A 72,089-nucleotide genomic window follows, 5' to 3' on the forward strand; every position below is an offset into this window, starting at 1 on the left:
AGGTGCTTTCATTTGCTTAATATTCCATAGATTTCTCTGATTTATCCCTTTTGTACAGATCTCCTTTCAGTATATTCAGCTGTAGCTATATGATGTTAGCTGCTGTTCTTAAAATGTTGCCTTCCTTAAGAAGTCTTTCTGAGAAATTCATGATCCACTCAAGTGTTGATACACTGTCCTCTTACTTTAGTGAAAATCTAACATCTCGAGATCCCTGTTCACCTTCTTTCTGAGGATTCTCTTCACCTCTTATGTATCTTAGATCCTCTGTTTTCTGCATCCCATATTTTCCTGTTTCTTGGTTTCTTCATTTTTTTAAATGAACTTTATTTTTTAGGACAGTTTTAGATTTATAGAAAAAAAATGAGCATAATACAAAGAATTCCCATATACTGCCAACTATTTCCCCAATTATTAACATTAACATCTTACAATGTGTTTGTTACAATTAGCAAGCCAGTGTTGTTATGTTATCATTAGCTAAAGTCCATACTATACACAGATTTCCTTACTATTTACTTAATGTCCTTTTTCAGTTCCAGGATCTCATCAAAGTTACGTTACATTTAGTTGGTGTGCCTTTTTAGACTCCTCTTGACTATGTCGATGTTTTTCCTCATTTTTGATAACACAAATGCTCCATTAATTTCCTTAGAAAGGGTGCATGGAATGCAAACTTTAGAGACATTGCATTTCTGAAATTTCTTTAGTTTTGGCTTCCTATTTTTTTCATAGTTTAGTAAGGTATGAAATTCTAGTTTAAATGTAACTTTTTCTCAGCATTTTGAAGCCATTGAACCCCTGTGTTTAATTGGAATGCATTGAATGTCAGATCGGTTTTGGGGGAAATGGAAATGTTAACAACATCAGATCTTCCAATCCACAAACATGGTGTATCTCTCTTTATTTGTAAACTTTTTATTTCTCAGATCAAGGTTCTGAAGTTTTCAGTTTAGAGGTTTGTACATCTGTCATTAAATTTATTCCTAAGTAATTTTAGTTTTATGCTATTGTAAATGGTATTTTTATTAATTTCATTTTCCAAATATTTGTTGCTAGCATTTAGAAATGCAGTCAATTTATGTTTAATGACCTTATATCTTGAGATCTTGGTACATCTGCTTATTCTAATATTTTTATTTTGTGGATTTTCTACATTAATAATCATATTTTCTAAGAATAATGCTAATTTATCTTCTTTTTAAGCTTGATATCATTTTATTTTATTTTAATGTCTAATTTCACTAACTAAGCTCCACCAAATAGAGAGAAAAGAGGACATTCTTCGCTTGTTTCCAATCTTACAGGGAAAGCTTTCAACTTTTACCATTAATTATGTTAGATTTTTTAATAAATTCCCTTTGCTAAATTGAGAGAATTCTTTTCTGTTCCTGTTTTTCTGAGATTTTTATGATAAATGGATATTTTTTACTGTATGCTTTTTCAGTATCTACTTATCTGATGATACTGTTTTCTCCTTTATTCTGTTAATATTGTGAATTATATTGAATGGTTTTCAGAGGTATAACCAACCTTGATTTCTTTTGCTCAACCCCACTTAATTATAAAGCATTATCATTTTTATAGAACACAATATTAGATTAGTAATATTGTATAAGTGATTTTTGCACTTATGTTTATAAGGAATATTGGTATATATTTTCCTTGTAATTCTATGTCTTATTTGGATATCCAGGTTATGCTGCCTCATAAAATATATTTGAAAAATGTTTTCTCTTTATCTCTTTTCTGAAAGAATTTGCATACACTTGGTATTATTTCTTCTTTTCATGTATGATAAAATTAACCTGTGAAGCCATTAGGCTTGTGAGCACAAGATGTGAGCACATGTGTGTGAAGGATTACTTACTAATTCAATTTGTTTAATAGATAAACGATTTTTCACATAATCTATTTTGACCTAGTAATTTTTTACGTTCTTTCAGCTTTTCAATTTTATAAGGAAAAAGTCTGTATTTTGTATGACAGTATAGTTATTTCCAACAAGATGGTTGGCTTGAATAAACTAGTCATGATATTTCCAGTAACAGATCTAGTAATCTTCTGAATATTTACTTTTTCTGAAGTAACACAAATCTAAATCATGAATGGTGTTTTTAACAAACTAAAATAAAAAAAGTATTTTTGAGTTCACTGAGAGGTAAACTACCTCTGCCACGCCATGTCGTACTAAGTCACTTCAGTTGTATCCAACTTTGTGCAACCCTATGAACTGTAGCCCACCAGACTCCTCTATCCATGGGATTCTCCAGGCAGGAATACTGGAGTGGATTGCCATTCCCTTCTCCAAGACATGTATCCATTCTCCCCCAAACTCTCCTATAATCCAGGCTGCCACATCTCTAAATCAATACAATATACTTTTTTAAAATATGCAAATATCTTAAAATATTATTTTTAAGAAGACTTTCAGGAAACCAAAAAAAAAAAAGCAAATGCCTAGACCTGCACCTCCCAATGATTCTGGTAAAAGCAATACAGAACAATAAGAACAAGTAAAACTCCATAAAAAACAATATTCATAGCATAATCCAAAGACAAAGAAAATGCTCACACTTCAAAATAACTGTAAATTAAGAAAGGAAAAGCAAATCCTAGGTAACGGTTTCTCTCACTTCTACAATGGAAGCTTCAAGCTTTTCCAATGATCAAGAGCAGGTGGAAAAAGCTGTTGGGAAGATGAAAGCGTTTTGGTTGTGATAGATTTAATTTGATCCAAAGCCACAGTCAGAAAGAAAAAGTTCACACTTTTTCTTTTTTTTTCTAAATGTGAAAAGAAAAATGCGTCATGAGAGATCACAGCAAGATATACAGGAAGGGAATAGAAAGGATATGCAATCTGAAGTGTCACCTCTTGGTACCTCAAGAGAAGAAAAAATTAAAATTGTGAAAATAATGTGTGTGGAGTAAAGAAATAAAACACACATAACATAGCATAGACCTCTATGTTATAATGGTCCTAAAAATAAAAATCTTAAAGATTGAAACAAGGAAAAGAAGAAAAAGAAGCAAAATCAAGCAAGGAGTGAGATTCTTCACTGGGTTGGTCTCTCTCCAATCACTTTGTGAGAACGATACTCTCTTGAAACCTCACCCAGAATTACGCAATTGAGGATGAGATCATTATCTTGGTGTTGGTCATGTTTGAAAGATGCATCTCTTTTAACAGAATACTAAAATTAAAACTATGGATAGTGAGCAGCAGATAATGAGTCTTTTCCTTTCTCTTTATTTCTTCTCCTCATTTTGGACTTTAAAAGCTCAAAATACCTGTTGGGTAATCTTGGGTAAAGGGCAATAATGTTCATGCCTGCCACATGTTGACACGGGAAGTTGTCAAAGCAGGTACCTATATAAGAGCTACATAGTTTCATGTGATCTGAGTATATGGTGGAAAATATAGACAGAACACTGTCTGACATAAATTGTTGCAGTTTCTTCTTCAATCCCTCTCCCAGAGCCATGGAAATAAAAACAAAATAAACAAATGGGACCTACTTAAACTCAAAAACCTTTGCACAGTAGAGGAAAAAATTTTTAAAAATGAAAAGACAACAGAGAGATAGGGAGAAAATATTTGCAAATGATGCGACTGATGAGGGATTAGTCTCCAAAATTTACAGTTTATGACGCATAAAAGCACCAAAACAAATAACCCAGTCAACAAAGGACAGAAGACCTAAGTGGACATTTCTCCAAAGAAGACATACAGAAGGCCAAGAGTCACATGAAAGGATGTTCAACATCAACTCATTATTTCTGTTGTTGTTCAGTTGCTCAGCCGTGTCCGACTCTTTGCCACCCGATGGACTGCAGCGCGCCAGGCTTCCCTATCCATCACCAACTCCTGGAGTTTGCTCAAACTCATGCCAATTGAGTCAGTGCTGCCATCCAACCATTTTGTCCTCTGTAGGCCCCTTCTCTTGCTTTCAATCTTGCCCAGCATCAGGGTCTTTTGTAATGAGTCAGTTCTTCACATCAGGTGGCCAAAGTATTGGATCTTCAGCTTCAGCATCAGCCATTCCAATGAATATTCAGGAGTGATTTCTTTTAGGATTGACTGGTTTGATATTCATGCAGTCCAAGGAACTCTGATGAGTCTTCTCCAACACCACAGTTCAAAAGCATCAATTCTTCATTGCTCACCCTTCTTTATGGTCCAACTCTCACATCCATACATGCTTACTAGAAAAACCATAGTTTTGACTATACAGATCTTTGTTGGCAAAGTAATGTCTCTGCTTTTTAATATGCTGTCTAGGTTGGTCATAGCTTTTCTTCCAAGGAGCAAGAATCTTTTAATTTCATGGCTTCAGTCACCATCTGCAGTGATTTCAGAGCCCCCAAAAATAGTCTGTCACTGTTTACACTGTTTCCCCATCTATTTGCAAAGAAGTGATAGGACCAGATGCCATGATCTTTTTTTGAATGTTGAGTTTTAAGCCAACTTTTTTACTCTTCTCTTTCACCTTCATCAAGAGGCTCGTTAGTTCCTCTTTGCTTTCTGCCATAAGTGTGGTATCAGCTACATATCTGAGGTTATTGATATTTTTCCCAGCTACCTTGATTCCAGCTTGTGCTTCATGCAGCCCAGCATTTAGCATGATGTACTCTGCATAGAAGTTAAATAAGCAGGGTGATAATATTCACCCTTGATGTACTCCTTTCCCAGTTTGTAACCAGTCTGTTGTTCCATGTCTGGTTCTAACTGTTGCTTCTTGACCTGCATGCAGTTTTCTCAGGAGGCAGGTGAGGTGGTCTGGTATTCCCATCTCTTTAAGAATTTTCCATAGTTTGTTATGATCCACACAGTCAGAGGCTTTAGCATAGTCAATTAAGCAGAAGTAGGTGTTTTTCTGATATTCTCTTGCTTTTTCTGTGATCCAACAGACTTTGGCAATTGATCTCTGGTTCCTCTGCCTTTTCTAAATCCAGCTTGAACTTCTGGGAGTTTTGGTTCACATACTTTTGAAGCCTAGCTTGGAGAATTTTGACCATCACTTTGCTAGCATGTGAAATTAGTGCAGTTGTGTGGTAGTTTGAACATTCTTTCAGCTCTGCCTTTCTTTGGGATTGGAATGAAAACTGACCTTTTCCTGTCCTGTGGCCACTGCTGAGTTTTAAAAATTTGCTTTCATATTGAGTGCAGCACTTTAACATCATCATCTTTTAGGATTTGAAATAGCTCAGCTGGAGTTTCTGGAGAAGGCAATGGCACCCCACTCCAGTACTCTTGCCTGGAAAATCCCATGGATGGAGGAGCCTGGTAGGCTGTAGTCCATGGGGTCGCCAAGAGTCGGACACGACTGAGCGACTTCACTTTCAGTTTTCACTTTCATGCATTGGAGAAGGAAATGGCAGCCCACTCTGGTGTTCTTGCCTGGAGAATCCCAGGGACGGGGGAGCCTGGTAGGCTACCGTCTATGGGGTCACACAGAGTTGGACACGACTGAAGTGACTTGGCAGCAGCTGGAATTTCATCACCTCCACTAGCTTTGTTTGTAGTGATGCTTCCTAAGACCCACTTGACTTCAAATCAAAACTACAGTGAGATCACCTCACACCAGTCAGAATGGCCATCATCAAAAAGGCTACAAACAATAAATGCTAGAGAGGGTGTGGAGAGAAGAGAACTCTCCTACACTGTTGGAGGGAATGTAAATTGGTGTAACCACTATGGAGAACAATATGGAAGTTCCATAAGAAACTAAACATAGATATACCATATGATTCAACAATCCCACTCCTGGGCATATATCCAGAGAAAAACATAGTTTTTGAAATGATACATATGCCGCAGTGTTCATTGCAGCACAGCTTACAGTAGCCAAGACAAGGAAGCAACTTAAATGCCCATTGACAGAGGAATTAATCAAGAAGATGTGATACATATATGCAATAAAATATTGCTCAGCCATAAAGAAGAATGAAATAATGCCATTTGCAGCAACATCAATGGACCTGAAGATCATCATATTAAGTAAAGCCAGACAGAGAAAGACAGATATCATATAATACTGCTTATAGGCAGAATATAAAAACAAATGATACATACAAACTTACTCACAAAATGGAAAGAACCTCATAGACTTAGAGAATGAACTTATGGTTACCAGGAAGGAAGGGCTGGAGGGAGCGACAGATTGGAAGCTTGGGGCTGACATTTACACACTGCTACATTTAAAATAGATAACAAACAAGGACCTACTGTATAGCACAGGGAACTCTGCTCACTACTCTGTAATAACCTGAATGGGAAAAGAATTCTAAAAAGAATAGATGCATGTATATGTATAACTGAATCACTCTGCAATACACCTGAAACTAACATTGTTAGTCAACTATACTTTATCTTTGGAGGAAAAGATGGAGAGGACCAGGCACTTTTTACTTGATATATGTCTCAATCATCTGTGGTTTCAAAAATAAGCACATATTACTTTATAATTAAGGCATGAGTAAAAGTAGTAAAAATTAATTTCAAGATGTTCCTGTGATACTGTTTCTCAAATGTATCTAAATAAATTTAAATATGTCTCAATTAAAATTTTTAAAAAGGATTCAGTGTTCCATTTACTGCCATATTGAAGACAAGAGGGCTACATGATGATAAATACAGGCAGCCTATGCAAACTGAGAGAGACCTGCAGCTGACAGTCAACAAGAAAATGAAGCTCTCAGTTCTGAAACCACAGAAATTTAGTTCTTCCAACAACCTGAAGGAGTTTGGAAAAAAATTCTCTGTAGAGTCCCCAGAAGAAAATGCAAAGCCCTGCCCACACCCTGATTTTAGCCTGAGCAGAGAATCCAGCCATGCCATACCAGACCTTTAATTTATGGAATAACTGGGTATTTATTTAAGTCACTACAGTTTATGGAAATTTATTATACATCAATAAATTCTTAATGTGAAGTGATACTTGGAGAGGAACATTAAATCCCAAAGGTACCAATATCAACTTATTGATGAAGTATGTAAACACAGGCTCAATAATTTTTTCCCTAAGGAGCCTGATCAAACTTTAATCTTAAATGAGGCTCATTTTCCAAGCTTCCAAACAGGTTGCTGAGATCCACAGAGAATGAGATGCATTCACATTATCAGCCAGATGATGGTTTGGAGACAGAAAGCAGTTGCATTTGCCTGGTCCTGAAGACATTATATGTAAATCCACAAATAGATGGGTGTTGCTTCCTCCACGGTCAGAACCTTTGTATCCTTCAGGCCAGGGAAAGGATAAGAACACTTATGGCCTAAGAGACCTCCAGGTAGAAGGAAATTGCACAGCAAGTCTTCTCTGTTCTGATGTTTTCATTCCCACCACTACTGCAGTGGAGAGGTGTGGGAAACCACCTGCCCTTCTTAAACAATTCATTGTGATTTTGAGGTAAGATTGGATAAAGGGAATAGGTAGGAGAAATGCAGAATCATATGGGGACAGTCTCAGCATGTTAACTAAGTCTGGTGCTGACTTTCTAAAGGGTAAGAGGGAGAGACCCTGATGCTGGGAAAGACTGAAGACAAAAGGAGAAGGGGGTGACAGAGGATGAGATGGTTAGATAATATCACCAACTCATTGGAGATGAATTTGAGCAAACTCCGGGATATAGTGTTGAATAGAGGAGCCTAGTGTGCTGCGGTCCGTGAAGTCGCGAAGAGTCGGAGACGACTTGGCAGCTGAACAACAAACAAACAAATAACAAGAAGGAGAGAGTGAGTTGAGCAGTGAGCACAGTGGGTATCACACTGACTTCTTTGTCCAGGCTTCAGGAATTTCCATAGGAAGTCGTCCCAAGTACGAGTCTGGACTCCTTTCCTTTCTTGCTGTATGGGTTTGGCCATCCTAGTCATATCTTCAAAATATTGTTTCTTTATCTCTCCAATGTGAACATTACTTTAGGCCCCTGCTAGTCAGTCAAGAGGAGATGAGGAGTTGCAGCTGAGATTTGAAAACATGAAAAGACAGTTGTGAGAAGAAAGTTGAAAGATAGGGAGTCATCGCTTGCTGTCCCAACAGTCACACTTGAGCCCCGGTGGAACAAGTCTTCAGCCTAGAAACAAAGGATCTGAATCCCTCCCTGATGTAACGTTCTTTTCTTATTTCCTCACAGATCACACCACTGTCAATAATGGTTGTGGGAAATGATTCTTCAGTAACTGAGTTCATCCTGGTGGGATTTACAGACCTCACTCAACTGCAGTTACCCCTCTTCTTACTCTTCTTCGTGAACTATATGCTCACTGTGGTAGGGAATGTGAGCTTAATTAATCTGATATACCTGAACGCTCATCTTCATACTCCCATGTATTTCTTCATCTTCAATCTGTCCTTCATAGATCTCTGCCACTCCTTGGTCATTACCCCTAAACTGCTGATGAGCTTTGTGTCAGAGAACACCATCTCCTTTGAAGGATGTATGGCTCAACTGTTTTTTTTCTGTTTCTTTGTCCACTCTGAATGCTATGTGTTGACAGCCATGGCCTATGATCGCTATGTGGCCATCTGTAAGCCCCTTTGGTACACAGTCACTATGTCCCCTCAGGTCTGTTCTCTGCTCATGTTTGGTTCATATGCAATGGGGTTTGCTGGTGCCATGGTCCACACAGGAGACATGGTTAGATTGTCCTTTTGTGATTCCAGCATCATCAATCATTACATGTGTGACATCTTCCCCCTCCTCCAGCTGTCCTGCACCCGCACTGATGCCAGTGAGCTAGTGGATTCCATTGTTGTGAGCACAGTTGTAATAATATCTAGCTTCATCATTTTTGTGTCTTATGCTTTGATCCTCTCCAATATCCTCCACATCTCATCAGCTCAGGGTTGGTCCAAAGCCTTCAGTACTTGTGGCTCCCACATAATAACTATTGCCCTCTTCTATGGTTCTGGGTTGTGCACACATCTCAAGACCTCTTCAGATGGTTCCATTGGCCAGCGGAAGTTCTTATCAGTATTTTATACCAATATAGTTCCCATGTTGAACCCCCTCATCTATAGTCTAAGAAATAAGGATGTCAGACTTGCAGTGAACAAAACCCTGAGGAGAGTTGCAAACTAAGCAGAACCAGATGTGTGTGTGCCCATGTTTTGTGTATGTGTGAATGTGTTTTTCCATAATTTTCTTCAGAACAAGGTTTTTGCCTGAGATCCTTTTTGCTCTCTAATCATGCCATTTAAACACACAAATATTATTGAGTCTCATGATTGTTCTCAGATCTGTGCTTACTCACTGAATGAGCTTTATCCTTATCAGTGGGCTCAGTTTGATTCCTCCTCTTTTTTAGACCACATTGCACTTTGCCTTTCCATGTCCTTTTCATATATCATCATGAATGTGGAATGTTGACTGATGAGCCCACCCCTCTTTGCTTTCCCTGAAAACAATGTTAATATGGACCTTTCTATGTTTAACCATTTTAGGAATTTCTACCGTATAAGTTATAAATTTTCTAGAATTTCAGAGCTCTTTTAGTCATGTTTTCTATTATACTGCATTTCAGACTCAGCAAAGCTTCAGTGGTATCTGTGAAATATTTATGATTAGTCAACAGAGATCACAAGTATTCACTTATAAGGTTAAGTATGAAATGTGTTAGTACCAAGTAGGAGCTGAGAGAAATGAATGTAGTTACTTTAAAGCTAACTTAGTCTGACTTATTATAACAGTAATAGCATCGAGGATATGATATATGTGTATATATGCATGTATTGTGCATGTTCAGTCACTGTTACACCTCTACCTCATCAAATAGAATTTGGCCATCTACTGTTTATTCCTTTCTCCTACACGTGGTTAGACTAGAATCTGACAAAAATAAATATTGATGAAATTAATAGCTTGAACTTGTTTGATACAGGTTTTCTCTAAAGCAAACTAGGAACTTCCCTGGCAGTCCAGTGCTCAAGATTCTGTGTTTCTACTCCAGAGGCTGCAGGTTTGACCCCTGGTTGGGGAACAAAGATCCCTCATGCTGTGCAAAACAAACTAAAAGTTTATGTTTGTAAAAACTTTCCTTTTTTTCCAGAAATGAGTTTTCTTAAAATCTGTGGCTATAAATCTTCAAAATTGAAAAAGGGTCTATTTTGATACAATAGAAAAAAATGCCATTCTGTTGTCAGTTTGAAGTACAGCCTGTTGCATTTCTGATAAAGCAGGTCTAGTGATGATGGAATCCCTCAGCTTTTGCTTATTCCTGAGTCTATTGTAACATAGGTATCTTTCAAATTGACAACTAATGCTTCAAGTAACCAGTACTCCTATTTAGAAAGTAACATGTTCCTCCTGAAGAATTTAGATTCCTTTTGGAAAAAAGAACTGCTTGGTTTGGTTACAACATAAATTAGGTAAAGTATGCAATTTTACCTTCAGAAACTTAAGATAAAATAGGGATGTGTTTACTTCTTATCATATATATGAAATTTAAAACCTATCTCCAAAATGTAACCTATGTCTACATTAGCTGTTGTTGTTTAGTCACCACATCATAGCCCACCAGGCTCCTCTGTCCATGGGATTTCCCAGGCAAGAATGCTGGAATGGTTTGCCATTTCCTTCTCTAGGGGATCTTCCCTACACAGGGATAGAACCGTGTCTCCTGCATTGGCAGGCGGATTCTTTACCACTGAGCCACCAGGAAAGCCCCATGCCTAAGTTAGTAGAAGATAATAAAACCAAGTAAATAAATTAGCTGTGCCTTCAAAGCGACTGTGACATTTTTGGAACACAGAATATATTGGTAAGTGGAGAAAACCCTCCTATACCACTGTTCCAGTCTGAAATGTTTGCTTTTAGGCAGGCTAACTGCACATTGTCATCATGTGAATTAATTTACTCTTTCCTAAATCCTAAGGCTTACTTATCTTCTAGTTGTGACTCAGGAAATGGTACATCTAAGATAAAAGGCAGATTAAATCAGAGGGCACATAGAATGCTTGGGGCTGGTGCACTGGGACGACCCAGAGGGAGGGTAGGGGAGGGAGGAGGGAGGTGGGTTCAGGATGGGGAACGCGGGTATACCTGTGGCGGATTCATTTTGATATTTGGCAAAACTAATACAATATTGTAAAGTTTAAAAATAAAATAAAATTTAAAAAAATAATAATATTAAAAAAAAAAGAATGCTACCATCTCTGTAAAATCAATAAGATAATATATAGCAAATATATAGTATTAATTTTTAATACACCTATGTAAAAATTTTTGTACAAATGCCCGAAAGTGTATTTGATCAGTCTCTTTCTGATAGATAACTAGGTTAATCCAAGTCTTTTGTTATTACCTGAAAATTTGAAATTAATAAACCAATACATAAATTGTTAGTCATGTGTAAAAAAATTTTAGAGTGCATTTATTAAGCCTAAGAATACATACACACACACACATATATATATATGACTATTTAATGATTATTGTCCAGTTGCCCTAATGGAATATATTTCTTTTAGTGTGTTAAATTGCTTCTTGGTACAAATACCTCCTTCTATACTTTTTTTCATGATGCTGGGGCTAAGCTTCTGGATATTATTTTTCTACTTTGCCAGCTGGCTTACTGTTTGGTTCCCCCAGTATCCAATGCTCCTGCCAGAGATAAAAAGCATCTTGAAAATATGAAGACAGATTGAAACAAGTTAAAGGAAAATGACCTGAATTTTCTTGGCATCAGTTTAATCACATGCAAAGAAAAAACAGCAAGTGTTCCACTCCCAAATGTCATATTGAATATTATGTAAATAAACCACTAACTGGAGTTGAAAATATAAGTTCACTGTTTCAATAAATATGAGAAAACAAATGCGTAGGCATGTATCTTGGAGGATAAGCTTCCATTCACTGTCATGTTGAAAAGATTCACTGCCCAGCTTCCTACTATCAAATCCATGTAGGAGAGAAACACCTCCCCTCTGTCTCTAGGCTCACAGAAAAGAGACACACTGACCTAGTTGCATGCTTCCACCTGAGAAATTAACCTGAATGGGAATGATGTGAATGCAGTGAGACAGTTGAGAACTATTTTGGTGGCTGCAGCAGTAGCCAGGGCCCATGTCAATTGTAAAGAGCAGGGGTGTGGCATTGTGTCAAGACTGTTTCTGCTGAAATATGCCCTGCCCCTGGCCTCTGGGTTGCCTTGGTTCTGCCTTTTCTCCAAGTGTAGTTTTACAGTCTCACACCGACTGCCTACAACCTCAGTGTTCTTTTTATAAATTCCTAGGGTCACTTGCTTATCAACATAAACCCTGAGAATGGTATTTTCTCCTGCATTCATACATGCCAAATCATGGAAAAACTGGCAAAAAGTATGTACAGTATATGAAAAATTAAACATTGTGAAAACTGGCTTTAAGGTGTTCTGATTCATAAGTAATAATCAAAAGTGATAGTTTTTATAACCTCCTCTGTACCTCACTTATCAAAAGAGAAACTTCCAGCTTCCTTCTCTGGCAAGTAATAATATCATCTTTCCCAATAATGAGTCTTTTTCATGTAACATAAACCTCATCTGCTACAATTTGGGGGTTTTGCCGCTAGAAACTGTTAGAGATGAGTTACATGCAAATGTTGCTTATATTAAAAACTATGAGTATCAAAAAGACAATTCACCTGGATTGTCTAATTTAACCTACTTTCAAATCCCATTCTCAGGATGTTTGGTGATAGCACTGTGGCAGTTTGGTGCTCAGTGAAATTCAGCATAATGTGGACTTAACTCACCATGGACTGTGGAGCCCACAATGTTTATTTAGGATTAAATTTAGAATAGAAAAGAATCAACAAAACAGCAAGAACTCATTGCTCATTGGCTCTCAGCTCCACACTCTTCTCTCCTGTATATTTCCCAGGTTAGAAACTTGTTGCATACATAACAAAAACACCCCTGACATCTTGATACAATGACAAATAATTTAAACATGTCCCTTGCCCTAAAGGATCTGATAGTCTGTGCTGGAACCTAACAAACACTTATAGCCACAGGATAATAGGTACATTGGTACCCAAGCATAAGATTGGCTTAAGAGGCTGGGAGACTTAATGAAGAAAGTAACATTCAAACAGAGACTAGAAGAAGGAAATGAGTTAACTGAACAAAAGTAGAAGTGTGTATTATTGGATGAAAAGTGTGGGAGCAGGACAAGGAGAGCACATTCAAGAAAGAAAAGCATGAAGATGACAAAGTATGAAGCACTCCAGAGAGAGCATAAGCATGAAGTGGAATTTATATGGCAATTAAAAATTAGGATTGAAAGGAAATATAATAAAACGTTAACAGCAATTCATTTTGGATGATGTCTAAGGTGTGGCCTAGAATTTAGGGTAAGGATCTACTCAGTTGCAGCAGAAGCTGTAATATAGTCAGGTGTCCAAAACTTAGGCTGGGCATCAATAGAAGAAGCTAGGGGAGATTGCAGCAGGCCAAAGAGGATGAAGACTCAGAGATTTAACATAAACCCCCCGAATATTGAGTTTAGGAATAGAGCAAATATCTCTGATTGATGGGTGTAAATACCCATGTTGCCCATTTTGGTTTACTTTCAGCTCAGAAGCTGAAACCAACCTGGATGAGATGAGGTCAGGGTATGTGTCATACCCAAGCTCACAGCCCCTATTGAGGAAGAGGAATTTCCTCACAGAGCTGGACAGTTAGCAGTGACCACTCAAGGCTTGTAGTGAGGAAGGAGAGTTTATTGAAAATAGATAAACAAACTTCTGACATAGACATCAGAAGGGGGTAAAAAAATACCGCCCTCCCCCACCGCCACAGTCATGGTTAACTTGAGCAGAGCTTTATATACCTTCTAGTCAGCTACTAACAATAGATTAAAAGAATGCTTCAAGGTTGTAAAAGTTTTACCAGACCCCTTTCCCACGGCATACATCTTGAGATAACATCAGCACAAGATTGACCAAAAGGAACAAATTCCTGTTAAGGAGAAAAGAACATGCCTTTGAGCAAGGTATATTATAACTTGGACAAGGCCTGCTACAGAATGTATACCTCCCTAAGGGCCTTGGACTACTTATCAACCTGCCTAAAGAATGCTATCAAAATGAATATAGATGAACCAGCAGAACACGAACCTCAGAACTTGAGACTGTGTGTTACAGGAAAGCATGGAGAGATGCCTCCCTCTCCAGGGTCGCTGCTGCTAAGTCACTTCAGTCGTGTCTGACTCTGTGCGACCCCATAGATGGCAGCCCATCAGGCTCCCCCGTCCCTGGAATTCTCCAGGCAAGAACAGTGGAGTGGGTTGCCATTTCCTTCTCCAATGCATGAAAGTGAAAAGTGAAAGTGAAGTCGCTCAGTCTTGTCCGACTCCTAGCGACCCCATGGACTACAGCCTACCAGGCTCCCCTGTCCATGGGATTTTCCAGGCAAGAGTACTGGAGTGGGGTGCCATTGCCTTCTCCATCTCCAGGGTTACTAGCCTGAAAAAACTCATGCTGTTTTCACTATACCTCTATTATTTAGAAACAGAACACTAAATGAATTCACTGCTCTGATCTTTCTTGCAGTGATGACTCTCCTAAATAATTAGTGCTAATACTCATTGATTGATTAATTCAATCATTCTACAAAAAACTTTTGAACACCTATCATAGTAGATGCTACATGTGAGATATAATACAGAACAAAACAGTTCCCTACATTCATGAACTCACACTATGATGAGGAATTGTAGTTATGAAATATCCTGTTTCTCTAATTATATCAAACAGAAAATACATCAAAATATGATTAAGAAAAGTCAGTCCATGAAGGAAGCAATTTGGTTTCACTCAGATAAAAGTGACCCTTTTTCATTTGTGATTAATATTGCTTCTTTTTTAAAGGAGAGAAGATTTTGTGTTTTTCTGGGTTGTTTTTTTGCTTTTTTGGTTTTTGTTGTTGTTGTTGTTTTTGGTATCACCTAATCTTTCCCAAATATCATCAGAATTACAAATGAAAAGCACCAAATAATTTATTTCATTATGAAAGTTAATGATAACGGGTGTTTGCCCTATGGAGTTCATGGTGGGATTTTCTCTGACTCATAGTCTCCTAATAACCATAGAAGAGGAAAAGTAAACTATTAGCTAAGATCACCAAGAAAATCTGCTTGGAAGATTTTGATCTTACAGCACCTGTTTTTGAAACTTTCTCTTCTAACTAAGATAGAGAGTTGGAGGTTAAGACAAAAGCCCAATGATATTAAACTCATTTAACTGGCTTAAAGAACACAGATGAGGGGGAAACCTTTAAGATTTAGGGCTAAGCATAGATTTTTAAGACTTGGCATCAAAAGCACAGTCTATAAAAGGAAAAACTTGCAAATTTGAACTCACCAAAATTAAATGATTTGGCTCAGTCAAATACCCTGTTCAAAAGATAAAAAGAAGAGGAGATAAAGATAAAATATTTGCAAGCATAAAATCTCACAAAAATATCAAGATTATATATTTTTTAAAAATACTCAAAATGTAAAGAAGTAGAAAATGAGAAAAAGATATGAATAGACATTTCACTGAAGGTGAGGAAGGTCTTAAAGATGTTGAGCATCATCAGTTCAGTTCAGTTCAGCCACTCAGTCATGCCCGACTCTTTGCGACCCCATGAACCACAGCATGCCAGGCCTCCCTGTCCATCACCAACTCCCAGAGTCCACCCAAACCCATATCCATAGAGTCAGTGATGCCATCCAACCATCTGATCCTCTGTCGTCCCCTTCTCCTCCTGCCCTCAATCTTTCCCAGCATCAGGGTCTTTTCAAATGAATCAGCTCTTCACATCAGGTGCCCAAAGTATTGGAGTTTCAGCTTCAACATCAGTCCTTCCAATGATACAATTAAAACCACAATGAAATAGCATTGCATATTTATCAGAATTTCTAAAATGAAAAACAGTGACAGAACCAAATGTTGACAGTGATACAGAAAAACTAGAACAATCATAAATTCAGGGTAGGAATATAAAATGTTAAAATCACTCTGGAAAACAATTTGTTAGTTCCTTCTAAAACTGAACATGTGACTACCTAGCAGTTACAACCTTGGGGATGCACCCCAAAGCAAGGAAAACATCTTCACACAGAATTATGGATGAACTATTGACACAGGTAATAGTCGAGATGAATTTCAAGGGAATTACACTAAGTGAAAAGAGTCAGTCTCAAAATGTTAAATATTGTATTGTTCCATTTAAATGATATTAATTAAATGAAAAGTAATATAGACAGCAGACTAGTGGCTTAAGGACTAGAGTTAAAAGCTGGGAATGAAGTTTAAGGAGGAAGATAAATATAACAAATTAAGAACATCACAAGAGATCTTTGTGGTGATAAATCTGTATATTGAAATACTGAGGTATTGAACATACAAACCTATATATGTGACAAAACTTGTATAGAACTATATATATACACATATATGAATGAATCAAAGTAAGACTGAGAAGTCTGAATAAGGTCAATGCATTGTATCAGTATCAATATTCTGGTTGTGCTGCTATATTATAGTCTTAAGGTGTTACCATTGGGTGAAGTTGAATAGAAGGTACACAGCATCCCTGTATTACTTTAATAACTGCATATGAATCTACTATTTTAAAAGGTTTAATTTTTTAAAAGATACAGGGTTTTATCTCAGAAATAGAAATTAAATCATTTAAGGGAATTTTTTTAATTATATTCTCCTTGAAACTAAAATCTTAAGATATCACCCATTTAATTTTTTTATTATCTTGAATGTAACTCAAGATGAACAATATCAATGTAATCAATATTGTAGGGCTCCCCTCGTAGCTCAGCTGATAAAGAATCTGCCTGCAATTCAGGAGATCCTGGTTTGATTCCTGAGTCAGGAAAATCCCCTGGAGAAGGTATAGGCCAGTGTTCTTGGGGCTTCCCTGGTGACTCAGATGGTAAAGAATCTACCTGCAATGTGGAAGACCTGAGTTTGATCCCTGGGTTTGGAAGATGCCCTGGAGAAGGGAACAGCTACCCACTCCAGTATACTTGCCTGGAGAATTCCATGAACAGAGGAGCCTAGTAGACTACAGTGAGGTCACAAAGAGTCAGACATGACTGAGCAACATTGACTTCACTCAGGCAACACTGTACATACTTGAATAGCTTTCTTAAGTTTTATTCTGTTCTTCACACATAATGTTAAGCATCCTATGTGCATGTTGCTCCTATCTGAATACATTTCCCCACTAATAATGCTACCCAAATACACCAGGGGATTCTGAAGATTCTAGATGGGCCCACTGGGAAGATGGCTGAGCACCAAAATCACAACTATTCAACAACCATTGACAGGAAGACACTTGAACCCACCAACAAAGGAGAAGCTGCAACAAGACAGGAGGAGGGATGCAATCATGATAAAATCAAATCCTGTACCTTCTGGGTCCAGTAGCCCACAAACTGGAGAACAGAATACCACTGGAGTTTCTCACTATTGTGAAGATCCTGAAACCCACATCAGATTTTCTCTTACATAGCCTCATCCACCAGAGGGCAGACAATAGAAGCAAGAATTACAATCCTCTCACTGCCAGAATGAAAACCACAATCACAGAAAGTTAATCAAAATGAGAATGCAAAGGATTATGTCTCAGATGAAGGAACAAGATAAAAACTCAGAAAAACAACTGAATGAAGTGGACATAGGCAACCTTCCAGAAAAGAATTCAGAATAACGATAATGACGATGATCCAAGATTTCAGAAAAAGAATGGAGGCAAAGATTGAGAACATGCAAGAAATATTTAATAAAGCTCTAGAAGAACTAAAGAGCAAAACAAACAGAGATGACCAATACAATAACTGAGTTGAAAACTACACCAGAAGGAATCAATAGAAGCATAATTGAGAAAAAAGAATGGATAAGTGACCTGGAATACAGGATGGTGGAAATTATTGCCATGGAACAGAATAAAGAAAAACAATGAACAAGAAAAAAGTCAAATAAATAACCTAACTCTACACCTAAAGCAACTAGAAAAGGGAAAAAATGAAAAACCCCAGGGTTAGTAGAAGGAAAGAAATCTTAAAAATTAGGGCAGAAATAAATGCAAAAGAAACAAAAGAGACCATAACAAAAATCAACAAAGCCAAAAGCTGGTTCTTTGAAAGGATAAATAAAATTGCAAACCATTAGCCAGACTCATCAAGAAACAAAGGGAGAAAAATCAAATCAATAAAATTAGAAATGAAAATGAAGAGATCACAACAGACAACACAGAAATACAAAGGATCATAAGAGAGTACTATCAGCAATTATATGCCAATAAAATGGACAACGAGGAAGAAATGGACAAATTCTTAGAAAAGTACAACTTTCCAAAACTGAACCAGGAAGATATAGAAAATCTTAACAGACCCATCACAAGCACGGAAATTGAAACTGTAATCAAAAATCTTCCAGCAAACAAAAGCCCAGGTCCAGACAGCTTCACAGCTGAATTCTACCATAAATTTAGAGAAGACCTAACACCTATCCTACTCAAACTCTTCCAGAAAATTGCAGAGGAAGGTAAACTTCCAAACTCATTCTATGAGGCCACCATCACCCTAATACCAAAACCTGACAAAGATGCCACAAAAAAAGAAAACTACAGGCCAATATCACTGATGAACATAGATGCAAAAATTCTTAACAAAATTCTAGCAATCAGAATCCAAAAACACATTAAAAAGATCATGACCAAGTGGGCTTTATCCCAGGGATGCAAGGATTCTTCAATATCCACAAATCAATCAATGTAATACACCACATTAACAAATTGAAAAAAAAAAAAAAGCCATATGATTATCTCAATAGGCGCAGAGAAAGCCTTTGATGAAATTCAACATCCATTTATGATAAAAACCCTCCAGAAAGGAGCCATAGAAGAAACATACCTCAACATAATGAAAGCTATATATGACAAACACTCAGCAAACATTATCCTCAATGGTGAAAAATTGAAAGCATTTCCCCTAAAGTCAGGAACAAGACAAGGGTGCCAACTTTCACCACTACTATTCAACATAGTTTTGGAAGTTTTGCCCACAGCAATCAGAGCTGAAAAAGAAATAAAAGGAATCCAAATTGGAAAAGAAGAAGTAAAACTCTCACACTTGCAGATGACATGATCCTCTACATAGAAAACCCTAAAGACTCCAGCAGAAAATTACTAGAGCTAATCAATGAATATAGTAAAGTTGCAGGATATAAAATCAACATACAGAAATCCCTTGCATTCCTATACACTAATAATGAGAAAATAGAGAAATTAAAGAAACAATCCCATTCACCATTGCAACAAAAAGAATAAAATACTTAGGAATATATCTACCTAAAGAAACTAAAGACCTATATATAGAAAACTATAAAATACTGGTGAAAGAAATCTAAGAGGACACTAATAGATGGAGAAATATATCATGTTCATGGATTGGAAGAATCAATATAGTGAAAATGAGTATACTACCCAAAGCAATCTATAGATTCAATGCAATCCCTATCAAGCTACCAATGGTATTTTTCACAGAGCTAGAACAAATAATGTCAAAATTTGTATGTAAATACAAAAAACCTTGAATAGCCAAAGCAATCTTGAGAAAGAATGGAACTGGAGGATTCAACCTGCCTGACTTCAAGCTCTACTACAAAGCCACAGTCATCAAGACAGTATGGTACTGGCACAAAGACAGAAATATAGATCAATGGAACAAAATAGAAAGCCCAGAGATAAATCCACGCACCTATGGACACCTTATCTTTGACAAAGGAGGCAAGAATATACAATGGAGAAAAGACAATCTCTTTAACAAGTGGTGCTGAGAAAACTGGTCAACCACTTGTAGAAGAATGAAACTAGAACACTTTCTAATGCCATACACAAAAATAAACTCCAAATGGATTAAAGATATCAACATAAGACCAGAAACTATAAAACTCCTAGAGGAGAACATAGCCAAAACACTTTCCGACATACATCACAGCAGGATCTTCTATGACCCACCTCCCAGAATATTGGAAATAAAAGCAAAAATAAACAAATAGGGCCTAATTAAAATTGAAAGCTTCTGCACAACAAAGGAAACTCTAAGCAAGGTGAAAAGACAGCCTTCAGAATGGGAGAAAATAATAGCAAATGAAGCAACTGACAACTAATATAAAAAATATACCAGCAGCCCATGCAGCTCAATTCCAGAAAAATAAACGACCCAATCAAAAAATGGGCCAACGAACTAAATAGACATTTCTCCAAACAAGACATACAGATGACTAACAAACACATGAAAAGATGCTCAACATCACTCATTATCAGAGAAATGCAAATCAAAACCACAATGAGGTACCATTTCATGCCAGTCAGAATGGCTGCGATCCAAAAGTCTACAAGCAATAAATGCTGGAGAGGGTGTGGAGGAAAGGGAACCCTCTTACACTGTTGGTGGGAATGCAAACTAGTACAGCCACTATGGAGAACAGTATGGAGATTCCTTAAAAAACTGGAAATAGAACTGCCTTACTCCTGCTACTGCTAAGTCACTTCAATCGTGTCTGACTCTGTGTGACCCCATAGACGGAAGCCCATGAGGCTCCCCCGTCCTTGGGATTCTCCAGGCAAGAACAATGAAGTGGGTTGCCATTTCCTTCTGAAAGGTTGTTGTTGAATCACACGAATACACCAGGATTCTTGGCCCCCGGAGGAGAAGAATTCAATCCGGGGCCAGAGACGAGGCTTGATCGCTCAGAGCTTTTGTGTAATAAAGTTTTATTGAAGTATAAAGGAGATAGAGAAAGCTTCTGACATAGGCATCAGAAGGGGGCAGAAAGAGTACCCCCCTGCTAGTCTTTAGCTGGATGTTATATAGTCACAAGCAGTCTGTTAATGAAAGAAAGGAATGTCTTAAAATTCAGAATGGCACCAGGCCCCTCACCCATAAGATGCATTTTGGGATAATCTTGGCACCAAATGGTTTATCCTGGGCCATAAAATGATTAACTTGAATCTTGAAGAAGGGCAGACCACCATACAAATAGTTTCATTTACAAAGATTAGGGGAACAATATCCATACTGGTTTGTCAAGTAGGTTCTGGGCCAAGAGGCGGAACCGACTTGGAGACAGAGTTTGGGGTAAAGGCATAGTACATTAGCATAGCTTAAGACAAACATTTCCATAAGAAAAAGGCATTGGTTATCTCTAGGCTCGAGAATAGCTAACTTCAGGCGAAACCGGGTGTCATTATGGCAACACAGTATTTTAAGAGAAACCTCCCTTTAAATTTGTATAGAGAAGGAAAAAATATTGCTAGTTTGTTTCCTCCTGCCGCTTAAGAGAGATAAAAATGTCTGACATTTGCAGGCTATTTCCTCTATTTGGAGACCCCTGGCCTTCCTGCCTGTTACCCTCTCACTTCTCCAATGCGTAAAAGTGAAAAGTGAAAGGGAAGTCGCTCAGTCGTATCTGACTCTTAGCGACCCCATGAACTGCAGCCTACCAGGCTCCTCCGTCCATGGGATTTTCCAGGCAAGAGTACTGAAGTGGGGTGCCATTGCCTTCTCCAAGAACTGCCTTATGATCCAGCAATCCCACTGTTGGGCATACACATTGGGGAAACCAGAAATGAAAGAGACACATGTACCCCAATGTTCATCACAGCACTGTTTATAATAGCCAGGACATGGAAGCAACCTAGATGTCCATCAGCAGATGAATGGATAAGAAAGTAGTGGTACATATACACAATGGAAAAAGAATACACTTGAATCCGTTCTAATGAGGTGGATGAAACTGGAGCCGATTATACAGAGTGAAGTAAGCCAGAAAGAAAAACACCAATACAGTATACTAATGCATATATATGGAATTTAGAAAGATGGTAATGATAACGCTGTATGTGAGACAGCAAAAGAGACACAGATGTATAGAACAGTCTTTTGGACTCTGTGGGAGAGGGAGAGGGTGGGATGATTTGGGAGAATGGCATTGAAGCATGTATAATATCATATAAGAAATGAATCACCAGTCCAGGTTTGATGCAAGATACAGGATGCTCTGGGCTGGTGCACTGGGATGACCCAGAGGGATGGTACAGGGAAGGAGGTGGGAGGGGGTTCAGGATTGGGAACACGTGTATACCCGTGGTGGATTCATGTCGATGTACGGCAAAACCAATACAATATTGTAAAGTAATTAGCCTCCAATTAAAATAAATTAATTTAAATTTAAAAAAAAAGAAAAACAATGAAAAGAACTGAAAATAACCTGAGAAACCTCTGGGAAAACACTAAACAGACCAACATTCACATTATAGGGGTCTCAGAGGAAGAAGAGAGAGAGAAATGATCCAAGAAAATATTTGAAGTAATAGTAGCCGAAACCTTCCCTAACATGGGAAAGCAAACAGTCAACCAAGTCCAGGAAGTACAGAGAGTCCCAGGCAAGATAAACTCAAGGATGAACATGTCAAGACACATAATAATCAAATTGACAAGAATTTAAGACAAAGATAAAATATTAAAAGCAACAAGGGAAAAATAGCAAATAACATACAAGGGAACTCCATAAGGTTAACAGCTGACTTCTCAGGAGAAATTCTACAAACCAGAAGGTGGCAAGATATATATATATATATATATATATATATATATATTTAAAGTGATGAAAAGGAAGAACCTACAACCAAGAATACTCTATCCAGCAAGGCTCTCATTCAAATTTGATGGAGAAATCAAAAGCTTTCCAGGCAAGCAAAAGTTGAGAGAATTCGCCAAATGAGCTTTACAACAAATACCAAAGGAACTTCTATAGGTAGGAAATACAAGAGAAGAAAAAGATCTACAAAAACAAACCCAAAACAATTAAGAGAGTGGTAATAGGATCATACATATTAATAATTACCTTAAATGTAAATGGATTAAATGCACCAACCAAAAGACATAGACTGGCTGGGTTGGTACAAAAATAAGACCTGTATATGCGCTGTCTACAAGAGACCCACCTCAGACCTAGGGACATACACAGATTGAAAGTATGGGGATGGAAGAAGTTGTTCCACACAAATGGAAATCAAAAGAAAGCTGAAATAGCAATACTCATATCAGACAAAATAGACTTTAAAACAAAGACAATTATAAGAGACAAAAAAAAAAGAACACGACATAATGATCAAGGGATCAATCCAAGAGAAGACATAACAGTTGTAAATATATATGCATCTGACATAGGAGCACCTCAATATGTAAGGCAAATACAACCATAATGGGACAAATTGATGGTAACACAATAATATTGGGGGACTTTGGCACCCCACCTTCATCAATGGACAGATCATCCATACAGATAACTAATAAGGAAGCACGGGTCTTAAATGACCCTTTAGGCAAGTTGAACTTAATTGATACTTATACAGCATCTCATCCAAAAGCAGCAAACTACACATTCTTAAGTGCACATGGAACGTTCTCCAGGATTGACCACATACTGGGCCACAGGCAAGCCTTGGTAAATTTAAGAAATTTTATATCATATCAAGCATCTTTTCTGATCACAACTCAATGAGATTAGAAATAAACTATAAGAAAAAAAAAAACTATAAAAACACAAACACGTGGCAGCCAATCAGTATGCTACTAAACAACCAGTGGATCACTGAAGTAATCAAAGAGGAAATCAGAAAATACCTATCTGGGTTTTTTTGGTTGTTGTTGGAAAGTGCAATGGTCCAAAACCTATTGGTTGCAGCAAAAGCAGTTCTAAGTGGGAAGTTTATAGTAATACAATCTTATCTCAAGAAACAAGAAAAATCTCAAATAAACAACTTAACCTTACATATAAAACAAGAGAAAGAAGGAATAACAAAACCTAAAGTTAGTAGAAGGAAAGAAATTATAAGGATCAGAGCAGAAATAAATGAAAGAGACAAAAAATAATTTCAAAGATCAATGAAACTAAAAGCTAGTTTTTTGAAAAGAAATAAAATTAATAAACCTTTAGCCAGACTCATCAAGAAAAAAAGGGAGAAGATACAAATCAATAAAATGTGAAATGAAAAAAGAAAAGTTACAAATGACCACAGAATTACAAAGGATCGTGAGACTACTGCAACCAACTGTATGCCAAGCAAATGGACAGATCAGATCAGTCGCTCAGTCGTGTCCGACTCTTTGCGACCCCATGAATCGCAGCACTCCAGGCCTCCCTGTCCATCACCAACTCCCAGAGTTCACCCAGACTCACGTCCATCGAGTCAGTGATGCCATCCAGCCATCTCATCCTCTGTCGTCCCCTTCTCCTCCTGCCCCCAATCCCTCCCAGCAACAGAGTCTTTTCCAATGAGTCAACTTTTCGCATGAGGTGGCCAAAGTACTGGAGTTTCAGCTTTAGCATCATTCCTTCCAAAGAAATCCCAGGGCTGATCTCCTTCAGAATGGACTGGTTGGAGCTCCTTGCAGTCCAAGGGACTCTCAAGAGTCTTCTCCAACACCACAGTTCAAAAGTATCAATTCTTTGGCCCTCAGCCTTCTTCACAGTCCAACTCTCACATCCATACATGACCACAGGAAAAACCATAGTCTTGACTAGACGAACCTTTGTTGGCAAAGTAATGTCTCTGCTTTTGAATATGCTATCTAGATTGGTCATAACTTTCCTTCCAAGGAGTAAGCGTCTTTTAATTTCATGGCTGCAGTCACCATCTGCAGTGATTTTGGAGCCCAGAAAAATAAAGTCTGACACTGTTTCCACTGTTTCCCCATCTATTTCCCATGAAGTGGTGGGACCGGATGCCATGATCTTAGTTTTCTGAATGTTGAGTGTTAAGCCAACTTTTTCCCTCTCCACTTTCACTTTCATCAAGAGGCTTTTGAGTTCCTCTTCACTTTCTGTCATAAGGGTGGTGTCATCTGCATATCTGAGGTGATTGATATTTCTCCCGGCAATCTTGATTCCAGCTTGTGTTTCTTCCAGTCCAGCGTTTCTCATGATGTACTCTGCATATAAGTTAAATAAGCAGGGTGACAATATACAGCCTTGACGAACTCCTTTTCCTATTTGGAACCAGTCTGTTGTTCCATGTTCAGTTCTAACTGTTGCTTCCTGACCTGCATACAAATTTCTCAAGAGGCAGATCAGGTGGTCTGGTATTCCCATCTCTTTCAGAATTTTCCACAGTTGATTGTGATCCACACAGTCAAAGGCTTTGGCATAGTCAATAAAGCAGAAATAGATGTTTTTCTGGAACTCTCTTGCTTTTTCTATGATCCAGCAGATGTTGGCAATTTGATCTCTGGTTCCTCTGCCTGTTCTAAAACCAGCTTGAACATCAGGAAGTTCACGGTTCACATATTGCTGAAGCCTAGCTTGGAGACTTTTGAGCATTACTTTACTAGCGTGCGAGATGAGTGCAATTAAAGGCAATGCCGGAGTTCTCTGAGCTCGCAGTTCCTCTCTCTTCCCCTGGGAGGATTCTTGGCTTTTTTTCCCCAGCATGGCCCCCAAACACCAGTCTTCTCTTCCACCCCAAGCGAAGAAACTGAAGAAGGCCAGGCCGACTCCTGCCTCCAGGCCAGACGAGGCATCTGCTTCTTCAAACTTGCCGAAGGAAGAAAAAGAACAGCAAGAAGCAATTGAACATATTGATGAAGTACAAAATGAAATAGACAGACTTAATGAACAAGCCAGTGAGGAGATTTTGAAAGTAGAACAGAAATATAACAAACTCCGCCAACCATTTTTTCAGAAGAGGTCAGAATTGATCGCCAAAATCCCAAATTTTTTGGGTAACAACATTTGTTAACCATCCACAAGTGTCTGCACTGCTTGGGGAGGAGGATGAAGAGGCGCTGCATTATTTGACAAGAGTTGAAGTGACAGAATTTGAAGACATTAAATCAGGTTACAGAATAGATTTTTATTTTGATGAAAACCCTTACTTCGAAAATAAAATTCTCTCCAAAGAATTTCATCTGAATGAGAGTGGTGATCCATCTTCAAAGTCCACTGAAATCAAATGGAAATCTGGAAAGGATTTGACGAAACGATCAAGTCAAACACAGAATAAAGCCAGCAGGAAGAGACAGCATGAGGAACCAGAAAGCTTCTTCACCTGGTTTACTGATCATTCTGATGCAGGTGCAGATGAGTTAGGAGAGGTCATCAAAGATGATATTTGGCCAAATCCATTACAGTACTACTTGGTTCCTGACATGGATGATGAGGAAGGGGAAGGAGAAGAGGATGACGACGACGACGAAGAGGAAGAAGGATTGGAAGACATTGATGAAGGAGATGAGGATGAAGGTGAAGAAGACGAAGATGATGATGAGGGGGAGGAAGGAGAGGAAGATGAAGGAGAAGATGACTAATGGAACACTGATGGATTCCAACCTTTTTTAATTTTCTCCAGTCCCTGGGAGCAAGTTGCAGTCTTTTTTTTTTTTTTTTTTCCTCCTCTTGTGCTCAGTCGCCCTGTTTTTGAGGTCTCTTTTCTCCTTTATACCATGGTTCACAACTTATTTGGGGGGGAAATACCTTGAGCAGAATTCAGTGGGACAAGAATCTCTACCCCTTTCTGTTCCAAATTCATTTTTATCCCTTCCTGTCTCAACAAAAACTATGGAATCAACACCACCATGCTCTGTGGGAAAAAAAGAAAAACCTTCTGCTCCCTTAGCTCTGCTGGAAGCTGGAGGGTGCTAGGCCCTGTGTAGTAGTGCATAGAATTCTAGCTTTTTTCCTCCTTTCTCTGTATATTGGGCTCAGAGATTACACTGTGTCTCTATGTGAATATGGACAGTTAGCATTTACCAACATGTATCTGTCTACTTTCTCTTGTTTAAAAAAAGAAAAAAAAAACTTTAAAAAATGGGGTTATAGAAGGTCAGCAAAGGGTGGGTTTGAGATGTTTGGGTGGGTTAAGTGGGCATTTTGACAACATGGCTTCTTCTTTGGCATGTTTAATTGTGATGTTTAACGGACATCCTTGCAGTTTAAGATGACACTTTTAAAATAAAATTCTCTCCTAATGATGACTTAAGCCCTGCCACTCGATGGGAGAATCAGCAGAACCTGTAGGATCTTATTTGCAATTGACATTCTCTATTGTAATTTTGTTCCTGTTTATTTTAAAATTTTTCTTTTTGTTTCACTGGAAAGGAAAGATGATGCTCAGTTTTAAACGTTAAAAGTGTACAAGTTGCTTTGTTACAATAAAACTAAATGTGTACACAAAAAAAATAAATAAATAAATAATGGCAATGCCGAAGAAAACAAATGGACACCCTGGAATAAATGGACAAATTCTTAGAAAGGTACAGTCTCCCAAGACTGAACCAGAAAGAAATAGAAAATATGAACAGACCAGTTACAAACACTGAAATTGAAATGAATTAAAAAGCTTCCAACAAACAAGTCCAGGACCTGAGGGCTTCACAGGTGAATTCTGTCAAACATTTTGGGGAAGAGTTAACCCCTATCATTTCGAAACTGTTCCAGAAAATTGCAGAGGAAGGAAAACTTCCAAACTCATTCTATAAGGCCACCATCACCCTGATACCAAAACCAGACAGAGACATCACACAAAAAAAGATGCAGGCCAATATCACTGATGAACACAGATGCAAAAATCCTCAACAAAATACCAGTAATCTGAATTCAACAATACATTAGAAAGATCATACGTCATGATGATATGGGATTCATCTCAGGGATGCAAGAATTTTTCAGTGTCCACAAATCAGTGTGATACACCACATCAACAAATTGAAGAATTTGTTAGATATGTGAAAAAAGAAAAAAAAATTAAAGTGGCCACCATTCAGAGCAGCAGATGAGTGTGGGGGATGGGAAACAAGGTACTGAGGAAGTGGAATGCTGTGTCAGGAGCTGGTAACAGCCTTGGAGAATGTGGCTGTGCTCCCATAGGCTGGTCTATGAGCTCTGGTGAGAGAAGATAGCAGAGAGAAGGTTGCAGGAAGGAGTAGTGCGCTGCCTGTGAGACCACTGGTTTCTGAGCTCACCAAGACCTTTCCAGAGACTCCCTGAAGCTCTTGTGGAAATTTCACAGGAGTTGAGTTCCAGCATTAGCTAGTGGAAGTACAAGTAGATGAAAATGATCTCTTTTAATGAATCATTATTAGTTTTGCAATCTTAGAATCAGAGGTTGTCTAGTACAACTGGCCCCATTCATGGTAAAATACCTTTTAAGATATTTCTGGCAAATGGTCATTCAGCTTCTTCCCAGTTATTTCTAGTCACAGTCACTTGGAAGAAGAGCCAATCAGATTATAAATATCACGAATGTGACAAAATCCCAGGCTCTATTAAATGAGTGCAAACCACCTGCAAAATCCACAAACCCTTTAAAATTTTGCAAAGTAGTAAAACAATAATTACTTTTAACTTGCAGAATATTAAGTTCCTATAGGAAGAGGGATTCTAATTAAAAAAAAATTCATAACACTCTTCTTGCCCTTAGAAATAAATTAACTAGGAAAGGAGACAGATATTCCAAGCACATTGCTGTTAGAGGACCAATATGTACAGGATTTTTATGGCAAAACCACTACAATATTGTAGCCTCCAATTGAAATAAATAAATTTATATTAAAAATTAAAAAATATTTACATTTGTTTTACAAAAAGTTGTATAAATTTTAATTACAATTGTCATAAATTTCTTAGTGTGGTTTTTAAATACAAAAAAAGAAAAAGCCAAATCAATGCAAGAATGGAGACACAACTCACAAGAAAAACTTTTAAACACTGAACGAAGTAGTTCATTTAAGCAACCACCAGGTTGTGCTGGTGACTCAGTGAAGTTGTTTCTTAAAAAAGTAAATTTTGCTTAAAATTTATATTCTGCATCTTCTTAGGCCCTGGATGTATAACCAGAGATTTTACATAACTTCTTATATAAAATTTTCAGTTTATTATTAAAACAAAAACTTTTTTAAATGATGTTTTTAGAGAAAAATTAAATTAAACAGGTTGAATATATTCAATTTGCAAAACTTACTGGACACTTACTATGTTGTGTAAGATATGTGTGAGACATGATCATCACAATGTAAATAACATACACAAATATTAACTAATTATTCCAGTATAATAAATATCTAGAATCTAAGCTCCAAGTATTTTTTGTTTTCTTTTGTTTACTGCTCTATTGCTAATACCTGGAATAGAGTAGTACAGTAAAAAGTTGTGTATAAAGTGTCATGAACATAAAAACTAGTTTTAAATGTTCAGCAATATAATTTATGTTCTATAAAGCAGTATGTGTAAACCATTTGATAAAAATTTAAATTTTACAAATCCCAAGACACTGATATATACCTCTTAGTGAAAGTGTTGGTCACTCAGTCATTTCTGATTCTTTGAGACCCCATGGACTGTAGCCGTCCAGGCTCCACTGTCCACAGAATTCTCCAGGCAAGAATATTGGAATGGGTTGCCATTCCCTTCTCTAGGGGATCTTCCCAACACAGGGATCAAACCTGGGCCTCCTGCACAGCAGGCAGATTATTTACCATCTGAGCTACAGGGAAGCCTATAAGGAGTAACCTTATTTGCCATTTTTTAGTATAAATGGTGTCAAGAGGATAAATTCTATCTTTTGTGTATTCTCACCAGAATATTTTATATCACTAAATTGTATTATGACATTATTTGTATATATTTTACTTTCAGTATTCAATATCATGTGACAATAATTTTTTTTTTACTATACACAATGTCCCTGAAGATTCTGATGTATTACCAGAATGAGGTTGACCCATCCTCCAAGAGAGTTATTTTTGAAAACAAAGCAAGGTTAAATATTCTCTTGTAGCTGACTTTTTCCATCCAGCCCTGGAGGCGAACTTTTTAAGAACATGTACAAGTTTCTACTTTGGAATCTAAACCAAAGTAAACTGTATTTGGGGCACCAACACTGACTCTATCCTCTCTTTCATGCTGACTTAGAACCATTTCTCCAGATTGTTCGCTCTCTGTTCCTCTCATATTTCTCTATTTCATATTCCTTTTTTTTTTTTTTCACATTCTTTTCTAGAAGGCCATGTTTATTGGTGCATAAAAGCACAGGAGTTGGAGCCAAGTAAAGTGGAGTTTAAAAATAAGATCTGCTACATTCTGGTGACCTTCAGCAGATTCTTAACTCTGAAATTCAGTTTACTCATGTGTTTTAGCCAGGAGAATACACATTATTTCTACCTTTGAAAAAGATTAAAAACAAGTGGAAGTTGCACGGAAAGTATTCAGTTCACTGTTAGGAAGCTTCTCTGCCACATTTCTTTCATTTTTCAAAGAGGAATAAAAGATCTTCATTTGCACCAGGGAACTGTTTTGCCCAATTAAGAAAACAAAGAAATTTCATGCTGCAGGTAGCTCTTTGGTCCTTGAACAATACACTATGATTCTTGCTTTTAAAATTATGGAACCCAGAATGTATGTCCAGAACTTGGAAAAAGAAAATAAAAAGAGTTATAAATTCAAATCAATAAGACAGTGAAATGTTACATTTTTACCTAATATAGCATGAGATTCTCAGGGCCAAGAAAGAAATTTGACATATGAAATGTCTCTGTGAATTTATTCCAAAGAGAGCAAACAGTTTGATGAACATTATACACACACACACACACACACACATATATATAGCTAGAAATAAAAGTGGAACACCCCAATAAGGTTCTTAGTCCTAGCTGAGAGACAGAGAGCGGTCCAAACTTCAGATTGTCCCTGTAAAGACCTATTTTTTGAGGTGATTTTAGTCAACATTATATGATGATGATTTTTTTAATATATATCTTCTCAGCATCTGCAGAGTTGATCATAAGAGTTTTCTCTTTAGTTCTATTAACAAATATTAGTAGATTTCCTAATACTGAACCATCCATGTACCCATGTAAAAAACTCTGCTTAGATATTATGAACCTCTGTTTTTTCTCTTACTGAAATATCTGCTAATATTTTATTTTGGATGCTTGTATTCATATTCAAAAATGAGGTTGGTCCTCTTTTGTATCTTTGGCATTGGTGTTACACTTTTAAAAACAATTTTGAAGTGTTTCTTCTTTTTTTAGGCTTTAGATCAGTTTAAATAGTATTGGAATTATATGTTCTTCAGTGAATTCTCCTGTGAAACCACTTGTGAGTGGTAATTTTTGTAATATAACTCTTGACAAGTTTATTTTATGGAATTGGACTCTTCAGGTTTCCTATATGTTCCAGCATTATTTTCCTAGAAAATGGACTATTTTAGCCAAGCCTTTTAATCCATTTGAATAGAACAAAACACTTAAAAGCTTCTGCACATCAAAGGAAACTGTTAGCAAGGTGAAAAGGCAGCCTTCAGAATGGGAGAAAATAATAGCAAATGAAGCAACTGACAAACAACTAATCTCAAAAATATACAAGCAACGCCTACAGCTCAACTCCAGAAAAATAAATGACCCAATCAAAAAATGGGCCCAAAAACTAAATAGACATTTCTCCAAAGAAGACATACAGATGACTGACAAACACATGAAAAGATGCTCAACATCACTCATCAGAGAAATGCAAATCAAAACCACTATAAGGTACCATTTCACGCCAGTCAGAATGGCTGCGATCCAAACATCTACAAGCAATAAATGCTGGAGAGGGTGTGGAGAAAAGGGAACCCTCTTACACTGTTGGTGGGAATGCAAACTAGTCCAGCCACTATGGAGAACAGTGTGGAGATTCCTTAAAAAACTGGAAATAGAACTGCCTTATGATCCAGCAATCCCACTGCTGGGCATACACACTGAGGAAACCAGAAGGGAAAGAGACACGTGTACCCCAATGTTCATCGAAGCACTGTTTATAATAGCCAGGACATGGAAGTAACCTAGATGTCCATCAGCAGATGAATGGATAAGAAAGCAGTGGTACATATACACAATGGAGTATTACTCAGCCATGAAAAAGAATACATTTGAATCAGTTCTAATGAGATGGATGAAACTGGAGCCTATTATACAGAGTGAAGTAAGCCAGAAAGAAAAACACCAATACAGTATACTAACACATATATATGGAATTTAGAAAGATGCTAACAATAACCCTGTGTACGAAACAGCAAAAGAGACACTGATGTATAGAACAGTCTTATGGACTCTGTTGCAGAGGGAGAGGGTGGAAAGATTTGGGAGAATGGCATTGAAACATGTATAATATCATGTATGAAACAAGTTGCCAGTCCAGGTTCGATGCACGATACTGGATGCTTGGGGCTAGTGCACTGGGATGACCCAGAGGGAGGGTATGGGGAGGGAGGAGGGAGGAGGGTTCAGGATGGGGAACACATGTATACCTGTGGCAGATTCATTTTGATATTTGGCAAAACTAATACAATTTGTAAAGTTTAAAAATAAAATAAAATTTTAAAAAAAGAATAGAACAAAATAAAATAGTTTGGATTTTTTTTTTATTTCCTCTATTTCTATTTCTCCAATATTTGTTAAATTTAGTATTTGCCCTCCCTTTTTTTTCTAAATTTAGAAAATATAGTAATAAATGTATAAGTTTTGCAAAGAAAAACTATTTATTGATTCATTTTCTATTAATAATTCAATATGTTAAACTATTTTCCTACCCTCTATTTTTATTAATTTTATGATTTTTCCTGATTAAGTGCTTAGTTTATTTTCATTGTTTCATTTATTATACAGTATTTAAAGTTACACTTTATATTCCTATTTTAACAGTACACATATCCCATGAGTTGTGAAATGTTGCAAAGTTTCATATCCATTTTCTAGATGCTTTATCGTTTTGCATTTTCTCTTACCTATAAGTACCTTTTGATATATGGTAAAACCAATACAATATTGTAAAGTTAAAAATAAAATAAATTAAAAAGTAAAAAAAAATACAAATAGCTTTTAATATTCAAGTAATAGAGAACTTTTGTTTTCTTAATTACTTAAGTAATTAAGTTTAATTACACAGTTGGAGAAGGAAATGGCAACCCACTCCGGTATTCTTGCCTGAAGAATCCCATGGAGGGAGGAACCTCATAGGCTACAGTCCATGAAAGAGTCGGACACAACTGAGTGCCTTCACTTCACTAGAGAACATTATCTGGACTCTTTCTAACACATAACGTTTATTGAGGTTTGCTTCTGTGACCAAACACCTATTCATTTATGTGGCTGTCTTGACTTCTTAATAAGAAGGTGTGGTTCTAGTTTCTCGGAAACAGAGCTACATGTATACCTGTACACATACACATGTTTTATATATTTGTCATGCAAATTTTTTTTCTGTTTTTCAGTAAGTTTGTTTTATCATGAACTGAGAAAGGTAACTTAAAGTTTCCCTCCATTAGTGTATTTATTTCTTTAAATCCCACGGACGGAGGAGCCTGCTAGGCTGCAGTCCACGGGGTCGCTAGGAATCGGACACGACTGAGCGACTTCACTTTCACTTTTCATGCATTGGAGAAGGAAATGGCAACCCACTCCAGTGTTCTTGCCTGGAGAATCCCAGGGACGGGGGGGCCTGGTGGGCTGCCGTCTATGGGGTCGCACAGAGTTGGACAGGACTGAAGCGACTTAGCAGCAGCAGCAGCAGCAGTCCTGCTGTTTTTTTATTTAGGACATAAAGAGTCACAACTCTCACATATACATTGTAAACTTTACCCTTAATATTATTAAGGGTGCTTACTAGTTTTGGCCTGACTTCCATTCTAACTGATACTCACACTGTTTGTTCATTTGTTTGCATTGACTTAATGTATCTTTGGCCACTGTCTTATTTTTCATCTTTCTGAATCACTTGGTTTTAGCTAGGTTTTTGTATGTAACATGGATTTGTATTTTACTTTATGATCCAGCCTAATACTTTTTTAACTAATAAAGAAGTTAGGACAATTACATTTATGTAATGTTCGCTTTAGTTTTGTCATAATATTTTATGTTATGATACCTCATTTTTTATTTACATTAACTATATGATTTGCCTTCTTCCTTATATGTATGAAATGCTGATACTTAGAAAAGCTTGTATTTTTGTGATGATACATGCTTTTATAATAACTATAAAATTCCCTTACTGTGTCTATTAATTCCCCATTATAATCAATGATGCAACTAATACATTTCCTCTTCTTTTTCCCTCTGCTCCTTTTTCTCCACCATCAAGTTTTAGCCAAAAATAAATATTCTTTAATGTCTGTTTTACACTATTAAATATATTTATTCTTTACTGATTGTCAGCTTGTTAAGTACTCTTGTCCTGCCTCCAAGGAGATGTCAGATTGTTCTAATTAGGGATATGTTCTAATTAGGATTCTCAGTTTTCAGAAAGTAGTATCAATCAAACCCTCCTTAGCTTATTTATTAGTTAGGGCATGCAGTTGTGCATATTAATGGGGAAAAAAAGACAGTTTCAAGCCCTAATGATCCCATTTAAGTGAAACTTGAATTCTCCACCTGTAACTTAGTGAGAATTTAGTGGATATATGTTGAACCCGTAACTGTTTGGATGAATCTTAAAAGGTAAGCAAGTCATCTTGCTTTTCTGTGAAATTACAGATTTCCTAGCCTAATTTTTCTTGTCATATTTCCCTGTGCTGTGCTTGGTCACTTAGTTGTGTCCAACTCTTTGTGACCCCATAGACTGTAACCTGCCAGGCTCCTCTGTCCATGGGATTTTCCAGGCAAGAATACTGGAGTGGGTAGCTGTTCCCTCCTCCAGGGCATCTTCCCAACCCAGGAATCGAACCGGGGGCCTCCTGCATTGCAGGTGGATTCTTTACCAGCTGAGCTACCAGGGAAACTGGTCATATTTCCCTATTAGCTGTCAATGAGTCCTTCTGACCATGCCCCTATTTGAGTTGCATTTTCATGTACTCTCAGTAACTTTGTTCTTAGTATGGATTTGAATGGCAGCAGAATATATCCTACCCAAATATACCATGCTGGTATTAAGGATTATTTTAAACAAGACTATTGAGAAAAAGTAGATGTAAAAAAATCTTTCCCTCTTTATCTAAAATCAGGACATAAATGTGTAAATGTGTTCCTTTCCCTTCTTTCCCAGAAGAGACAGAAGTTAATCACTGGCAAAAACTCTAGACTCTTCTAAGCCCAAAGACCTCACCAGAAGAACCTACATTAAAAACATTACTCAGTAGACCTGGTCTTCCATTAGTTTTCCTCATATATTTATCAGTACCTTCCCACAGTTTGCCACCCCAGAAGCTCAAAGCTCTTTTCCTTTACCTTGTAACTTCTCTACAAATTTATTGTTCTTTGTGAAAATGCTATTTAAGCCCAAGTTCTAACCACCCCTTGGAGTCAGTTACTCATCCTTGAGTACCCCTGTGTGTGTGCCCAGCACACATGTTAATTCATTTCTGTCATTTTTCTCTTGTTAATCTCTTTCATCATTCTAATTTTAGTGCGCTAGTCAATGAACTTGAGATGGATAGAAGAAAGTTTATATTCCTCTCCTATAGTTTCTAATAACCATGCAAGTCACGAGGGAGTGTCTCAGAGCGTAAGAAAATAAGAGCTTCAGTTACCAGAGGTCACTTTATACCAAAAGCACAAAGATAATCATAATGTAAGAGATTAGCAATATTAATAACTCAATATCTTCCCATATGAAATCTTACTATTGAGGTCAAGTACAAGGAGTCAAAGGAGGATCAAAATACCATTACATCTTTATTAATAGCAAAACTGATTAAGGAAATCAGTGTCAGGACTTGCACCTGCCTCTCAGAACCTGGACCCTAGCTTCACCCAGTAAAGGACAGGAGAAGAAGGTAGAAATGCAATATCACACATCTGTCTTGTACTTTCTAAGCATTTGCCTTAATTAAATACAAACAAGACAGTGATGAAGAGATAATGGGTACAGTTCCATCAATGACCAACTCACCAGTCTTTTTCAGTCTTATCTGTCAAGTTAATCTGTCGTTTTCTCATAGAGTGAACTAAGTAAGGAAACAATAATAGGAATGGAAAGTGCTCACTTCTGACCTGCTCCCTATTGGCAAGTGGTAGAGATTGCTGACTGCCTACCCAGCAGCCATTTTCTCTCTTAATTAATAACAAAATCCTAATTTATTTCCCTTGGTGACAATTTTCTGAATTGAATGCCAAGTTTCCCAGTTTCCCGTGTAAGTAGGTGTGGTTTGTGAGATGTCAGTAAAAGCACCTTTTGCCCTCCTTTGCCCCCTTGTCTTCTTGCTGCTTGGGCTGTGGACAAACCATATGAGGCTAGCAGCCGTGTGGAAACCATGATGTATCCACTAGAATGAAGTCACTACTGAGAAGAGAGAAAGAGACACTAAGTCCTTGAGGACTCACTCCACCTATCTGCCCTGGACTGCCTACTTCAAGATGCCATTTATGTTAGAGAAAAAAAAACCCTCATATGCTTAAACCACTGCAGTCAGACTTGTTATCAGTAGCTGAAGCAGTTAGTAAATGATGGATTTCACTTACAGACATATGAGAGGAGAGACGGCAATGTTTTTCTAATACATGGGCTGGGGCTTAGCACTATCTTGTCATCACTGCCCCACAGAGTCGATCAGTGCCTTTCATTCCCAATCTCCACCTGAAGTTCTTCCTGGACTTGGCGTCTGTCACTCATCTCTGTATTTTCCTACCTGTTTAGAATGTAGGAGAATGTGTAGATATCAAGAACAGTTTATTCTTCTCTGTTCTCCAGAACTGTCACAACCTAGTCAGTTAGTTCAGTTCAGTCGCTCAGTCGTGTCCGACACTTTGAAACCCCATGAATCGCAGCACACCAGGGCTTCCTGTCCATCACCAACTCCCAGAGTTCACCCAGACTCACATCCATCGAGTCAATGATACCATCCTGTCGTCCCCTTCTCCTCCTGCCCCCAATCCCTCCCAGCATCAGAGTCTTTTCCAATGAGTCAACTCTTTGCATGAGGTGGCCAAACTATTGGAGTTTCAGCTTTAGCATCATTCCTTCCAAAGAAATCCCAGGGCTGATCTCCTTCACAATGGACTGGTTGGATCTTCTGTCAGTCCAAGGGACTCTCAAGAGTCTTCTCCAACACCACAGTCCAAAAGCATCAATTCTTCGGCGCTCAGCCTTCTTCACAGTCCAACTCTCACATCCATACATGACCACAGGAAAAACCATAGCCTTGACTAGACGAACCTTTGTTGGCAAAGTAATGTCTCTGCTTTTTAATATGCTGTCTGCTACTGCTAAGTCGCTTCAGTCGTGTCCGACTCTGTGTGACCCAATAGCAGCCCACCAGGCTTCCCCATCCCTGGGATTCTCCAGGCAAAACACTGGAATGGGTTGCCATTTCCTTCTCCAATGCATAAAAGTGAAAAGTGAAAGTGAAGTCGCTCAGTCGTGTCCGACTCTAGTGACCCCATGGACTGCAGCCTACCAGGCTCCTCCATCTATGGGATTTTCCAGGCAAAAGTACTGGAGTGGGATGCCATTGCCTTCTCCGAATATGCTGTCTAGGTTGGTCATAACTTTCCTTCCAAGGAGTAAGCGTCTTTTAATTTCATGGCTGCAGTCACCATCTGCAGTGATTTTGGAGCCAAAAAAAATAAAGTCTGACACTGTTTCCACTGTTTCCCCATCTATTTCCCATGAAGTTGTGGGACCAGGTGCCATAATCTTCATTTTCTGAATGTTGAGTGTTAAGCCAACTTTTTCCCTCTCCACTTTCACTTTCATCAAGAGGCTTTTGAGTTCCTCTTCACTTTCTGCCATAAGGGTGGTGTCATCTGCATATCTGAGGTGATTGACATTTCTCCCGGCAATCTTGATTCCAGCTTGTGTTTCTTCCAGTCCAGCGTTTCTCATGATGTACTCTGCATATAAGTTAAATAAGCAGGGTGACAATATACAGCCTTGATGTACTCCTTTTCCTATTTGGAACCAGTCTGTTGTTCCATGTCCAGTTCTAACTGTTGCTTCCTGACCTGCATACAAATTTCTCAAGAGGCAGATCAGGTAGTCTGGTATTCCCATCTCTTTCAGAATTTTCCACAGTTGATTGTGATCCACACAGTCAAAGGCTTTGGCATAGTCAATAAAGCAGAAATAGATGTCTTTCTGGAACTCCCTTGCTTTTTCCATGATCCAGCAGATGTTGGCAATTTGATCTCTGGTTCCTCTGCCTTTTCTAAAACCAGCTTGAACATCAGGAAGTTCACGGTTCACATATTACTGAAGCCTGGCTTGGAGAATTTTGAGCATTACTTTACTAGCGTGTGAGATGAGTGCAATTGTGCAGTAGTTTGAGCATTCTTTGGCATTGCCTTTCTTTGGGATTGGAATGAAAACTGACCTTTTCCAGTCCTGTGGCCACTGCTGAGTTCTCCAAATTTGCTGGCATATTGAGTGCAGCACTTTCACAGCATCATCTTTCAGGATTTGAAATAGCTCAACTGGAATTCCATCACCTCCACTAGCTTTGTTCATAGTGATACTTTCTAAGGCCCACTTGACTTCACATTCCAGGATGTCTGGTTCTAGGTCAGTGATCACACCATCGTGATTATCTGGATCGTGAAGATCTTTTTTGTACAGTTCTTCTGTGTATTCTTGCCACCTCTTCTTAATATCTTCTGCTTCTGTTAGGTCCATACCATTTCTGTCCTTTATTGTGTCCATCTTTGCATGAAATGTTCCCTTGGTATCTCTAATTTTCCTGAAGAGATCTCTAGTCTTTCCCATTCTGTTGTTTTCCTCTATTTCTTTGCATTGATCGCTGAGGAAGGCTTTCTTGTCTCTTCTTGCTATTCTTTGGAACTCTGCATTCAGATGCTTATATCTTTCCTTTTCTCATTTGCTTTTTGCATCTGACAGAATGTGGTCCACTGGAGAAGGGAATGGCAAACCACTTCAGTATTCTTGCCTTGAGAACTCATGAACAGTATGAAAAGGCAAAATGATAGGATACTGAAAGAGGAACTCCCCAGGTCAGTAGGTGCCCAATATGCTACTGGAGATGAGTGGAGAAATAACTCCAGAAAGAATGAAGGGACAGAGCCAAAGCAAAAACAATACCCATCTGTGGATGTGACTGGTGATAGAAGCAAGGTCCAGTGCTGTAAAGAGCAATATTGCATAGGAACCTGGAGTGTCAGGTCCATGAATCAAGGCAAATTGGAAGTGGTCAAACAAGAGATGGCAAGAGTGAATGTCGACATTCTAGGAATCAGCGAACTAAAATGGACTGGAATGGGTGAATTTAACTCAGATGACCATTATATCTACTACTGTGGGCAGAAATCCCTCAGAAGAAATGGAGTAGCCATCATGGCCAACAAAAGAGTCTGAAATGCAGTACTTGGATGCAATCTCAAAAACGACAGAATGATCTCTGTTTGTTTGCAAGGCAAACCATTCAATATCACAGTAATCCAAGTCTATGCCCCAACCACTACTGCTGAAGGAGCTGAAGTTGAATGGTTTTATGAAGACCTACAAGACCTTTTAGAACCAACACCCAAAAAAGATGTCCTTTTCATTATAGGGGACTGGAATGTGAAAGTAGGAAGTGAAGAAGCACCTGGAGTAACAGGAACATTTGGCCTTGGAATACTGAATGAAGCAGGGCAAAGACTAATAGAGTTTTGTCAATAAAATGCACTGGTCATAACAAACACCCTCTTCCAACAACACAAGAGAAGACTCTACACATGGACATCACCAGACGGTCAACACCGAAATCAGATTGATTATATTTTTTGCAGCCAAAGATGGAGAAGCTCTATACAGTCAACAAAAACAAGACCAGGAGCTGATTGTGGCTCAGGCTCTTACGAACTCCTTATTGCCAAATTCAGACTTAAATTGAAGAAAGTAGGGAAAACCACTAGACCATTCAGGTATGACCTAAATCAAATCCCTTATGATTATACAGTGGAAGTGAGAAATAGATTTAAGGGCCTAGATCCGATAGATAGAGTGCCTGATGAACTATGGAATGAGGTTCATGACATTGTACAGGAGACAGGGATCAAGACCATCCCCATGGAAAAGAAACGCAAAAAAGCAAAATGGCTGTCTGGGGAGGCCTTACAAATAGCTGTGAAAAGAAGAGAAGCAAAAAGCAAAGGAGAAAAGGAAAGATATAAGCATCTGAATGCAGAGTCACTACCTAATCGTTACCTAATTCTGTTTGGTATCTGACAATATTTTTATATTGCCAACTACAATTAATTATAGGTTATAAACATAGATTTAAACCAGCGTTATGGATTTAAGATCAAGCATGTGATTGTTGGACCCATGGGAGCTGGAGAGATGTTCAAGGAAGAACCCAAAAGAGTAGACCAAAGAGTGAACCCAGAGGAATCCTGACTTTAATAATGTTTCCTAAAGAGAAACTTTTACTTGCTGAAAGTCAAATTGGCATGATGTCATGAGGTGACAGAATTTTGGTATTGTGGCAGAGGGACATCGTTTAGGACACCTATCAGAGCATCACATCATATTTTTCACTTACTCTTAAATGCAAGTCCCCAAGCTTGTTCCTATTTGTTGACCATTTAAGAACCAACAGTTCCTCATCACCAGCCTAAAAGGGTATGCAAGATGGCCTATCCTTAGCTTGTGACAGAGGTGAAGATCTTCATAATTTATAAAATGTTGTCTTTTCTGGGGGAGCAAAAATTGCTCCTACTGGCTGTTACAGAAACCAGGAAAAGTGCCTCTGAGTTTTTTGTCATTTCAGATCTTCAGTGACAAAGGAATCCAAGCCAGTGTCTCATTAAGTACTTATACCTTCACCTCCAGTCACCTCAGTGCAAATATGGGATGCATGTAAAGAAAATTGTTCTTAGGCTTTAATGAACTTATCTCCTAAATATCCCTTTCCACTCACATCTTTATAGTTCTGATACATTCCTTATTTCCACTCATTTATACCAATGGTAATTTTTTTCCTTAATGCATATCAAATTTTATTTATTCTTACCCTTCCTTATTCTTGACTCTTACTAATATATCCCCAGGTCTCCACGTGCCTAGATGTAGACAGTCCTCAGCTAAGTCCAGAAGACTGACTAAAAGTCAGTCCTGAGCATTAACACAATTTCAGTGAGTTAATATACGTTGTTGTTCAATCACTAAGTCGTGTTCAACTCTTTACCACCCCATGGACTAAAGTGCACCAGGCTTCTCTTTCCTCCACTATCTCCCAGTTTGTTCAAATTCATGTCCATTGATTCGGGGATGATATATAAGCATCTTATCCTCTGCCACAACCCTCTCCTTTTGCCTTCAATCTCTCCTAGAATCAGGATATTTTCCAGTGAGTCAGCTCTTCAAATCAGTTGGCAAAAGAATTGGAGCTTCAGTGATCATCCTTCCAATGAATATTTAGGGTTGATTTCTGTCAGGGCTGACTGTCTTGATCTCCTCACAGTCCAAAGAATAGCAATACCAAAGAGTGTTCAAACTACTCTACAACTGTGCGGATTTCACATGACAGCATAGTTATGCTCAGAATCCTTCAAGCTAGGCTTGAGTAGTACATGAACCAAGAACTTTCAGATGTAAAAATTGGGTTGAGAAAAGGCAGAGGAAGCAGAAATCAAATTGCCAATATTTGTTAGGTCATAGAGAAAGGAGTTGCAGAAAAACATCTTTTTCTGCTTCATTGACTCTGTTAAAGCCTTTGACTGTGTGGATCACAACAAACTATGGACAATTCTTAAAAAGATGGGAGTACCAGACCACCTTACCTGTCTCCTTAGAAACCTGTATGCAGAGCAAGAAGCAACGGTTAGAACCAAACATGGAACTGGCTCAAAATTAGAAAAGGAGTACATCAAGGCTGTACATTGTCATCCTGCTTATTTAACATATATGCAGAGTACATCATGTGAAATGCTGGGCTGGATGAAGCTCAAGCTGGAATCAAGATTGCATGGAGAAATATCAACAATCTCAGATATGCAGATGATACCATCCTATTGACAGAAAGTAAACAGGAACTAAAAAATCTCTTGATAAGGGTGAAAGAAGAGAATGAAAAAGCTGACTTGAAACTCAGCATTCAAAAAACTAAGATCTGGCATCTGATCCCATCACTCCATGGCAAATAGAAGAGGAAAAATTGGAACCAGTGACAGACTTTATTTTCTTGGGCTCCAAAATAACTGAAATGGTGACTGCAGCCATGAAATTAAAACTTTTTCTCCTTGGGAGGAAAGCTATGACAAATCTAGACAGCATATTAAAGAGACATCACTTTGCCAACAAATGTCTGTATAGTCAAAGCTGTGGTTTCTCCAGTAGTAATGTGTGTGAGGGCTTTCCTGGTGGTTCAGATGGTAAAGAATCTGCCTGCAATGCAGGAGACATGTGTTCAATCCCTGGGTTAGGAAGATCCACTGGAGGAGGGCATGGCAATCCACTCCAGTAATCTTGTCCTGGAGAATCCCCATGGACACAGGATCCTGGTGGGCTACAGTCCATGGGGTCTCAAAGAGTTGGACGTGACTGAGCAGCTAGTTCAGTTCAGTTCAGTTGCTCAGTAACATCTGACTTTTTGTGACACCATGGACTGCAGCACACCAGGCTTAACTGTCCATGGCCAACTGCCAGAGCTTGCTCAGGCTCATGTCCATTGAGTCAGTGGTGCCATCCAACTATCTCACCCTCTGTTGTCTCCTTATCCCCCTGCCTTCAATGTTTCCCAGCACCAGGGTCTTTACAAATAAGTCAGTTCTTTGCATCAGGTGGCCAAAGTATTGGAGTTTCAGCTTCAGCATCAATCCTTCCAATGAATATTCAAGACTGATTTCCTTTAGGATAGACTAGTTGGATCTCCTTGCAGTCCAGGGGACTCCCAAGAGTCTTCTCCAACACCGCTGCTCAAAAGCATCAATTCTTTGGCACTAAGCTTTCTTTATGGTCCAACTCTCACATCCATACATGACTACTAGAAAAACCATAGCTTTGACTAAATGGACCTTTGTTGGCAAAGTAATGTCTCTGCTTCTTAAAGCTGTCTAGGTTTGTCATAGCTTTTCTTCCAAGGAGCAAGCGTCTTTTAATTTCATGGCTGCAGTCACCATCTGCAGTGATTTTGGAGCCCAAAAAAATAAAGTCTGACACTGTTTCCACTGTTTCCCCATCTATTTGCCATGAAGTGATGGGACCGGATGCCATGATCTTAGCTTTCTGAATGTTGAATTTTAAGCCAACTTTTTCACTCTCCTCTTTCACTTTCATCAAGAGGCTCTTTAGTTCTTCTGCACTTTCTGTCATAAAGGTGGTGTCATCTGCTTATCTGATGTTATTGATATTTCTTCCTGCAATCTTGATTCCAGCTTGTGCTTCCTCCAACCCAGCATTTTGCATGATGTACTCTGCACAGAATTTAAATAAGCAGCATGACAATATACAGCCTTGTTGTACTCCTTTCCCAATTTGGAACCAGTATGTTGTTCCATGTCCAGTTCTAACTATTGCTTCTTGACTGCATACAGATTTCTCAGGAGGCAGGTCAGGTGGTCTGGTATGCCCATCTCTTGAGGAATTTTCCAGTTTGTTGTGATCCACACAGTCAAAAGCTTTGGCATAGTCAGTAAAGCAGAAGTAGATATTTTTCTGGAACTCTCTTGCTTTTTTGATGATCCAACAGATGTTGGCAATTTGATCTCTTGTTCCTCTCCCTTTTCTAAATCTAGCTTGAACATCTGGAAGTTCACAGTTCACATACTATTGAAGTCTGGCTTGGAAAATTTTGAGCATTACTTTGCTAGCGTGTGAGATGAGTGCAATTGTGTGGTAGTTTGAACATTCTTTGGCATTTCCTTTCTTTAGAACTGGAATGAAAACTGACCTTTTCTAGTCTTGCAGCCACTGCTGAGTTTTCCAAATTTGCTGACATATTGAGTGCAGCACTTTCACAGCATCGTCTTTTAGGATTTGAAATAGCTCAACTGGAATTCCATCACCTCCACTAGCTTTGTTCGTAGTGATGCTTTCTAAGGCCCACTTGACTTCACATTCCAGGATGTCTGGCCCTAGGTGAATGATCACACCATTGTGGTTATCTGGGACATGAAGATCTTTTTTGTATAGTTCTGTGTATTCTTGCCACCTTTTCTTAATATCTTCTGCTTCTGTTAGGTCCATTCTGTTTTGTCCTTCGTTGTGTCCATCTTTGCATGAAATGTTCCTTTGGTATCTCTAATTCTCTTAAAGAGATCTCTAGTCTTTCCCACTCTATTGTTTTCCTCTATTTCTTTGCATTGATCGCTGAGGAAGCCTTTCTTATCTCTCCTTGCTATTCTTTGGAACTCTGCATTCAAATGGGTATATCTATCCTTTTCTTCTTTGCCTTTAGCTTCTCTTCTTCTCTCAGCTATTTATAAGGCTTCCTCAAACAACCATTTTGCCTTTTTGCATTTCTTTTCTTGGGGATGGTCTTGATCACTGCCTCCTGTACAATGTCATAAACCTCCATCCATAGTTCTTCAGGCACTCTGTCTATCAGATCTAATCCCTTGAATCTATTTGTCTCTTCCAGTGTATAATGGTAAGGGATTTGATTTAGGTCATACCTAAATAGTCTTGTGGTTTTCCCTACTTTCTTCAATTTAAGTCTGATAATTGCAGTAAGGAGTTCATGATGTGAGCTGCAGTCAGCTCCCAGTCTTGTTCTTGCTGACTGTATGTAGCTTCTCCATCTTTGGCTGCAGAGAATATAATCAATCTGATTTTGGTATTGACCATCTGGTTATCTCCATGTGCACAATATGTGTAAAGTACCTTAAACAGTGCCCAGACATGGAGAAAATAAGTTTTATTTCACATCTCTTCCTTAGTTTCATGCTGAAGATGCTTCTCTTTGCTGTTCTTGGCTCCATCTCAGAGCCTTGCTTCTGGCCATGACCTGGAACACTTGAACTACCTTTCCTCTTAGTATGATGCTGCCACTGGAGCAGATGTCAGCAGAGAGGTAAATGTGAAGAAGGTCTTATTTCTCTTTGTTTACTCATTTCTCATGCTGCTATACACTGTGGAACTATCCGGTTTTATGGATGAGTTGGAAAATTATGAGCAAAGTAAAATATATAGACTGAGTACTTTATGTGACGCTCCCCACTTCCAAAAGTACTAAGTGCTCTTTGCAGATAGTCTCCTCATGGACACCCCAAGTTCCAGACTACACAGAGAGGATCCCATTCTTCTGACCCCGCCACAAGTCTCGGTCCTCCAGCCTCCCATATGGGTTAGTTTGACCCTAAGTTCAGCTTCATTCCAGCACACAAGGAACTTTATGAGGTTGTACTCCTCACAATCTGAGCTATCCATTGTAGAATAGGGGAGTCTTCAACAGAGTAGTACAGAGCACTCTTTGGCACTCAAAACTGGGGTCCCTTTCAAGTCTTCCTGCAAGTGGAAAATGTAATGTGACTCCTCTTTCTTCCTGATTCTCTAGTAATTAACTGTAACACACATACACACACACACACACACACACACAGTCTCAGAGGCAATACAATCTAAATCTACTGTAAAGAATAAAAGAATTGTCCTAAATGTCTATAATATGCACAGTACCTCCAGGGCAGGGTAGAGGTTAGCAGTTAACAACATGTTGTAAATCCATGGAATTTCTGTCTTATTATTTTGCTTTCAGACTTAGACCCCAGAGCCCAAGGATTTGGCCCAGTTATAAACCACCTACCCCATGGTTACTAATCCATGGCCTAAGAGTTTTGAAACTTTAAAAAGAAAGATTTAGGTTTGATTTATCTTGCATTTCAGGCCATATAAACAGCTCTTAAATGAGGCTTTCTCTTATATGGATGTGGATGTATATGAAAGAGATGATTTACATTTCTCCTAGCCAAGCAAACCTTTCTAGGAGTTGGAAGGCTATCTTACTTATCACCCAAGTTATAGCTACCTTTCATCTTTGGTAAGCCTGTTCTCATAACTGAAGAAAAATAAATTCATTCTCCAGGATTTTTATACAACCACCTTCCCCATCTCCCAGCCAGAAAAGTTGCTTGAACAAACCCATTTAGCCTACCAAGAAAAGGATGGAAGGCATACAGTCTCATCTTACTCATCTCTTGGACCTAATATAGAGTCCAATAAACAATAGGCACCTAATAGATGCTAACTTGCATGCAGTGAACCAGTTGAAATGGTATAAACAAAAAGAGTACAAGTAAGATATTTGCAATTTTTTTAAGTAGAGAGAAGACCTCACTTAAAAAAGAAAGACTAAGAGTCCTCCACATGTAGATACAATATTCTTGAGCATGATGCTTACCAATAAGTGACTGATGCAAACAGAACCATTTCAGAAGAGAACTGTCTTCAGGGTTTTTCTCAGAGCAAGTTTAACGTCCTTATTCCTCAGACTGTAGATCAAAGGGTTAAGCATGGGAACCACATTGGTATAGAAGACTGAGGCAAATTTACCCTGGTCCTTTGATCCAGGAAAAGAGGTTGTTAAATAGGTGAATGCCCCCGACCCAAAGAACAGAGCCACAGCAACTACATGGGAGCCACATGTGCTGAAGGCTTTGGACCTGCCCTCAGCGGAAGGAATACGGAGGATACTGGAGAGAATCAGAGCATATGAGGTGAAGATACTGATACTGGATATTGTGATGACCCCTCCAACAACAATAAAAAACACCAGCTCATTGATGTGAGTGCTGGTGCAGGAGAGCTGCAAGAGGGGGAGGACTTCACACAGATAGTGGTGGATGATGTTGGAATCACAGAAGCTCAGTCTCAGCATGCTTCCGGTGTGGGCCATGGCCCCAGCAAACCCTATCATGTACGAACCAAGCATCATCAGTGAACAGACCTGAGGGGACATGGTGACCGTGTACAGCAGAGGATGGCAAATAGCCACAAAGCGATCATAAGCCATCGATACCAACACATAGCACTCAGAATTGACAAAGAAACAGAAGAAAAATAGTTGTGTCATGCATCCCACATAAGAAATTATATTTTCTGATATGAAATCAATTAGCATTTTGGGGGTAAACACACAAGAATAACAGAAATCTATAAAAGACAAGTTGAAGAGGAAAAAGTACATTGGAGTGTGAAGGCTAGAATTCATCGCAATTAAGGTGATCAAGCCCAAGTTGCCCACCACCGTGGACACATAGATCCCTAAAAACAGGAGGAAGAGGGGGAGCTGAAGCTCTGATCGTTCTGATAATCCCACGAGGATGAACTCAGTCAATGAGGAGCTGTTTACCAGAGCCATTCTCTTCTGGGGAGCTGTCTGTAGAAACAAGGGACAAAATGTTTCAAATGATTATAGTCACAAGCATAGCTGATGGAAAAAAGTCTAGAAGATAAGCCAGTGCATGAATGCCCTCCTTTTTGCCTTTCTTCTCTCATCTATATGCCCTCTCCCCACCCCGGCCCTGCCAAGCTATTGACAATGTGTCTGTGACTACATCTTAGCTCCCCTGGGCTGATCATGAATCCAGGCTAGAGTCTGTTAGCATGGGCAGCAAGAATTCTGTCTGCACTCAGGAGATCAGGAGATGGAGCACCTGAACTGGCTGCCCAGCGACTCTCAGAAAGACCTTGCAAGAGCCAGGAGTACAACCTGAACCCACTGTGCCTCAGACTCTGAGAGACAGGCTCTCCTCTCCCATACTGTCTCCCTTCACCCTGCCGCCCCCTCCCAACCACATAAGAGGTCCCCACCTGAGAGGAAGCCAAAAGTTGTCCCCTCTTTCTGCACCTCCTGCCTTCCTCCTTTTAGTCCCTTCACTGAATTTGACACCAGAATCAGTTTCAAGAGTAAAGAAGGGATCAGTACTTCTCAGACCCCTTGATTGTGAATTTAAAAGAAAGCCATAAGGAAAAATGGGAGTCAGACATTCACCTTCCTCCTCCCAGCCCTTCAGTCCTGGGCATTAAGCAATCTCTTTCCATTAGCTCAAAGGATAAAATGGTGTTAGTGCATAAAGCAGACAGCTTCATGTTTTAACTCTTCTGATTCCCTAGGTGCTGAGAATCAGAGCTTTTTACAGACCCCAGTCTCCAAGGTGCTCTAGGAATAGACCAAGATTTCTGTTGGTGGATTTTCCCAGATGGTAAATATCAACTTTAGGAGGAAAAAAAAAGCAACCCTCATTTTCACCAGAACCCCAGCTGGTATATCATGGAGAACTTTGGGCTACTTGATCTCAGGGATCTGATTAGATACAGTCTCAATCCCTAGGTAATTTCTCAGAGTTATGTCCCTACAGGGAAGAAATTGGACTGTCTTTGTTTACAACCTGGATGATGATGTTTACCTAGCATCTTGGGACTCAGGTGTTCACTCAAACTTCTCCTAAACTCTGAGGATTTCATGTTTAGTGCTGAATTGAGGTGGGGGGGTGGGGCTCAGATTTTCTATCCTTTGTTAAATCTTGGCACTTACACTTGACATTAAGGGAGGATGATCCGATACTTATTTTAACCACTATTTCCAAATTTGTAAAGGGAGATTTGAGAATAGGACCAAAAAAAAGTTAGGTCAGACTTGTAGGTGGTATGAAAAGCACCTCTGACAAAATGTTTCTAGCACCATGAGCTGCTCAGAACACTGGAGACATTCCACCAGCACCGCAGTCACAAACACCACCTACCCTCAGCTCTACCAAGCGCTATAGACTGGCTTTCACTATAAATGAGACTAAGGTACCACTTATGCAAAGAAACACTCACACATGCGCTCACACCCGCATACACACACACACACCTTCACAAACTTACTCTATGGATGTGTGCAGGCCAAGGTATGAACAGGAGATGTACCTAAAGGTTTTAATTCTGTCATCTTTCAGATGGCAAAGTTGTTCTCCATGTCATCTGCTACATGAATATTCTAAGAAATTTTCAAAGATATGTGAGCAACTGCATTTGTAAGTTTCCACTGAGGATGCCTAAAATAATCCTAGATTGCTTGGAACATTCCTGATTTACATCCATTATCCCTGTATAATTATTAATAGCAAACCTTCTCACTCTCAAAAGTGTCTGGATTTGGGTAACAAATTATATGGTCACCCTACTAAAAAGAGCATAAGCAACTATTCAAATCCTCCTGCTCCTGCTGTCTCCTACTGACTTCTCTCCACTTTCTGACTAAGACAGTCTCTGTCTTTCGCTCTCTCTTACCCTAAGAGTTCTCTTTCACTGAACCTGCTCTTCCTGGCCAACCAGTACCTTCTTGTCAGTAGATTTTGGCTTAAATATGGGAAGGGCATTAACTGCAAGCTAGTTCCAATTTATACCTAGCCCAAAAAACCTAAAGCAAATAAATTTACACTGCACCTACCCACCTAACATAGGTGAAAGAGGAACAGGGAGTGAAGAATTATTTGGGAACAAGGAATAAAACATTGGCGGAATTCTACATTATAATCATTGGTACAATAGTAGAACATTGTATATTGCTATACATGATGCAATAAATTGATGAGTAGTATTTAACAAATTTGAACATATATTTTACCCAGAAATTATACACTTAGATATATACCAAATTTAAAAAAGTGTATATGTATACCTAACAATATGCCAAGAATGTTCATGAAAGTTAAATAAATGTCACAAACCTATTACAGAGCAAAAGACGCCAAGACAAAAGAGTGTATACTTTAAGATTTGATTCACATGAAGTCCAAAAGCATGAAAACTGATCTTCCATCAGTTCAGTTCAGTCATTCAGTCGTGTCTGACTCTTCGCGACCCCACGAATCACAGCACTCCAGGCCTCCCTGTCCATCACCAACTCCCAGAGTTCACCCAGACTCACGTCCATCGAGTCAGTGATGCCATCAAGCCATCTCATCCTCTGTTGTCCCCATTCTCCTCCTGCCCCCAATCCCTCCCAGCATCAGAGTCTTTTCCAATGAGTCAACTCTTCGCATGAGGTGGCCAAAGTACTGGAGTTTCAGCTTTAGCATCATTCCCTCCAAAGTAATCCCAGGGCTGATCTCCTTCAGAATGGACTGGTTGGATCTCCTTGCAGTCCAAGGGACTCTCAAGAGTCTTCTCCAACACCACAGTTCAAAAGTATCAATTCTTTGGCCCTCAGCCTTCTTCACAGTCCAACTCTCACATCCATACATGACCACAGGAAAAACCATAGCCTTGACTAGACAGACCTTTGTTGGCAAAGTAATGTCTCTGCTTTTGAATATGCTATCTAGGTTGGTCATAACTTTCCTTCCAGGGAGTAAGCGTCTTTTAATTTTATGGCTGCAGTCACCATCTGCAGTGATTTTGGAGCCCAAAAAAATAAAGTCTGACACTGTTTCCATTGTTTCCCCAACTATTTCCCATGCAGTGATGGGACCGGGTGCCATGATCTTTGTTTTCTGAATGTTGAGCTTTAAGCCAACTTTTTCACTCTCCATTTTCACTTTCATCAAGAGGCTTTTGAGTTCCTCTTCACTTTCTGCCATAAGGGTGGTGTCATCTGCATATCTGAGGTAATTGATATTTCTCCCAGCAATCTCGATTCCAGCTGTGCTTCTTCCAGTCCAGCGTTTCTCATGATGTACTCTGCATATAAGTTAAATAAGCAGGGTGACAATATACAGCCTTGTTGTACTCCTTTTCCTATTTTGGAACGAGTCTGTTGTTCCATGTCCAGTTCTAACTGTTGCTTCCTGACCTGCATACAGGTTTCTCAAGAGGCAGGTCAGGTGGTCTGGTATTCCCATCTCTTTCAGAATTTTCCACAGTTGATTGTGATCCACACAGTCAAAGGCTTTGGCATAGTCAATAAAGCAGAAATAGATGCCTTTCTGGAACTCTCTTGCTTTTTTGATGATCCAGCGGATGTTGGCAATTTGATCTCTGGTTCCTCTGCCTTTTCTAAAACCGGCTTGAACATCAGGAAGTTCACGGTTCACATATTGCTGAAGCCTGGCTTGGAGAATTTTGAGCATTACTTTACTAGCGTGTGAGAAGAGTGCAATTGTGTGGTAGTTTGAGCATTCTTTGGCATTGCCTTTCTTTGGGATTGGAATGAAAACTGACCTTTTCCAGTCCTGTGGCCACTGCTGAGTTCTCCAAATTTGCTGGCATATTGAGTGCAGCACTTTCACAGCATCATCTTTCAGGATTTGAAATAGCTCAACTGGAATTCCATCACCTCCACTAGCTTTGTTCATAGTGATACTTTCTAAGGCCTACTTGACCTCACATTCCAGGATGTCTGGCTCTAGGTCAGTGATCACACCATCGTGATTATCTGGGTCGTGAAGATCTTTTTTGTACAGTTCTGTATATTCTTGCCACCTCTTCTTAATATCTTCTGCTTCTATTAGGTCCATACCATTTCTGTCCTTTATCGAGCCCATCTTTGCATGAAATGTTGCCTTGGTATCTCTAATTTTCTTGAAGAGATCTCTAGTCTTTCCCATTCTGTTGTTTTCCTCTATTTCTTTGCATTGATCACTGAGGAAGGCTTTCTTATCTCTTCTTGCTATTCTTTGGAACTCTGCATTCAGATGCTTATATCTTTCCTTTTCTGCTTTGCTTTTCACTTCTCTTCTTTTCACATCTATTTGTAAGGCCTCCCCAGACAGCCATTTTGCTTAGTAAATCAAGAAGAAAAAGAATTAATACATATAAAGCAACTTCAGAGTCCTAGCCTTATGCTGGGTATGTAATACTGGGTTTATAACAACTATACAGTGTGCATGAGTGGCAGGTTATTCTTTGCAAAGATGGCATTCTAGCACATGCAGACATGCGCACACGTGCACACACACACGTACACGTACATCTTACATCCCACATGCTCTTAATACAATGGAAGGAAAGCTGTCCTCCAATAAAGAGATGGTGTCTATGCTTTCTACCCTTGCATCTAGGCAGGGACTTGGGATTTCTCAAAGAATATGGCAGAAGTGATGCTATGTGACTCAGCCATGGAAGAATACAGCTTGCAATTCGCTGTCTGTCCCTCTCTCTCCTTCCTCCTTCTCCCTTCCTCCGTCCTTCTTCCTTCGTCCCCCTTCCCTCTTCCTCTCTCCTTACTCTTATTCCTCTTTTGTCATCCCCAGCCTCTCACTTACATTGGACCATCTGGCTTTGTCTCCAGATAAACTACAAAGCAGAAAGTTTATGGTCATTTATCCAGTGCTAAGGAGGAGCAGAAGCCCTCTGGACTTCCCTGGTGGCTCAGATGGTAAAGAATCTGCCTGCAATGTAGGAGACCTGGGTTCAACCCCTGAATTGGGAAGGTCCCCTGGAGAAAGGAAAGACTATTCACTCCAGTATTCTTGCCTGGAGAATTATATGAACAAAGGAACCTGGCTGGCTACAATCCATGGGATCACAAAGAGCCAGACATGACTGGGCAACTAACACTCACTTTTTTTCCCCAGAAGCCCTCTAGAGATCGCATGCTGCATCAGAATGCATACTCAAGGGAAATTGCCAGGACAGTTCCTAGCGCAGGACTGGATTCTGTTTCCCCTTCACTACTCAGAGAAACTTTTTTCCAGTTCCATATTTAGATGATGTTTCTGAGGTTTATTTTTATGAAGAAAATAGATATTTCTCTTTAGTATATAATTTCTTACCCACTGCATTTCTCCCTCTTAAATAACAGTTTTGCAGATATGTGGCAATGGCTCAGCAATGAACGAATAAGGAAGAATCATCTCTGTTCATCAGAATAGAAGTCAGTGTATTCACTTTTTTATTTTTATTAAGACTAGCTATTTCTAGCAATCTTGCAAACTTTATATTCAGAAAAATCTCTACTGTGGCAAACTAAGAATTCAGAATAAAATATAAAAGTCATCTATTTGTTGATATTTGAGGGGGCAGATACTAAGTGAATTCATGTGAGAGCAAAGAGAATAATCCAGAGGGGTGCACAGGCACTGGACCTGGGGTTTGTCCTTGGGGAGCTAGTCGATTCCCTGTGGCCCAGATTTGGAGTTTAATTGGGTTGCCAGGTTGGGAGTTTGGTGTCATTATTGACTCATAATACTGGATCCCATAGGGAAACATCTCCTATGGCTTAATTAGAGAAAGAAAAAAATTCACATAGGAAGAGGGCAGAGATATGTATCTGTCCTGGCCTTGGCTCTAAAAGGGCAGAAAAAGAGAGAAAATATCCCCTGAAAAGTTCTAACCACCTCTGTGTTTTAGGCAGAAAATCCATATTACATATATAACCAAAAAAAAAAAAATCTTTCTTGGGAAAATACAATTTAAATCAAAATATCAAAGGATTTCCCATGATAAATACCCAAGGATCATAAACTCTTAGTGAAAATTACTAAACAAACACAAAATAAGCCACCAGCTTAATAATCACCATAAATGAAAAATCACAATCTATAGAGCCAGATCTGCAAAATTATTATGTTTATCAGGGGCAGAACACAAAATAAATATATTTGATGTATTCAAAGGGGAAAAAATGAAAGTATAACATATAAAGGAAAAATCACATATTTTTAAAGACTTTAAACTTTATTTATTGACTACACTGTGCAGCTTGTGGGATTTTAGTTCTCCAACCAGGGAATTCCCTCCAACAGAGCTTTTAGAAATAAAACATGATTGTTGAAATGAGGAATCCTTTGAATATGTTAAACAGCCTGTTAGACACAGGTGAAGAAAAAGTAAGTAACTTGGATAGTAAAAATTATCCAGAAGTCAGCCTCAACTAGGGAGAAGGAGGGAATAGCTATCATTTACAAATAAAACATTGGAGAAGGCAATGGCACCCCACTCCAGTGCTCTTGCCTGGAAAATCCCATGGATGGAGGAGCCTGGAAGGCTGCAGTCCATGGGGTCGCTAAGAGTCGGACATGACTGAGCGACTTCACTTTCACTTTTCACTTTCATGCATTGGAGAAGGAAATGGCAATCCATTCCAGTGTTCTTGCCTGGAGAATCCCAGGGATGGGAGAGCCTGGTGGGCTGCTGTCTATGGGGTCGCACAGAGTCAGGCACGACTGAAGTGACTTAGCAGTAGCAATAGCAACAAATAAAACATAAGAAATGTAGATATATAGAGCACATCTACCACATTCTAGACCCTGTGTTTGTCACTAAAAGTAAAGCAATAGTGGAAACACGTAGTCCCTTTTCTTTCAAATAGGTAATTTAGATGGAGAAAATAAACAGCTGCTTCTAATTGAGTCTAATAATTAATTAACTTTAATAATTAATTGGAAATACAGTAAGTGTGCCAGAAAGAAGTTATGGGTTGCTATGAAACCATTTAATGGGGGGGGAGGGCGGTGCTCTCCTGAATCTGGAGGGTCAGGGATGTCCTCCCTGAGGAAGTGAAATTCAGGTTTAAAACTCAAAAAGTAAATAGTGATGAAACTAGTTGTTCGTGACTGTCCAGCATTGGCACTCCTGCATTTGGAGACCCTCCCTTGTGTAAGCCTTGGATGGAGTCAGAACTTGGCCTTTTTCTGTGAAATCTTGAGAACATAAGACCTGAGCTCAGCTCAGATATTCCCATGCTCTTTCTGTGACACAAAAAAGAGAAACAATTTATATTCTTTTTTGGCACACACACAAAAAAAGAGACAAAAATCAGTCAATCGGTAACAAATGTCAGGTGTTGGTGGCCAACAGGAGCAGCCAGCTCAGCCTAACCAGACAGTTCTGAGGTGTGACTTGGCTGGGCTTCTACCACCTGGCTTCTCCTAGATGCTACCTGTCTCCAAAAACTGCTGTGAGTTTCTGTGAACCACCTCATTTCCTGACAACTCCCTTTTTTTGGAAGAAGTTAACCAAAATCAGTGTTCCGTTTGTAGTTAAGAATGCTGGCTGACAGAAAAGTGACTGGAGATTAAGGAGGGGGGTGGCAGGGACTGGAGGTAGGGAAACCATTCCAAGCTGTGGGACAACTTTCTCATATCCCTGTGATTAAGGCAGACACACCGGCCAAAATCACCTTTTAAAAGGGCGTAACAAAGTCTCCCTCAGTGTTTTTCTCTATTTGGAATGATGTTTCCCCTTCCAGGGAACTGTTGTGTGGATGCAGTTTAAAGGATAAAATGAACAAACTTTGCAGATTTCAGAGACCATGCTTCATAATCCTACATAAAGTTTTTTAAACCTTCAATTGTCCAAGGACTCCTCTTTTCTCTAATAATGAATAATAAGCTCCTTTTCTAGGCAGACAGAAATGCATTTGATTGTCTGACCAGCTTTTTTAATGTTTTATGGACCATAAAAGCAATAGCAAATAATAATAATAAGGATTATGTTTAACATCTAAGGAAGATAATGGCGCAAAAATTATTTTTATTAGTGATTAAACTGCTAGTATGTGTTTAAATTGGTCATTATTTTTATAAGGTTCTATTTTTCATGGTTTCTATGTTCATTTATTTGCCTTTGTGATTCTGTGTAAAATCAATACAGAATAGCTTTGGAATAGCTTTTTGTGTACCTTGTAAAACTCAGAAAATAATTTACTCTTAAAAATTGCATTTGAATCAGTTCTCATGAGATGGATGAAACTGGAGCCTATTATACAGAGTGAAGTAAGCCAGAAAGAAAAACACCAATACAGTATACTAATGCATATATATGGAATTTAGAAAGATGGTAATGATAACCCTGTATGCGAGACAGCAAAAGAGACACAGATGTATAGAACAGTCTTTTGGACTCTGTGGGGGAGGGTGAGGGCAGGATGATTTGGGAGAATGGCATTGAAACATGTAAATTATCACATGTGAAATGAATCGCCAGTCCAGTTTTGATGCATGATACAGGGTGCTCCGGGCTGGTGCACTGGCATGACCCAGAGGGATGGGACGGGGAGGGAGGTGGGAGGGGGGTTCAGGATGGGGAACACGTGTACACCCATGGTGGATGCATGTTGATGTATGGCAAAAACAATACAATATTGTAAAATAAATAAATAAAATGAGATTGAAAAAAAATCACTTATAGAGTATTATAGAAAGTGTGTCTTTGGTTTGGCAGCAGATCTTTATTCAAAAACAACTTCCACTCATTACATGTAATTATGGAAATACAGGCTTCCCAGGTGGCATTAGTGGTAAAGAACCCACCTGCCAATGCAGGAGACACAGACTTGGGTTCAACCCCTGGGTCGGGAAGATCCCCTGGAGGAGGGCTTGGCAACCCATTCCTGTATTCTTGCCTGGAGAATCCCATGGACAGAGGAGACTGGCAGGCTACAGTCCATAGGGTCGCAGAGTCAGACATGACTGAAGCAACTTACCTCAGACACATGCATGAAGATGCACAATCTGCTTTATGATGTGGTTTTAGAAATGCATTTCTATTAGTCTCGACTGATAAGTAGAACTTAATCAAGAGAGAAAATCAGGAGGATGTTCTGGGCAAAGAGAACCACAAAAGGAAATATTAAAAGTCATATGGAGGGAAAGAAAAAAAAAGCATTGCAAATTTGGGAAATGGAAAATGACATTGAGACTTGAATCATTGCATACATGGCAGAGAGGGGTGAGATGTAGTTGGGGTAGATTAATGATGGTGGTACATTAAATCCTGCTTCCCTCTCTGACTTGAGAATCAATTGAGAAGTTAGACACAGAAGTCAGGGGGCGAAAAAATGCCAGTTTTATTCCTGATAAAGTTAATTAGAAGACCGAGCTTGGATGTACATCTACAGTAGGACCTTATAACTCCCTCACTGCACATCAGAGACTAAATTTATGAATCCAGGTCTAAACTGAGCTGGACAACAGTTGGTGTTCTCAACAAAGGAGAAGGGTTGCAGATGGAGGAGATGAACAGAGATTCTGAGAATGTGCATGTCTTAACTGGAAATGAGAAAGGCCTTACAAAGGGGGCTGGGCCACCCTGAACCACATTATAAGTTAATTTTCCTAATTTCTGATCAGTCCTGTAAACCATTCACTTCCTTGGAGTGAAGTAGGGGCAAATAAGGAGGAAGAGAAAGGGTTGCTTCTTCATTTACCTGTATAGGACAGAGAGTCTTCTCCCTACTAGGAAGGTGAAGCCTCAAAGAAGCTAAAATCACATTTGAGGTGGAAACTGGTTAGCACCAGAGTTTGTAGTTGATGGTGAGCAAAAGGGGAGAGCTGACATCTCCAAACTTGATTCTGACTTTTGGTAAAGAGTGTAGGAGAAGGATGGGGCTGGAGACCAGGGAAACCTGAACTCAGGTGGTGGGAGGAAAGTGCAGAATGTCACGCATGAGAAAGAGTCAAAGAGAAAGCTGATCTTAGAATTTTAGAAAAGGAAATTTAGAATCCTCAGATGAACACATCACTGTTAAAAAAAAAAAAAAAAAAACAACTCTTTGTAAAGAAGGAAACAATGTGGTCCTGTGCAGCCAACAGAAACATTTTACATCATTCCACTGATCTTACAACTCCTAATATAATGAGTATAGCCATTTTTAAAAATCATGATTTTCAAATGTATTTAGTCACATGGAGAGCTGTTTACATTGTGTTACAGAATGAGAAAAAAAAGTTATAAAATCAAACCGTTTGACCACATTTGTTGTTGTGTTTGTGGATATATATGTGTTTGTTGTTTTTGCAAACCAATTTAAGTCATCATAGGTACACAACACAAATTTCTGAAAGAATGAACACCCAAATCCTAAGAGTAACTAGTTATCTCTTGGTGGTAGGATCACAGATTTTTTAATCTTTTGCTTACCGATACTTTTACGTATTCTTACAACACTCAAGCATTGCTTCTGCAAATTTAAGAAAAATTATTTTTAAAAAATTAAAAACAAAACACTGCATAATTTAGCATTTTAAGATCTCACTCAGGATTTGTTCAGCATTTATCTAGCACCTTCTGTATCTGCCCAGGCATTAAGCTGTCTGCATGTGTTAGATCACCTAACCAAGGTTGAGACTATAACCTCAAACGTTTTCTGGATATTTGACTTCACAATCCGTATCACCGTAGTCCAGCAGGTCTCACATATGCTTGTATTACTGACCCTATCAAATCAGTGCATTGGATAAGGAGAAAAGTCTTTGGCACTCTTCCTTGACATCTCTTTTTGGCAAGTCATTTCAAGTGAGAGGGAATGCGTGGACAAGTCTAGCCCTGAGGCAGCAAGACCTTGGACTTGGCACAACGTGCATATGCATGCATCACAGTTTCTTGCACATGCAGACTGAGCCTCTGGAAGGCAGCGAGTGGCAGGAGTGTGAACGCCAGAGTCAGCCAGTCTAAATTCAGTTCTTTCCTTCACCACTTACTATCTGTACCATCTATTTCAGGTAAGTTCTTAACATCTTTAAGCCTCAGTTTGCCCGTGTATAAAGCAGAGAGAATCATCTCATATCAACATATAGGAAGTCTAAATGAGAACTTGTATAAAATGTTACTGTTTGTGTTTGAGGAACGTGGTCCCATGAATCTTGTGAGACTCTTGCCCATCTTCATTCTCAAATCACAGTCATTGCAAGATGGGTGAAGAAGGAGGAAGAGAGAGAAGGAGTCATATCCTTGAGGAGGCCAGACTGAATGGCATCTACAACCAAATTGTGGGGTCAAGTGTCTTGGGGTGTTTTTTCTCCCACTCCAGGCCTGGCTCTTCCTTTTCTGTGGTCTCACTAGTCACTGATTGAACTGGGAAACTATTGTGTGTGCAAGTGAAACATGGTGAGAAACAACACTAAGGAACCACCATGTTTGGGACACAGAGCATTGGCCTCTTTGCAGAAAGCAAGTCTCACTTACACATACAAGGCATCCTCAAAGAGCAAACATAAATGACTACAGAGACAAGTGTTCTCCCATTAAACAGCTGCTTGCAGAATCACACTAAATAAAGCTCATTTCACCTAACACTCATATTTCAGTTTTAAACACCATTTGTCTCCACATAAAACCAGTGCTTGGGCTGGGAAAGAACAGGATAAGCTGGATTGTTTTGCCAGAAAATAATAAGGTGCTCAAACTCTAATGTAGATATATTGAAAGGTCATAAGATCCAGCGTGAGGAGGGTTGCACTGGACAAACCAGGGACAAATTGAGCATCAAAGGAAATAATGATGATAATGAATCATAACTCAGACAAAATTAGAATGTATGAGTCCATAATGATATAAATGAATGAATGAATGAACGAATATAGAAGAAATAAGGGTTCTTCCTGACAAAACTACAAAAATTTGATGGAGTTAGAAACAAATAACAAAAGTTTGATGGAGTTAGAAGATCTCCATTTTACAACCATCAGAGTAATAGAATCAGGCAAGCACCATCAATGAATCTTAAAACTAGGGTGTGAAAGATTGAAAGGGAATATCACACTTCATAGTCTCAAAATATCTCCCCACAATGCACTTTTAATTACAAAGAGAAAAGTAGTAATCTTCCCCAATAAATTACCAAGGAACTTGCAAAGTTTCAAGAACTCTGTGTTATCAAATGTCCCCAGATTGAGATTAAAGACAAAGGAAGCTTTGCTCTGAGGAAATGGTGCTATGCAAAGTCAGCAAAGAATCAGGCTGTGATCTTGGCAACTCTTTTCTAAGTGTATTAATGTTCTGAACACAATCATTTGAGATTGTGGTTTCCATTACTCTGGGGAAAATGGGAACTTAATACGTGAATGATTCATTTCTATATTGTACAAATTTTTCTTCAGCTTGCTGTCTCTGGCATATTAACTAAAATGGGGAATATGAAATGAATGCCCAACTGTTAAATTTCTCTTGAAGTCCTATGTTCAGTTGGATAGTGGCTTAGAGTTTGCTGAAGGTATTCGTTTTATAGAAAACTATAAATTTTACTACTAGAAGGAGTATAAAGTGCTGGTTTGGGCTTCCCCTGTGGCTCAGAATCCGTGTTTGATACAGGAGACTCAGGTTCAATCCTGGGTCAGGAAGGGTTCAATGCCTGGAGAAGGGCATGGCAACCCACTCCAGTGTTCTTGCCTAGAGAATTCCATGGACAGAGGAGCCTGCTGGCTAGAGTCCATGGGGTCACAAAGAGTTGGACATGACTGAAGCAACTTAGCAGCAGCAAAGTGGTGGTTTACAGATAAGGGTAGGGTCTGACTTCTGCTACAGATGCCAGGTGGCATGTGCCTAAAATTAGGGGACAGGAGTAAACATAAGAATAACATAATCAAGGGCTTCCCAAGTGGCTCAGTGGTAAAGAATCTGCCTGCCAATTCAGGAGACACAGGTTTGATCCCTGGATCAGGAAGATCCCCTACAGAAGGAAATCTCAACCCATTCCAGTATTCTTGCCTGCAGAATTTCACGGACAGAGGAGTCTGGCAGTCTATAGTTCATAATGTTGCAAAGAGTCTGACGTGACTGAGTGACTAGCAGCAATATAATCAAGGCATCAATGATGGGATATTAGGGACTAAGCATGTGTTTATCTGTGTGCTGGAAGAGATGTGTTGTCAGAAGACAGAACAGGAAAACCCCTTTGGTAAGTCAGCTGCTAAAACTGCTAGATGATCCAATCTTGCATCCAACAGATATTTGTTTAATCTCCACTGTGCATGTGCTGGGCACTGTGCTTGGTGTGGGGAATGTCTCAAAACAGACACCAAGAACTCTGCTCACACAAAACTACACAGTCTAATTTGTGGTAGGGATAGATACAGAAAAGAAAGTGACAAGGACTTTACATTGCAAGCATCATGAGCAGAGGCACAAAAATGAACCAGGGCAGGAGAAAGGTATTCCAGAAAGACACCTCACAGTAGGTAGTCACAGACTGGAAGGCTCCAGAGCACCTTCCTGTCCTAGGATTAAAAAGATTACCAGCAATATGATTAAACCAAGAAAGAGCCATTTAAGAAATTAAAAGAGTGTATAAGGAAGGAAAAGGAAAGAGAAAACATTTTCAATTTGCTCCCTCTTTTCTTTATCCATTCAGGCACCACAAATACTTTATGAAGTAGAGGAAAGAAAAGATATAGAAGGAAGAGACGATAATACAAACACCACCACCAAAATTAAAGGTGATAAGTTTTCATGAATGCCACCCTCATCAGTACAGAATTGGGCCAAAGTGGACAGTCGAGATGTGTGTATGCTGCTAGAGTGTAGCTTGAAATTGAATTTTCAAAAAGGGATTTTGCAATAAAGTTCAAGAATCTTGTGTGATTCAATAATTCCTTGTCTAAGAATATATTTTAATGGGGAGACTCAGATTTATTTAATGTTGTTGAGCATTATTTATAATTTGGAAATATGAAAATAACATACAGCAGTAGAAAAATGTTCACTGGATATAATACATCCATATGGTAGAATTTTGCACAATTATAAAGACAAAATTGAAAGCAAGAAATCAGAAAAAAAAATTCTGGCTGTGAGCTCTGTTTTGAGAAACAAACTTTTGTAGCTAGAGATGGTGTTTCTTGCTTTCACAGTGTTCCTTTCTCTCTCCCTTTTTTTGGCTACCCGTGACCCTTCACATACATCTTTTCTACCTTTTTATTCATTTATTTATCCAATAAGAATTCCTTATTCCCTCCTCTTCTAATTAATTTTCATCTGTTTAAAGCAACTGCTCATAGACTCTGAAAATAAAGACAACATTGTGTGTATGTATGTGCAAAGACTGTCAAAAATACATACAATTCACAAGCAACAGTTATGGCCCCAAGGGAGGCTACGAAAGGATGAGAAAGGATCAGATGCCCTTTCACTGATCATTTTTTGGTAATACTAGTAAACATCATGAACCTGTACTATGCATTTAATATACAAATAAATATATATAGTGAATAGAATGTAGAAATAATCTGATCTAGCATAATCATTTTTCATGGAAGTAAGCATGAGCCCAGAAAGATGGAGCGATTATCTCAAGGTCACACAATAGATTAGTGGAAGTGCTGATGCTAAGAGAAGAGGATCTAGCAGGAATGGAGATGAAGTTTGCTGAGCATTTGCCATTTAATTCTCTGAATAATCCTGTGAAAACATTTGCTCAGAGACATCAAGTAACTTGGTGAAGACTGCGTAGCTACTGAGTAAAAGCTAGGGTCCAAATTTGATTCTACCTTCCAGTTCCCTAGTCTCTGATTTTTCTAGGTCTTTATGCTACTCTCTTCCTCTCACCTATCCCAGTCACCCAGCTTCCATACTGTCCATCCATCTGTTCTATGCTGTGTAAAGCACAGTTCTCTCATTTTGCTCTCATACTTTTGAACTCACCCTTATTGATCTGTGCAATCCAACAGGCAAAGCTATACCTCCATCCAAACTTCATTTTTCCATATAGAAGAGACTTTTCCTAAAGAGACTCTCATAAATCAAAAGTATTATCACTGCATTTCATGTATTGTTGCTTCAAAAAAAAAAATTTATCCCCTACAATTTTCTTTTAAAACAAAAGGCAACCCTACCCCTTATACGTAGAAACATCAGGCTATGGATGTACAAACTTAGGCTGTACTTCCACCCTTTACTGTAAGGTGTGTTAGCTAGGGTCCCAGCAGAAAACAAAGTAGCTGAAAAATATAACAAGGGAACTATTTGCAGGGGTATACACAAAAGGTGATTTGGAGACACCACCAAAGGGAGATAGAGCTCCCCAGACTAGCAACAGCCAGGAGAGATTGTAGCCCATTGGCATGAAGAGACAGAGGAGGGAACAGTTACTGTAACCAAGTTGGAAACAGGGCACTCAGTTCCTGACACTGTAGCCCAGCTGGAAGAAATTCTAGGAAATAAATATTACAAATATCACACTCCTCTCACCTTCTGATTTTCTCTGCTGATGAAAGAGAACCTGCCTAACCCAACCAGAAACCAGAGGCCACGGAGCCCAGTGATGGAACTGTTAAAGAATGCCTCCCAGGGCTTGGAGTAAGGTACCAGAAAGTTGATCTAAAGGGTCACACAAAAAAATGCAAGCAGTACCATAACAATCAGTGCCCATTTCCTCTGTCACTTTCTGCCGCGTGGTGCTGACTGGATAACACTAGGTTTTCTATGGTTCTGAAATAGTCTCCAAATCCTCAGCTGACCACCTTGAGTGGCAGATTTCTCCACTCTTGCTTTAAAAGCACAATTTGAAAACAAGGAAATGATTGTGTGTGAAATATTTCCCAAATCCTGTCCTTTGTAACGCTGACATATTCTTTGAGGTCTTTCATGCACTCTGGCCAAATCCACTGAAGTCCAAGTGGCCAAAGCTCCACATCGCTATCTCAGGAGGTACCGCGTGTGCTGCTGTCCGGGCTCTAGCACACTTCCCCACACACTGTGCAGAATTCTTCAAGAATCTGTCTGGTCATTCAGCCAAGACCATCTCAACAAAGTGTTATACCTCCTACCTTCATGTGAAAATGTGATATTTAAAATTAGCCCTTGAAAAGTTGCCTGAAATTTCTGTAGACAAAACCAGACTTTCATGTCCTAGACCAACTCACACTTGAAATGAAACCTTCTAAGGCAGCTGAAGGAGGAAGAAAGTGAACAGTAATGGAAAGAAATCAGTATTAAAAAGCAAGAGCCTGGATTCTAGTCACAGTTCAGCTGCTGAGTAGCTGAGTGACCTTGGGGAAGTTACCTAAGCCTGAATCTGTTCTCAGAAATAAGACAACTTAACTAAATAATTCTTGAAAGTGAAAAATGAAAGTTTTAGTCACTCAGTCATGTTGACTCTTTGCAACCTCAGGAACTGTAGCCCTCCAGGCTCCTCTGTCCATGGAATTCTCCAGACAAAACACATGGGTATCCATTCCCTTCTCCAGGGGATCTTCCTGACCCAGGGATCAAACCCAGGTCTCCTGAGTTGCAGGCAGATTCTTTGCTGTCTGAACCATCAGGGAAGCTCAAATGATCCTTAAGGCCCACTAACTGTGAGTATCCTCTAGTTTTAACAATCTTCTTAAGTTAAAGGTCACTTAAAAGGGGAAAGACAAACTTGTTGAGAAAGAGTTAAAATTTCCTCCACGTAATCAGTGGAACTTGAATCATCTATGGAAGGAAAAATGTCCCTTTCCTAAATATTGCCCCCTTCTCAGGAGAACAATATTTTGCTTAACGTTTTCTTCAGAGCACTTTTGACATCCTTATTCCTCAGGCTATAGATTAAGGGGTTGAGCATGGGTACCACAATGGTATAGAACAAGGAGGACACTTTCCCCTGGTTCATGGGTAAAAGAGAAGATGGTTTGAGGTACATGAATGCCCCCGACCCAAAGAAAAGAGAAACTGCAATAATGTGGGAGCTACAGGTGCTGAACGCTTTGGACCTGCCCTCGGTGGAATGAATATGGAGAATGCTAGAGAGGATAAGGGCATAAGAAATGAAGATGGTAACTGTGGGCACACCAATATCGATGCCCACAACAATGAAAACCACCAGCTCATTTACATAGGTGCTGGTGCAAGAGAGCTCAAGAAGAGGAAGGATGTCACACATGTAGTGGTCAACAAGATTGTTGGCACAGAAGGTCAGTCTCACCATGCACGCTGTGTGGGCCATGGCCCCAACAAACCCCATCACATAGACACCCAACAAAAGAAGTAAACAGATCTGGGGAGACATGGTGGCCATGTACACCAGTGGCTTACAGATGGCAACATAGCGGTCACATGCCATCGCTGACAGGATGAAGGACTCAGAGATGACAAAGAAAAGAAAGAAGAAGAGCTGAGTCATACACCCTGCGTAGGAGATGATGTTCTTCTTTGAGACAAAACTCATCAGCATTTTGGGAGTGATAACAGTGGAATAGCAGAAATCTATGAAGGATAAGTTATAGAGGAAAAAGTACATGGGGGTGTGCAGGTGAGAGTTGAGTCCAATCAGGGTTATCAAGCCCAGGTTCCCCACCACAGTGACCATGTAAAAACCTAGAAATAGGAAGAAGAAGGGGATCTGGAGTTCTGGCTGGCTGGTTAAGCCTGCGAGGATGAACTCTGTCTCAGAAGAGTTCTCAGCTACCATTCTCATTTCAGGCATTCTGTGGAAACAAAGGAAAAGGGTCACTTAGAGACAGAAGGAGAGAGAGCAGTGCTGCCCTCCCTGTCACCTCCCCCTCTTTAGAATTAGAGGCACACTTGGGTATTTTTGAATCCCATTGACAGAAGAGCCTGGTGGGCTGCAGTCCTTGGGAGCTCAAAGAGTCAAACACGACTGAGCAACTAACACTTTGATTTGGATATTTTGGACTTCAGGAGAAAGGGCTTTCCAGAAGCTATGGGTCTTGTTCCCATGAGCCCCTAGTGGCTCTGCCCTCTGGAGTACGAACCTGTCTCTAAGAGGACGGCCACTGCTGCTAGGAAGAAAGGACCCAAGGATGCACTGAAGAATCTCCCAGATCTTTACTTCAGTAAACTTCAGTCTATTTATCATGCCCTTCCAACTCCAGTCTGCTCAGGTTTACAGTAACTGGGGTCATTTTCTGGGAAGAGCCCTCTGAAGCGATGGAGCCAGTCCAGCCATGCCAGTGTCCACTTCATGGTCAACGTGGACAGACTAGAGGTAGGAGGTGCGTGGGTGCATGCCCAGTCACTAAGTCGTGTCCAACTCTCGTGACCCCATGGGATTTCCCTGCCAGGCCTCTCTGTCCATGGGATTTCCCAAGCAAGAATACTGGAGTGGATTGTCATTTCCTTCTCCAGGGGATCTTCCCGGCCCAGGGACTGAACCTGCATCTCCTGCATTGACAGGCAGATTCTTACCACGGAGCCACCAGGGAAGACCAGAAATGGGAGATGGTCTTTCCCAAAGCCTTTACTACCCGAGGGTGGGGACTTAGGAAAAGTTCAGCCCAGATTTAGTCACTCACCTCTTTCAGCCTGCAGTTTCGTCCGCTGTCCCTCTCAGTCCAACTGCTGCCCTCCGTCGTTCAAACAGACAAATGGTGTGGTGCTAACACAAGAGAACGAATTAAGAGTTACCCCTTAACTCTCTGTTCTGTGTGGGGGATCAGAGGTTGGACTGACTTCAAAATTTTCCTGACGTGATATCTGATTGAGACTGCCCGGAGGCTTTTCTCCATCTTTGAGAAGGGATACCGTATCGTTGCCTGTAATCAGTGCCAGGCAGTGACAGGAGACTGAGCCAGTTTTATCCTGGGTTTAGAGATCTGGGGACCTGATTAGAGGTACTGGTAGAAATCCAGAGGTTCCCTCAGGACCACAGCCTTAAAAATTAACTCTTAAAATAAGGAACTTTTCTTATACCAAGGAGAATATTTGATTGGGATTTTAGAAACATTATTTGTTCAATTAACATCCACTCAGTAAAATGAAAAACTAATAACTTACATTTATTGAGCACTGATTGTGTGTGTATCCCCAACAGCCTTCCTCTATTAGCACTTATATGCTGACCTCACCACGCCATATGTCAAAGCATTTTATGTATAATACTTTAGTTTCATTCTCCCCCAAATCCTATGAACTAAGTCTTATCACTCCCATTTTAGAAATGAAGTAGTTTACTAAATGTTACAAAGGTCATGTGAAATCTAAGTCCATTTAACTCCAAGCCTGGATTTTTAACAATTACTTTTAATATCTCCCTATGGGAGATAACTAAATGTATAAATCCTTACCCTCAAGGCTCTGACATTCTTTTGGGAAAGATAAGATAGAATATATCTGACTAAATAGGCAAAAAAAGTAATAAGTAAATAATTTAAAGTATTAGTAAAAGTAATAAGTAAATAATAAAAAATTATTTATTAAAAATAAAATGCATCTCTTCAATAAGTGGCACTAGGAAAACTGGACAGCTACATGTAAATGAATGAAATCAGAATACTTCTTAAAACCATGCACAAAAATAAATTCAAAATGGATAAAGACCTAAATGAAGCCCAGACACTATAAAACTCTTAGAGGAAAGCATAGGCAGATTACTTTGACATAATTTCAATCCACCTCCTAGAGTAATGAAAATAAAAACAAAAATAAACAAATGGGATCTAATTAAACTGAAAAGTTTCTGCAAAGCAAAGGAAACTTTCCTCTTCTCCTAACTCCCCTCTCTCATGATGAGTTATTCCTGTGTCCCATCTCTTAGAGTCTTCTTGAGCTCAGTAACAGCTAATTCACATTTTGTTGTTGTTTAGTAGCTAAGTCATGTCCGATTCTTTAGGGCCTTATGGACTATAGCCCACCAGGCTCCTCTGTCCATGGTATTCTCCAGGCAAGAATACTGGAGAGGGTTGCTATTTCCTCCTCCAGGGGATCTTCCCAACCCAGGGATCAAACCCACAATTCCTACCATGGCTCCTGCATTGCAGAGAGATTCTTTACCACTACGCCACTAGGGAAGCCCAGTTCACACTTTGAGGCCCCGTAGATTTGGAGAAGGCAATGGCACCCCACTCCAGTACTCTTGCCTGGAAAATCTCATGGATGGAGGAGCCTGGTGCGCTGCAGTCCATGGGGTCGCTAGGAGTCAGACACAACTGAGCGACTTCACTTTCACTTTTCACTTTCATGCATTGGAGAAGGAAATGGCAACCCACTCCAGTGTTCTTACTTGGAGAATCCCAGGGACGGGGGAGCCTGGTGGGCTGCCGCCTATGGGGTCGCACAGAGTCGGACACAACTGAAGCAACTTAGCAGCTTAGCAGCAGATTTGAAGCAATACTGCTGCTGCTGTTGCTATTGCTAAGTCATGTCAGTCGTGTCCGACTCTGTGCGACACCATAGACGGAAGCCCACCAGGCTCCCCCGTCCCTGGGATTCTCCAGGCAAGAACACTGGAGTGGGTTGCCATTTCCTTCTCCAATGCATGAAAGTGAAAAGTGAAAGTGAAGTCGCTCAGTTGTGTCCGACTCCTAGCGACCCCATGGACTGCAGTGCACCAGGCTCCTCCATCCATGGGATTTTCCAGGCAAGAGTACTGGAGTGGGGTGCCATTGCCTTCTCCCGAAGCAATACTAAAAGCAATCTAATTCTGTTTTTCACAAACCTAGCTATACAATTGAATTAAATAAGAATGTGCTTATTGGCTTACTTCACTCTGTATAATAGGTTCCAGTTTCATCCACCTCATTAGAACTGATTCAAATGTATTCTTTTTAATGGCTGAGTAATACTCCAGAAAGAAAAACACCAATACAGTATACTAACGCATATATATGGAATTTAGAAAGATGGTAACAATAACCCTGTGTACGAGACAGCAAAAGAGACACTGATGTATACATCAGTCTTATGGACTCTGTGTGAGAGGGAGAGGGTGGGGAGATTTGGGAGAATGGCATTGAAACATGTATAATATCATGTATGAAACGAGTCGCCAGTCCAGGTTCGATGCACGATGCTGGATGCTTGGGGCTGGTGCACTGGGACGACCCAGAGATAGGGTTTGGGGAGGGAGGAAGGAGGAGGGTTCAGGATGGGGAACACAGGTATACCTGTGGCAGATTCATTTTGATATTTGGCAAAACTAATACAATTATGTAAAGTTTAAAAATAAAATAAAATTAGAGGAAAAAAAAAATAAATAAAAAAAAAGAATGTGCTTATTAAATGTATGTTCCTCTAAATAGACATTTCTCCAAAGAAGACATACAGATGGCTAACAAACACATGAAAAGATGCTCAACATCACTCATCAGAGAAATGCAAATCAAAACCACTATGAGGTACCATTTCACGCCAGTCAGAATGGCTGCGATCCAAAAGTCTACAAGCAATAAATGCTGGAGAGGGTGTGGAGAAAAGGGAACCCTCTTACACTGTTGGTGGGAATACAAACTAGTACAGCCACTATGGAGAACAGTGTGGAGATTCCTTAAAAAACTGGAAATAGAACTGCCTTATGATCCAGCAATCCCACTGCTGGGCATACACACTGAGGAAACCAGAAGGGAAAGAGACACATGTACCCCAATGTTCATCGCAGCACTGTTTATAATAGCCAGGACATGGAAGCAACCTAGATGCCCATCAGCAGATGAATGGATAAGAAAGCTGTGGTACATATACACAATGGAGTATTACTCAGCCATTAAAAAGAAAACATTTGAATCAGTTCTAAGGAGGTGGATGAAACTGGAACCTATTATACAGAGTGAAGCAAGCCAGAAAGAAAAACACCAATACAGTATACTAACGCATATATATGGAATTTAGAAAGATGGTAACAATAACCCTGTATACGAGACAGCAAAAGAGACACTGATGTATAGAACAGTTTGGACTCTGTGGGAGAGGGAGAGGGTGGGATGATTTGGGAGAATGGCGTTGAAACATGTATAATATCATATATGAAACGAGTCGCCAGTCCAGGTTCGATGCACAATACTGGATGCTTGGGGCTGGAGCACTGGGATGACCCAGAGGGATGGTATGGGGAAGTAGGAGGGAGGAGGGTTCAGGATGAGGAACACATGTATACCTGTGGCAGATTTATGTTGATATATGGCAAAACCAATACAATATTGTAAAGTTAAAAAATAAAAAAATAAATAAATGTATGTTCCTTGCTGTTCTAATCCAGACATATAAATCAGAATCTCCAGGAGTAGGTCTTTATAATTTGTTTTCCCTTATAAATCTCCCTTGGTGATCTGAATATTTGGCCAGGTTTGGGATACACTGATCTAATTCTCTACCTGTGTCTTCCAGACAGGAAAATTGAGACCCAGTCAATTACAGAACTGGTTGGTGGTGGAATGTGGAATAAAACATGGGTCTCTAACCTCCACAGTTGAAGAGGGCCTATACCTTATCCAAAAGAAGCCCACCTGGTCATTTAACTGAAATGCAAAGTACAAGTAAATGACATAACTGGGCATCAGACCTACAAGAGCACCCCAAAATTATACTAGGACGAGACTTGAATGTCATGACAGGAAATGTGTATATAGTGTGAATCCATGGAACATTTCGAACAGGAGAATAGATAACATGATTATATGGGCTGAGAAAGACCAATTAGTCTCACGAACTGGTGGGTGTCAATGACTTGATTTGCCGCCCCTCCAAGCACTATGTTTTATTTTGTAATCCAGACAAAATGCCTTAACTCAAAGCACAGCAATGAGGTAAGGGAACAAGGATGAACTTTCAGAATAAATGGCAAGTAAATGGAACAAAAGTCCTTTCTAAGCTTTTTAGCACATTATCAATCATATAATGTAGGCCTTGCCTTGCAGCCGTGGTGTCCTCTACCCTCCACTCTGAACAGTTTTTATCAGGCCCTAAGTTCAGGTGCCATCAGCAAGCTCTGTGTTGGACAGTTTTTATGCCTCATTTCATATCACTCAGCCTATGCTTTCAGCCTCTACTGTTGCTCTGGAAGCTGGCAGCATGCAGCTGTAGCCAGACAACTGTTTCTCAGCTGCACCAATACATACACCCTTCTTTCTGTGCTAGGATGTCTCTGCCATCACATGTGGAAAGTCTTTGGGAATCCACTCAGCCATTCTGGTGCATGTGCAAACCTGCTAGTGTAAAGGAGTTAACATGTCCTGGGAGCCAGTAGATAAATGCTCCTCTCTTCTGTTTCTGGAGGTTCATTCTTCATAGTATCTCAGAGAGCTTCAGAGGGATTTGATTGTCAATTTCCCATTAGGGTGAATAGCCCAATAACCCAACCTTGGATTAGTTTTCTATTCGTTCCTGTTTTCACTTCTTTATGCTGAAATAGTTTCCAAAAATAAGCTACCTGCATACAGATCCTTGTGTCTGGCGTGCCTTTTTGTGAAAACCTCAGTTAAGGTACTCCTAAAACCCATGTGGAACAGGTCTAACCAAAAAGTTCCTCATTCCACCTGGGAGGAAACAGCCTCCCCCAGAGCTGTTTGATTCCCGGTCAGAATAATGCAAGAGACCTGGGTCAGGAAAATCCCCTGGAGCAGGAAATGGCCATCCACTCCAGCAATCTTGCCTGGGAAATTCTATGGACAGAGAAGCCTGGAAGGCTACTGTCGATGGGGTCGCAAGAGTTAGACATGATTTAGCAACTGAACCAGCACCACTACCAGAAAACTAAATATGACTCATGAGTTTATTGAGTGCCTGAAATTCCATGTTGCAGAGAACTTCGAGTATGTTCTATCAGAATGCCAAAAAGTCAGACAGAGTAGGGTCTCAAGTCGCTATCAGGTCACAGCCTAATGGGGATTAGCCAAAAAATCCTGTAGCACCTTGTCTTGAGATTTCCTGCAGCTCTCCTCCCAACATATCCCTGTCTTTGTGGACATCTATCTCCCTCCAGGAACATGAAGGATGGGCCCTAGGTTTACTCACTTTTGTGTCTTTAAACCAAATGGAGAACCTGGCTTGCAGCGACTCACAAATCTCAGATTTTCAGTCTCTTCATCTGCAAAATGGGGTTGAGGATAATCACAGGGTTGTTGTGAGAGTTAAATCATACAATGGAAGAGTCTCACAAAGAGGCAGACACGTGGAAGAGCCTTCATAAATGTTATAGGAGATATACATAAAGAAATACAAGATATGTATAATTTAGAAAGGGAATGAGGAAGAGAAAAAGTTTGCTAAGAGACAGATGAACCTGACCTGGGTTTGATTCCTGGGTTGGGAAGATCACCTGAAGGAGGGCATGGCAACCCATTCTAGTATTCCTGCCTGGAGAATCCCCATGGACAGAGGAGCCTAGGGGCCTACAGCCCATGGGGTTACAAAGAGTCGGACACAAGTGACTGACTAAGCACAGCACAGGTGAACCTGAAAGGGGCAGGACTCAGGCTCATACAAGTTGGAAGAAGAGGAGAGCTGATGGAAGTGAGAGAAGTTCTGAAATAACATTTTTTTCCTCCAAAACTTTGTGTAAGGCCCATCTCTCCAACCAATTTAATCCACAGACAGGCTTAAGGCTCACTTTACCTTGTCCCTATTTTCTGTCCAAAGCCAGTGCTTTATTTTTCAAATAATTCTACCACATCACAGAGGCCAAATCACAAAGTCAGGTGAGCTTTCCTTTATAGTCTCTAAATTTCTCTTTCTGTACCCCCCTCTAGTCTTAATTAAAAAAACAAAAACAAACAAACAAAAAACCTCTTCCCTAAAGACTCACAATCCTAAGTTTCTTTACCTTCAATATTGTGTCAGAAACAGCTCTCTAGAAAATCACACAAACTCATCAACAGTCAGCTAAAGCTTATTAG

General features: G+C 39.4%; 4 protein-coding genes across 4 annotated transcripts; 2 read left to right on the forward strand and 2 right to left on the reverse strand.

Annotated features, from left to right (window-relative positions):
* Nucleotides 1–8,151: 8,151 nt before the first annotated feature.
* On the forward strand, nt 8,152–9,081 carry OR8C7 (olfactory receptor family 8 subfamily C member 7). The gene has a single exon (NM_001390072.1). It carries the CDS (start codon nt 8,152–8,154, stop codon nt 9,079–9,081), a length of 930 nt encoding a protein of 309 aa, NP_001377001.1.
* Nucleotides 9,082–25,471: 16,390 nt separating this feature from the next.
* On the forward strand, nt 25,472–26,791 carry LOC782688 (protein SET-like). Its single transcript, XM_010820916.4, is given in 2 exon segments — nt 25,472–25,771; nt 25,773–26,791. Coding segments are annotated over 2 exon segments (876 nt in total). The 5' UTR covers nt 25,472–25,486; the 3' UTR covers nt 26,364–26,791.
* A 19,539-nt stretch (nt 26,792–46,330) lies between these two features.
* On the reverse strand, nt 46,331–47,260 carry OR8B4 (olfactory receptor family 8 subfamily B member 4). Its single transcript, NM_001390337.1, has one exon. It carries the CDS (start codon nt 47,258–47,260, stop codon nt 46,331–46,333), a length of 930 nt encoding a protein of 309 aa, NP_001377266.1.
* Nucleotides 47,261–64,000: 16,740 nt separating this feature from the next.
* On the reverse strand, nt 64,001–64,948 carry OR8B8 (olfactory receptor family 8 subfamily B member 8). Its single transcript, NM_001390166.1, has one exon. It carries the CDS (start codon nt 64,946–64,948, stop codon nt 64,001–64,003), a length of 948 nt encoding a protein of 315 aa, NP_001377095.1.
* Nucleotides 64,949–72,089: the final 7,141 nt, after the last annotated feature.

The sequence above is a fragment of the Bos taurus genome, chromosome 29 (assembly GCF_002263795.3).
Source record: "Bos taurus isolate L1 Dominette 01449 registration number 42190680 breed Hereford chromosome 29, ARS-UCD2.0, whole genome shotgun sequence".
Taxonomy (NCBI): domain Eukaryota; kingdom Metazoa; phylum Chordata; class Mammalia; order Artiodactyla; family Bovidae; genus Bos; species Bos taurus.

Bases quoted from the DNA above. Each gene is read 5' to 3' on its own strand.
- OR8C7 (NM_001390072.1), top strand. From the start codon at position 8,152: ATGGTTGTGGGAAATGATTCTTCAGTAACTGAGTTCATCCTGGTGGGA.
- OR8B4 (NM_001390337.1), bottom strand. From the start codon at position 47,260: ATGGCTCTGGTAAACAGCTCCTCATTGACTGAGTTCATCCTCGTGGGA.
- OR8B8 (NM_001390166.1), bottom strand. From the start codon at position 64,948: ATGCCTGAAATGAGAATGGTAGCTGAGAACTCTTCTGAGACAGAGTTC.